The 72,089-nt window shown below is 35.8% G+C and overlaps 3 protein-coding genes across 5 annotated transcripts; 2 read left to right on the top strand and 1 right to left on the bottom strand.

The window, feature by feature from the left end:
• Positions 1-29,362: 29,362 nt before the first annotated feature.
• Positions 29,363-33,918, top strand: LOC145167275 (RING/U-box superfamily protein). 2 transcript variants are annotated; one of them, XM_079086425.1, is made up of 9 exons: positions 29,363-29,692; positions 29,946-29,992; positions 30,080-31,264; positions 31,504-31,592; positions 31,676-31,778; positions 31,903-32,007; positions 32,295-32,415; positions 32,649-32,819; positions 33,534-33,918. In XM_079086425.1, exons 1-9 carry the CDS (start codon positions 29,512-29,514, stop codon positions 33,677-33,679), a joined length of 2,148 nt encoding a protein of 715 aa, XP_078942551.1. In that variant the 5' UTR covers positions 29,363-29,511; the 3' UTR covers positions 33,680-33,918. The 2 variants fall into 2 exon arrangements, with proteins under 2 accessions (XP_078942551.1, XP_078942550.1); XM_079086424.1 differs by having other exon boundaries at positions 29,943-29,992.
• Positions 33,919-41,518: 7,600 nt separating this feature from the next.
• ATMAK3 (Acyl-CoA N-acyltransferases (NAT) superfamily protein) lies at positions 41,519-43,327 on the top strand. Its single transcript, XM_079086423.1, has 4 exons — positions 41,519-41,850; positions 41,942-42,062; positions 42,247-42,302; positions 42,982-43,327. Exons 1-4 carry the CDS (start codon positions 41,668-41,670, stop codon positions 43,210-43,212), a joined length of 591 nt encoding a protein of 196 aa, XP_078942549.1. The 5' UTR covers positions 41,519-41,667; the 3' UTR covers positions 43,213-43,327.
• Positions 43,328-53,665: 10,338 nt separating this feature from the next.
• Positions 53,666-57,094, bottom strand: LOC145167273 (aspartokinase 2, chloroplastic-like). Of its 2 annotated transcripts, none has more exons than XM_079086421.1 (13): positions 56,935-57,094; positions 56,183-56,748; positions 56,019-56,098; positions 55,889-55,929; positions 55,573-55,727; positions 55,292-55,441; positions 55,096-55,191; positions 54,898-55,014; positions 54,698-54,817; positions 54,525-54,617; positions 54,284-54,406; positions 54,042-54,158; positions 53,666-53,966 (listed from the first exon to the last, which is right to left on the bottom strand). In XM_079086421.1, exons 2-13 carry the CDS (start codon positions 56,582-56,584, stop codon positions 53,805-53,807), a joined length of 1,656 nt encoding a protein of 551 aa, XP_078942547.1. In that variant the 5' UTR covers positions 56,585-56,748; positions 56,935-57,094; the 3' UTR covers positions 53,666-53,804. The 2 variants fall into 2 exon arrangements, with proteins under 2 accessions (XP_078942547.1, XP_078942548.1); XM_079086422.1 differs by having other exon boundaries at positions 54,290-54,406.
• Positions 57,095-72,089: the final 14,995 nt, after the last annotated feature.

The following is a 72,089-nucleotide window of genomic DNA, read 5'->3' as shown; positions in this document are numbered from 1 at the left end:
CGAAAACCCTTCCTTGGGCTCTAATGGACCGAAAATTTCTTAATGAACCAAGAACTCTTTTACGCCAAGCCCAAGATTTTCTTTCTTTCCCTCTCCTATTGGAACAATCGGCCCATTTAAAAAAAATGAATAAATAAATGAGAAAAGAAAGAGAAGACAAATACAAGGGTTGACTTGGTGGTGCCACCTCCCTAATACCCACCATACAACAATGCAACTATCAAATCAAGGTTCCTATAAGACAAACACCTCCTTCCCCTCCTTCCCTCTCTTATTCACGGCCAATACACACACTCACACACTCCACAAGTCTCATTATTCTTCACCAAACACTCAAGAAAACAACCTCCTTATTCTCTTCTAATTTTCGAGTTCATCATCTTCAAAGACGAATCCTAGGCTTTTTGGTAAGATCTACACTAAACTCAAGTGTTTTGTTTCATATTTATGCTTATAACATTCAATTTACACACTTTGTTGTGTGTCAAACTTCTTAGAACACCCATATTTTCAAGATCTCTCCAAGTTGTTCAAGCTAGACTCAAAGTTTCTTCTTCATCTCCTCCTACACTTAGAAAATCCCCAAGGTGAGTTCATACCCCCTTGTTTTCGGTTTTATAATGTTTTTGGGGGAGAATACAAGTGCTTTTGTGTTAGATTTATGTATATATGCATGTTTATGTGTTTAACTTTTAGATCTTTACTTGAAAATGAAGTTTATCACTTGGATCCTCATATAAACCTTGAGAAAAGTATGTGTCCTCACATATAATACTTGTAAACTTGTAGATCTGGGATTTATCCACTTAAAATAGCAAAAATAAGTGTTGTGAACAAACTTAGATAACTTAAACTCAAAAATCAGCCCTTGACAGAAAAATTTTAGTCCAATCTCGAACTGTTTTGACCTCCTTAATGGTAATATTTTTCAAAACTGTTTTACATGAAAAAATTTCAGGTTATTAACTTTAAAATGACTACTCTCGCGTTTTCATACGATTTTTCTACTATTTTTGGCGAATTTTATAAAACTGCCTATCAGATTTGAAATAATTTCGGACCAACCTGGGATGGTGAGCAATTTCACACTAGTTAGAGGCCAATAAAAATTATAAGAAAAATTGTGAACAAAGTAGACAAAATTTCCAAACTTCCAGAATTTATGGATCCAAATTTCGACTTACGATGATTTTTCTACAAATTTTCCAACAACTAGGTCAGAAAAGCCAAAAACCAGAAAAATGTGTATTTCACAAAAATCAAGTCAAAAATGATATTTTTGACAAAAATGAGTTTAAAATGTTATTTTTACCACAAACTAGTCAAAAACACAAGTTTTGAACAAAATGGGGGCTAAAGTGTTATTTTTACTATAATTGGGCCTTAATTGAAAACTTTGTGGCTTATTGGGCCAAGAACGTCATTTTTACAAAAAGTGGGCTTTTTATATCAATTTTGTAAATAATCGAGCTAAAATAAACAGAACAATAACAAACGGGTTAAAAACGATTTTCTTATCCTTACTGGGCCTGGGAATAGTATACATGTTTAGTGGGCCTTAGTGTCCTTTCACATGTATATTGGGCTCAGGGTAGACATTCACATTCCTTTTGTGCCTGGAAATAATAGATACGTATAGTGGGCCTTAGTGGTCCACTTACATGTTTATTGGGCCTGGGAATGAGTTTTATATGTGTTCTTCTTTCTTTTCCGTGTAAACTTTCGATTAAGGATCTAGTGAGACCTGTCGGTTGGCACCTTTGAGTGTACAATCGTAGCCTGTAGTTATAACCAGAGTTTCCTGAAGGGAAAACGGGAGTTTGTGTATAGATCTATACGGGGGTGACACCGCACACCTGAGCTGTTCGCTACAGTTAGACTAGGCCAGTCTAGGTTGACAAAAACCTTATTCTATTCCGGCAGCGTCCCAAAGACGCAAAGACAGGCGAAATTGTCATTATTATGTATGGTTATAGCGACTCACTTAGAGGAATTAACGTTATAAGATTTACGGGAAACTATTCTATTTTCTTTTTGGGATAAAACAGGAAACCATTCTATTTTCTTTTTGGGATAAAACAGGAAACCATTCTATTTTTTTTTGGAATAAAACGGGAAACCTTCTTTTTGATAAAACGACAATCTATAAGCATCGGTACCCACTTACACGAAGCGACGATCTATTCGACCAACTTCAAGGAGCAAATTACTTCTCTAAGACAGATCTGCGATCCGACTACCACCAACTCAAGGTCCGGGAAGAGGATATCCCCAAGACCGCTTTCCGAACTCGCTATGGACATTATGAATTTGTTGTAATGCCCTTCGGTCTAACGAATGCCCCTTCCGCATTTATGGACCTGATGAATCGAGTTTGCCGACCATTCCTCGACAACTTTGTCATCATATTCATCGACGATATTCTGGTCTATTCTCGAAGCGAAGAGGAACATAGTCGACATCTCCGACAAATCCTGGAAACCCTACGAGCTGAAAAGTTGTACGCAAAACTCTCTAAGTGTGAGTTTTGGCTCCGTAGCGTAAACTTTTTAGGGCATGTTGTCAGCCAAGAAGGGATACATGTGGACCCTTCTAAGATCAAATCCATTGAAGGATGTGCAGTCCCAACGACACCCACAGAAATTCGTCAATTTCTGGGTCTCGCAGGCTATTATAGAAGATTCATTCAGAACTTCTCCAGAACAGACAAGCCACTTACCATGCTTACACAAAAAGGCGTACCATTTGAATGGACAGAAAAGCAGGAGGTTGCCTTCTGAACTCTGAAACGAGCTCTCTGTAGTGCGTCATTACTATCATTACCAGAGGGAACTGAGGACTTCGTAGTTTACTGCGATGCTTCGAATCAGGGTTTAGACTGTGTACTCATGCATCGTGGGAAGGTGATAGCTTATGCATCCCGACAACTAAAGACACATGAGGTGAATTATACCACCCATGATCTCGAATTGGGAGCTGTGGTCTTTGCCTTGAAGATTTGGAGGCACTACCTTTATGGTACAAAGTGCACCATTTTCACTGACCACAAGAGCCTCCAACACATTTTAAATCAAAAGGAGTTAAACATGAGGCAGCGAAGATGGGTTGAGCTGCTAAACGATTATGAGTGCGAAATCAAGTACCACCCAGGCAAGGCTAACGTGGTAGCTGATGCCTTGAGTCGGAAAGAATACTCAAATCGTCGTGTGAAAACTCTTTCAATAACCATTCAATCCCACCTGTTCTCGCAAATCAAAGAAGCCCAGTCTGATGCCATGAAGACAGAAAACAGAACCAACGAAACGTTACGTGGAATGGAAAAGAACTTCGAAGTCAAGGAGGAAGGAGCATATTATTTCATGAACCGAATTTGGGTCCCTAAACTTGGGGGATTCAGAGAGGTAGTCATGAATGAGGCTCATAAGACACGATACTCCATCCATCCGGGTTCAAATAAGATGCACCTCGATATTAAGCAAAATTATTGGTGGCCTAACATGAAGGCAGAGATTGCCACTTACGTTAGCAAGTGCCTCACTTGTGCTAAAGTGAAGGTAGAGTATCTAAAGCCCTCGGGACTATTACAACAGCCGGTAATACCCGAGTGGAAATGGGAAAGGATTACCATGGACTTTGTGACCAAATTACCCAAGACAACTGATGGAATGGATGCCATATGGGTAATAGTTGATAGGTTGACAAAATCCGCCCATTTCCTGCCAATAAATGAGACATACAAGATGGAGCGACTGACAAGAATCTACATCAAGGAAATTGTGAGACTACATGGAGTGCCAATATCTATCATCTCAGATCGGGATAGTAGGTTCACTTCACGCTTTTGGCAAACACTTCAAAAGGCTATGGGAACACAACTCGACATGAGCACTGCTTACCACCCACAAACGGATGGTCAAAGTGAGCGAACCATTCAAATGCTTGAGGATATGCTTCGAGCATGTGTGATAGACTTCGGAAGGTCGTGGGATACCCACTTACCTTTAATTGAGTTTTCATACAACAACAGTTATCACACAAGCATCAAAGTTGCTCCTTTCGAAGCATTATATGGTCATAAATGTAGATCACCGTTGTGTTGGGCTGAGGTAGGCGACACTCAGCTAGCAAGAGGACAGACGCCAAACAATGCATTAACAGGACCGGAAATCATACGCGAAATAACAGAGAAGATAGTTCAAATCAGAGCTCGACTTCAAGCATCACGAGACCGACAGAAGAGCTATGCTGATAAACGGCGAAAGCCCTTGGAATTTCAAGTCGGGGATCGAGTGTTACTAAAGGTCTCTCCCTGGAAATGGGTGATTCATTTCAGGAAACGGGAAAAACTAAAACCATGGTATATTGGACCATTCGAGATTCTTGCCCGAATCGGTCCAGTGGCCTACAGGCTGTAGCTACCTGGTGAGCTCAGCAGTGTACACCCCATGTTCCATGTTTCCAATTTGAAGAAGTGCTTATCCGACGAAACTCTTGTCATCCCATTGGAAGAAATCGAAATCAACGAGAATCTCCTGTTCATCGAGAAACCAGTTGAAATCATGGACAGGGAAGTGAAGCGTACTAAGCAAAGTCGCATTCCGATTGTGAAAGTTAGGTGGAACGCAAAGCGTGGACCATAATTCACATAGGAACGCGAAGACCAGATGAAGCAAAAGTACCCTCACCTATTCTCGCATTCTCAAATCTAGCTTCAAAAAGAATTTCGGAACGAAATTCCCTCTAACGGGGGGATGATGTCACAACTAGGAATTCTAATGCTTTTGTAAACATTAACAATGATAACATTTGTGACTAAAATTTGAAAGTATGCATGATGTTTATTCAATAACACCAAAGTTCCATCAATCACTCTATGCAAACACTTCAAATGGTCAACAAAAGATTGGAAACCCTGAAAATCCCGGTTTAAGTCCAATATGGACTAGGATTTCCTTATTGGGCCTAATGGACCAATAAGCTTCCAATTTGACTATTTTGGGGTTAGAACTCTTAAATGGGCTCTAATTGGACCCACTCTCATGAGACTTAACCTTTTTGGGCCTTATAAGTCTAAAAGGGACTAGTTTACCTTTAATGGGCCTTGTTGGGCCATAACAAATCCAATTAGCCTTAATGGACCTCAAATCCATTCTTTTATGCAAGAATTTGGCCGTGAACTACTCTAAAGGCCCAATAGGCCGAAAACCATCAAATTGGGCCTCATATTATGGGACTCAAGCACTAAAGGCCGAAGCCATTTCTTTCCCTTCTCTCTCTCGGCCCAAGTAAAAAAAAAGGAAAGATGTATATGGGGAGGGTTGACTTTGGGAGTTTCCACCTCCTTATTGCACACCATGTATCCATGCATGGACCAACATGCATCCATAATGGTCAACTCACCCTCTTTCTCTTCTCCTTCTTCTACTCTCGGCCGAGAGCATCAACACACACACACACACTTAATTCACTTCCAAATCCTCTCAAGAACACCTTCATTCCTCCTTCCAAATTTTCCAGATCTAGGGCATTTCAAGAAGGTTTTCATCTAAAAATCACTCCAAGATACATACTTGTGGTAAGATCTTATCAACATACTTTCTTTCTACAACTTAATCACTCTTCTTACCACCTTAAATTCTTGATCATACTTCCTAGAACTCTTCAAATTCGAAGGTCTCTTCAAGAAGATTGTTAGGGCCTAGAATCTCATCAATCTTTTCCATTTCTTCTTCAAAACCGTGAGCAACTAAGCAAGGTGAGTTCATACCCCCATGTTTTCGGTTTTTACTTGTTTTTGGGGGAGAATATAAGTACTATGTGTTGATCTATGTGTGTATGCTTGTTATATGTGATTTCTTTGGTTTATGTTGTGAAAATATGATGTTACTTGCTAAATCTTGAAATCTATGGCTAAAGTGTGAAGAATACATAAACAAAGTACATAATAAACAATTTACTTCAAAGATCTAAGGATCTTTAGGCTTAAGAAGTGAAAACAAAGTCAAAGTCCTTTTAAGTGTCATTTTTGCAAAAATAATCAAAGTTTGGGTAAAATATGTAATTTTCGGTGTTATAAAGACAAAATGGTATTATTTACATAGAAATCTAACTTTTATGAAAATAACACTTTTCTAGGGGTCAAAAACATAAATTTTAGCTTATTGGGCTTTAATTTGGGCCTCACGAGTTTTTGGGCCTAAAGTTGCGAAAAAAATGAAATGTTGAGGGGCTGAATTGGAAAACTTAACAAACTATGAGTCTAAAACATGAATAAACTATTTTTAAGGCTGAAAATGACTTTGACGCAAAAATTGGACTAAAAATGCAAAGTTTTTGATTTTGGGTTCAAAATTGTAAAACTTACGGAATTTGAGCCAAAAGTGTAAACTTTTTACAATTAAGGGCTGGAAATGACAAATACAATATTTTTGGGCTGAAATTATTATTTAAATAAAGTTTGGGTCTAAAATGTCAAGAAAAACGGTTTAAGGACCAAAAATGTCAATTTTCATAAAAGGGGACTAAAAGTGCCATTTTTATAGATTAAGGGGCTGAAATGGTCAAACTAAATGTTTTTGGGCCAAGTAGACAAATATAAAATTATTGGGCCAAAAATATTAAGTTTATAACGCATGGTTTTAGAAATATATATATATATATATATATATATATAAACACGTATAACCAAGCTTCGTTATAAATCAAACGTCAAAACATTTTAATACTTCGAATAAACATCTCACTTACTACAAACAGCTACATTACGAACTTAAGATCAATAAATTATAAATGATTCAATGGTTGGGCTCAAATATCTTCTATTCGTGCTATTGGGCCTTTATGGCCCAATATCCTGATTATTGGGCCCAATATAATCACACATGTTTATTGGGCTTCCGGTGACCCAATTACATACCCAGTAGGCCTTTATTAGCTTTAACATACTATTGGACCTTAATGGTCCACTTGTATTGCTAATAAGACCTTAAACCTTTATAATATGCTTTAATGGGCTATAACGTGTCCGTAGCATACTCGACAGCCTGTAATAACATACAAAGTTAGTGGGCCTTCGTAGTCCTCTTCTCTTCGTCTGTTAGGCTTACCTTTATTCAAGTAAACATAAATCGGGTCGTGGAACAATGTTATACAATTTCTTTTGGATTTAGTGAGTAATAACGGGCGACACCAATAAGTGTCGGTCGTAGTCTGTAGTTATAATCAAAGTCTCCTGAAGGGAGAGCGAGAGTTTGTGTATAGATCTATACGGGGGTGACTCCCCCACACCTAAGCTGTTCGCTACAGTTAGACTCGGCCAGTCTAGGGTGACAAAATCTTTATTCAATACCGGCTTTCACTTGAATGCCAAGACAGAATAAATAGTCATTATTATGCATGGTTATAACGAATCACATAGAGATCCAATACCATTTAAGTAATCATTGGAAATCATATTCATTCGTTGTGACGATACAATAATACAAAACAATTATACTATTTATATCGGAAAACATCGGGTTTTCCGGGGAAACAACATCATTCACTTTTACTTTCGATAACTATAATACAATAATTCATTATGGGAAACATACTACATTTACATGCTTTGAAATCATTCACGCATATACTTATGGATCATCACACCCTTTTTCGTAAACAATTTTTGTTTCAGAAAATATCAGATTTTCTGGGTTTTACTAGCAATACAAAACATTTTCATATCAAACCTGCTTATGAACTCACCAACATTATATATGTTGACCGTTTTCAAAATAACTTGTGTTCTCAGGTAACCGTTATATTGAAGAATTATCAAGCATGTGTCTGAATGTCTTTTGTGTGATGTCATTTGATAAACAATTTATTTTTGGGATTATGTAATGTAAACAATGTACTGGATGTGAACAATGATGGTTGTAATGTATTAATGCATGGTGATGTTTATGTTATGTTTCATGTATATTCATTGTGATGATATTTCAATTTAAGTCACACGAGCCCTCGGACGTTTCCGCCGTTTGGTTCGGGGTGTGACAGGTTGGTATCAGAGCTCTGTTTATAGTGAACTGGCATATCTAACCACACATTGATATGCAACTATAAACCCAAAGAGGGACTAAATAACTCTGAACAAAACGAATAAAACATAATAATAAACACTCTTACTTGTGCGACTTAGAAAAATAAACATAATAACAATTCAAATAAGACATTGGGAAAAATCCTGACATCTCGGTTAGGCCAGGACTGTTCACGGTTGTATTAGGAATGAATGTAGCCTGATCAACTACATTTCCTTCAGAATACAACTATCGCATGCCCTGGAGCGATCACGATGGTCAATAAACCTAAGGCATACCCTTTTGTTAACCAAGAGGAGAACATCAAACCAATTTCAATAAAAATATCTTAGGATTAAAAATGGTTTAATTATATACCCTCTTGCAGACAGTATGGCTGGTTTCCATCATCCTGGAGATCCGTATTTCCCTAATCAGGGGAATAACGGATGGCTTGAGGGGAGCCTGAGGAGGAACCTGATGAGGAGCCTGAGGAGGAACCCAAGGAGGAACAAGAGTTTGGGATCGAAGACGGGCCTGCAGAGCCTGTGGCCGACTCTGGAGGGGAAGAATCTAGCGACAGTAGTGACGAAGACTCGGACGCAGAGTCCGTAGTCATCAACCCACCATTTCCAGTCAGGGTGCCAGCACATCGGATGGGCCCTAATGGCCCTACACCCCCATGGGGAGTTCACATTTGGAGATGGAGTAGGCAGCAAGGTCAGCGACCCCCGTACGGCATGACGAGGGAATTCTATGATCTGAGAGATGAAGGGTCGGCTGACCGAGCACTTCCTGTTATGGTGAGGAGGTTGCGAAACACCAGCGACCTAGCCCAGGACACCGCCGAGCAACTGAACCACATGCGAGCCGTAGTGGCAAGAGCGGAACGAGAAACTCAGGAAGTAATCCATAACTTTCATGTACGTCAAGCAATTTGGGAGGATCGACTACGAGCCACAGAACAACAATTGGCGCGTCTTCAGGGCGCATCCACATCATCATCCCCACCACCCGACACCTCTCGGAGCACTACGGATAAGAAGACCCCCTACTAGTGCTATGTTCTCTTATGCTTACCATGTTATGTACTACCGACTCCATGTTTAAGTGATTACACTACTCATAGAGTCGTTATGCTGCCGAACTTTGTACCTTTATGTATGCTCTTTAGAGCAAATTTTCATGTATCAAAGTGTGGATATTATTAGTGGAAAATATTATGTGTTTATTTGTGATGTTGTGATCTGCTATGTGTTTTATACTCTTATTGTTTGGTGTAAATATATGGAATCACTTAAATGCAAAATCGACTCACGAAATTCCCAACTTAAATACAATACGTACTCAACATCTTTATGTTCCATAACAGCAAGATACCGCAAAGACCAAACCGTGGAAACAATCAACCACCGACACCACCAGAAATCAACTCAGTTGCATTTCAAGCAGCTGTATCTGCTGCAGTCACAGCATGTCATATCTGGCAAAATTAGGTTAAGATGTGAATTCCTAAACAATATAATCTCCTTGTATAAGCCCAAAAACTCGATCCAGTAAGCCAAACCCAATCATTTTGGGCCTTAACCCATAAATTCTCAACCCAATACCCTTATCGGACCAAGACTTCCTTATTGGGCCCTATTGGGCCGATAACTCCTTCAATTGGTCTTTTTGGCCCGAAAACCCTTCCTTGGGCTCTAATGGGCCGGAAATTTCTTAATGAACCAAGAACTCTTTTAGGCCAAGCCCAAGATTTTCTTCCTTTCCCTCTCCTAGTGGAACAATCGGCCCATTTAAAAAAATGAATAAATAAATGAGAAAAGAAAGAGAAGACAAATACAAGGGTTGACTTGGTGGTGCCACCTCCCTAATACCCACCATACAACAATGCAACTATCAAATCAAGGTTCCTATAAGACAAACACCTCCTTCCCCTCCTTCCCTCTCTTATTCACGGCCAATACACACACTCACACACTCCACAAGTCTCATTCTTCTTCACCAAACACTCAAGAAAACAACCTCCTTATTCTCTTCTAATTTTCGAGTTCATCATCTTCAAAGACGAATCCTAGGCTTTTTGGTAAGATCTACACTAAACTCAAGTGTTTTGTTTCATATTTATGCTTATAACATTCAATTTACACACTTTGTTGTGTGTCAAACTTCTTAGAACACCCATATTTTCAAGATCTCTCCAAGTTGTTCAAGCTAGACTCAAAGTTTCTTCTTCATCTCCTCCTACACTTAGAAAATCCCCAAGGTGAGTTCATACCCCCTTGTTTTCGGTTTTATAATGTTTTTGGGGGAGAATACAAGTGCTTTTGTGTTAGATTTATGTATATATGCATGTTTATGTGTTTAACTTTTAGATCTTTACTTGAAAATGAAGTTTATCACTTGGATCCTCATATAAACCTTGAGAAAAGTATGTGTCCTCACATATAATACTTGTAAACTTGTAGATCTAGGATTTATCCACTTAAAATAGAGAAAACAAGTGTTGTGAACAAACTTAGATAACTTAAACTCAAAAATCAGCCCTTGACAGAAAAATTTTAGTCCAATATCGAACTGTTTTGACCTCCTTAAAATGTTATTTTTACCACAAACTAGTCAAAAACAAAAGTTTTGAACAAAATGGGGGCCAAAGTGTTATTTTTACTATAATTGGGCCTTAATTGAAAACTTTGTGGCTTATTGGGCCAAGAACGTCATTTTTACAAAAAGTGGGCTTTCTATATCAGTTTTGTAAATAATCGAGCTAAAATAAACAGAACAATAACAAACGGGTTAAAAACGATTTTCTTATCCTTACTGGGCCTGGAAATAGTATACATGTTTAGTGGGCCTTAGTGTCCTTTCACATGTATATTGGGCTCAGGGTAGACATTCACATTCCTTTTGTGCCTGGAAATAATAGATACGTATAGTGGGCCTTAGTGGTCCACTTACATGTTTATTGGGCCTGGGAATGAGTTTTATATGTGTTCTTCTTTCTGGAAATGGTGGTCCACTTACATGTTTATTGGGCCTGGAAATGAGTCTAAAACATGAATAAACTATTTTTAAGGGTTGAAAATGACTTTGATGCAAAAATTGGACTAAAAATGCAAAGTTTTTGATTTTGGGGTCAAAATTGTAAAACTCACGGAATTTGAGCCAAAAGTGTAAACTTTTTATAATTATGGGATGGAAATGACAAATACAATATTTTTGGGCTGAAATTATTATTTAAATAAAGTTTGGGTCTAAAATGACAAGAAAAACAGTTTAAGGACCAAAAATGTCAATTTTCATAAAAAGGGACTAAAAGTGCCATTTTTATAGATTAAGGGGCTGAAATGGTCAAACTAAATGTTTTTGGGCCAAGTAGACAAATATTAAATTACTAGGCTAAAAATATTAAGTTTATAACGCATGGTTATATATATATATATATATATATATATATATATATATATATATATATATATATATATATATATATATATACATATACGTATAACCAAGCTTCGTTATAAATCAAACGTCAAAACATTTTAATACTTCGAATAAACATCTCACTTACTACAAACAGCTACATTACGAACTTAAGATCAATAAATTATAAATGATTCAATGGTTGGGCTCAAATATCTTCTATTCGTGCTATTGGGCCTTTATGGCCCAATATCCTGATTATTGGGCCCAATATAATCACACATGTTTATTGGGCTTCCGGTGACCCAATTACATACCCAGTAGGCCTTCATTAGCTTTAACATACTATTGGACCTTAATGGTCCACTTGTATTGCTAATAAGACCTTAAACGTTTATAATATGCTTAATGGGCTATAACGTGTCCGTAGCATACTCGACAGCCTGTAATAACATACAAAGTTAGTGGGCCTTCGTAGTCCTCTTCTCTTCGTCTGTTAGGCTTACCTTTATTCAAGTAAACATAAATCGGGTCGTGGAACAATGTTATACAATTTCTTTTGGATTTAGTGAGTAATAACGGGCGACACCAATAAGTGTCGGTCGTAGTCTGTAGTTATAATCAAAGTCTCCTGAAGGGAGAGCGAGAGTTTGTGTATAGATCTATACGGGGGTGACTCCCCCACACCTAAGTTTTGCGCTACGGTTAGACTCGGCCAGTCTAGGGTGACAAAATCTTAATTCAATATCGGCTTTCACTTGAATGCCAAGACAGACGAAATAATCATTATTATGCATGGTTATAACGACTCACATAGAGATCCTATACCATTTAAGTAATCATTGGAAATCATATTCATTCGTTGTGACGATACAATAATACAAAACGATTATACTATTTATATCGGAAAACATCGAGTTTTCCGGGGAAACGACATCATTCACTTTTACTTTCGATAACTATAATACAAGAATTCATTATGGGAAACATACTACATTTACATGCTTTGAAATCATTCACGCATATACTTATGGATCATCACACCCTTTTTCGTAAACAATTTTTGTTTCAGAAAATATCGGATTTTCTGGGTTTTACAAGCAATACAAAACATTTTCAAATCAAACCTGCTTATGAACTCACCAACATTATATATGTTGACCGTTTTCAAAATAACTTGTGTTCTCAGGTAACCGTTAGAATGAAGAATTATCAAACATGTGTCTGAATGTATTTTGTGTGATGTCATTTGATAAAACAATTTATTTTTGGGATTATGTATTGTAAACAATGTACTGGATGTGAACAATGACGGTTGTAATGTATTAATGCATGGTGATGTTTATGTTATGTTTCATGTATATTCATTGTGATGATATTTCAATTTAAGTCACACGAGCCATCAGACGTTTCCGCCCGCCTGGTTCGGGGGTGTGACAGCAATGAAGAAGATGGCCACATTATCGACCCAACTCACACAAAGCAGGGGCAGGGGCATGGACAGTTGAAGACGTTGGTAGAAATAATTGTAGGTCTCTTAGTTCTTGTTTTTGTAATGGTGAAAATAGTTGTTTTGAAGATGTAAATCATTTTGGATTGGCTTTTGGTAGAGTGTTTGGAACGATTTTAGTTGCAAATGGAAGTACAATGCTGAAATTAGCTAGTAATTGTTGTTTTGGATGACGATTTTAGATACAAATTATCTATGAAACGCACCTGGTAAACTACAATGATGAAATGGTACATAACAAACATAACAAATATCTAGTTCATAATATAGATGTAAATGGAAGTACAATGCTGAAATTGGCTAGTAACTGTTGTTTTGGATGAAGATTTTAGATACAAATTATATGTGAAATGCAAATGGTAAACTACAATGATGAAATGGTACATAACAAACATAACAAACATATGGTTCATAATATAGACGAAATTGGCTAGATGGTAAAGTACAATGTTGAAATTGGCTAATTGTAGTTACAAATGGTACATAATATAGATGCAAATGGTATGGATCAAAAAAACATAATATAAAATAACAAACATAACAAACATGTTGATCCATAACAAACATATTATAACCGTAATGGGGGGATTCATAATATAAAGTAACAAACATAACAAACATGTACCATTACAAAAGATCAACTAACATGTACCATCCATCCATTTGTACCAAATTGCCTAAAATATATCCCAAAAAGGCAACCTAAAAGGTACATGAGAACAACTGGATGAAAGGTGAACTTAGTGGGTGTATAAACTAAGATGTACAAAATGTACCAAAAAGGGCTTCCTATGCAAATGCCCAAGTATACCATCCCCACCTAAATCTCCCATATACATAACTAACTACTCCAGATTCACTGGATTTGAACATGTGGAACCACCCCCATCTTTATCAAAAACTGCCTTTTTAAGCTTTAGTTTAGTGATCCTCTCTGATGGCTTTCTTTTCCTTTTCTTAGGCAATATCAAATGGCATTCATCATCAGCCTCATTCTCATCATCAGCAACCTCATTATTTAGAACATCATCAGCAACCACATTCTCATCATTAATACCTTCACATTCACCTTCAATCGCATCACCATCATCTTGATTTTCAACACCTTCACCTTTATCATTTAGAACATCATTTAGAAAGTCAGCTTCACCTTCATCAACATCAGGCTCATCCTCATTTTAAGTCCTGATGCAAGAAATAAAAAGGTTAATAAATCACTATCTTATATAAAGGGGAAAAAAACATATATTTAAAATTACAAGGTTAATAAATTACCATCTCAACCGGTGGAGTGTCATCAAGTTCAATTTCCAACCACCCCCATGCTTTAAATTTCAGCCATGGAATATCCTGCTTCAAGTAAATCTGCTATTTCTTCAACACTTATCTTGATTTTATCTGGGAGAACATCTGATGCATGTCCTTTAGTGAATTCAGGTTCTACACCACCTTTATTCACCAATGGAACATCAGATGCATCTGATGTATTTCCATAACAAAGAATTTGATTAATTGCATCTCTAACTTCATCAAGACTCTGTTTTAGATCTTGGGCAACCTTTACTGGAACATCAACTGCTTCTTCTTCTTCTAGCACCATAATGTCATCTTCCTCTTCTATCACCTCATTCACCAACGGAACATCATTTACAGCAGGAACTTGAGCAACATTATTTGGAATATCATTAACATCTGGAACTTGGTTATTGACCAAATGAACTTGATTAACAACTGGCTTTGGCACCTTCACTGACACCTCCGTTTCTGCCTCTTCTATCACCTCATTCACCAAAGGAATATCATTAACAGCAGGAGCTTGAGCAACCTCATTTGGAATATCATTAACAATTGGAACTTGGTTGTTGACTTTATCCTAAAATTTGGTTGTTGACTTCCTACGATTTGGCCTTCTTACAACCAATTTCTTCCTTCTAACATCTGGGACAATTACTTCACTTGACTGACTACCCACAGATGCAATGTCACCAACTCTGAAACTTGGGCCTCTTAAACCTAATTTCCTTATTTTCTTGCTAGTGTTAGAACTTAAAGCATGTAGACTGTCCTGTTGACTAGGTAGAGTGGGTATAGTTGATGTCACAGGTGGTTGACTGGCATGTTGATTGGATCCAGAAACATGTGGGTTGGATCCAGCTACATCACATTTCCTAGGCCTCCCAATCTTCTTTGGTGGCATAGGAATTGGTATATTTTTTTCATTCTTGCAACCTTTTTTATTATGCCCATACTCAAGACAATTAGCACATCATACTGTCCTTGGGGGTTTCACCCTTGAAGTGGAACTAAACTTACTCTCTTTCTCACTTGTATGCCTCCTTCTCTTGGTTCTAGGCCTACCAGGCATTTTCCTACCAACAGGTGGCAAATGCTTGTTGTATCCAGTTGGAGGCCACATATTACTTCCATTCACAGGACTGATGTTTGTAGAGTAGCATTCCTTAAATTTATTCACTGAAAAATAGTCACTAATCTATTCATCTAGAGTTTGATGGATATAATTAGTGGCGGCTATGGCATGGACACAAGGGATTCTAGACAAATCCCATAATCTGTAAGAACAAACCCTACCATCCAAATCTACCTTGTAACTAGCACATGCTCTTCTCACTTCAAATACATTTCCTACGCTATGCACTACTAACCAAAGCCTACATGAAGACAAAAGAGTATGTATTAGTCATTATATATCAATTTTAATGACAGTTAGAAAAAGAAACAATTTTTTTGTGGCTTACCTAAAGTTCTTTCCAAAAAGATTCAACTTCTTAATCCCATATGGACATATATTACCTTTCCATTTACCGCATTCATCATTCATAAAGGAAAACCTATCCATGATGTATATCCTTATCTATTCAAGCTTTGTAATCAAAGGTTTTTTCCTAGATTCTACAATTATGGAGTTGAAACACTCTGAAATACCATTCTCAACTGCCTCACAAGCAAACCCTACACTCATGTAAGCTCTGCACCATGTTTTGGGTTCTTTTGACATTAGATACTCATATGCACTAGGGCTTATAGTCTTTATTTTTTTCCATGTTTCTCAAGAAGTCACCTTCAACACAACTCATTGCACAAGCCCAAAACAACTTCTTCAACTCCAATCCAGAGAAAGCTATATTAAAATTTGCATAAATGTGTCTAGCACATTGCCTGTGCTCCACATGTGGCAAAATAAACTTAATAGATTCAATCAAACCCTGTGAACAAACATATTATCTTAGCATTTATAACCATATTGAAATAATCAAATTGAAATACACTATGATTATAAGGGAACTTACTTTCTATTGATCAGAAATAACAACCAAATCTGCACCAGTACCAAGGTCAAGATCATCCTTCAGAAGCTCCAGAAACCAGGTCCAATTATCCTTGTTTTCCACATCAACAACAACCCAAGATATTGGGAACACCTGGTTATTAGCATCTCTACCTATGGCTGTGAGTAATTCACCTTTTACCTGACCCTTTAGGAAGCACCCTTCCAACCATATTACCTTCCTACACCGTATTTTCCAGCAAACACTTAAAGATTTGAAACACATGTAAGACCTTTTAAAATAATTATTCTCATCTGGATTGTTAGTAACACCAACTTTGCATGTAGACCCAGGGTTTGATCTCAACAACTCTTGGGCATAATCCCAAATTCTTGCATAGTGTTCATTTAATTTACCACCAATCAGTTCTTTTGCCCACTGTTTTGCCCTTCTAACCTATCCTATAGATACCACACATCTATACCTTTGTTTGATGTCACTGATCATCTCCCTAAGTTTAAATTTGGACTTATTTGCTATCTCAGTAACATGGTGTCTTCCAATCCATTCCGGGGTAACAATAGACCCAAATTTAAACACTCTAGAACAAAGATGCTCATAATTCATTGCCTTAACCTGGAAGGTTCTATCATTGTACATCCAAGCTGCATAAAGTCTAAAAGGGCATTTATTATCTTCATGTCTCTTACCACATCTTGCAACAATTCTTCTATTGTTACTCTTTTGAAAGTATATTTGGTACCCTCCATTTACTGCATAGTTTGTCACACAAAATTTCAGTTGTGCAGGTGATTCGAACACGTCCCCTAACTTAGGTTCCATCTTATCTCACCTAACATTTGGATCATGTATTATGTAGTTGTTCATCACTTCTTCCTCTGCCTCCTCATCGTTTTGCAAATCATTACCATGGTCCACTCGATCTTTCACCTCATCAGTCATACTTGCATTTTTGATGTTCGCATCACAAAGTAGAATGTTAAGAAAATGATCCTTACATTTATCAAGCCTTGATACAAACTCCTGTCGTGGTTCATGATCCATGTAAATCCCATGCAGCTCAAAATCCATCTCATTTAACCCAGAAAATGCCTCGTAAATTCCAGCAAATGGGTCGTCGTAATCATCGTCTGAAGAACCCATTTCTAACCCCTGCACAATCGCAACCATTATCATGAAAAGTAAGCAATTAACGGAGATGATTTCTCGTAAAAACCATGATCAGACCATAAATTCTTACCTCTTGAAAAAACCCTAGCTTCAGACAACGAGAATGCTTCACCCAATGGAGTTTAACGTTTGAGTTCCTATTACCTACGTCTGAAGAAGTAGTAGCATGGGAGGGTGGCAGGGTGTGTGTCTCAATGTTGAAAGAGTGTTAACGGAGGAGAAACGGAGGAGAGGGGATTAACAAGGTTATCAGTTGCAAATGGGGATGTAACCGGTTGGTAAAGGGGAACCGGTGAAAAACATTAAAATGAAACATGAGGGGCAAATGTTAGGCATTTGTGGGAAACAAAATCAATTTTGGGCATAACCGGTTTTTTATGTAAATTTGGGGGCTTTTATGACAAAAACCCTATATAAATTGAGGGTTTGATCACTTTATGAATTGCAAGAAATAAATTCCAAATTTACTACTTACATGGTATTAGAGCGTTTAATTAGATGTTAGTATATTTTGAGCTTATATCCTGTAAGTACGTGAAGTAAAGAGTTGTACCATGTGAGTACAAACTTCGTGAGGTAGTACCATGTGAGTACATGCATCAAAAGGTTGTACCCTGTGAGTATAAGTGCGTTCAGATCTGTTATCAAGACGAGCACCGACTTTGAGAACTAATTTCTTCTTACCGCCATCACCATAATCTTCAGAAGAGTCCAGTTAAGAAACCTAAAAAAATCGACAACATTTCGACCACCAGATGCTCTCCACGCGCCGCCACTAAATTTTAACATTCGTCCGCGTGGAGCCTCTTTTCGTCACCAGATATTTAGGGCCATCATCATTTTTGGATTTCGACTTCAACACCAGTTTTTATTTCACTATTCAAGTTATTTTAGGTTCGTATTTTACTGTTTATATTGTATTCACTGTTCATATGGTATTTACTGTTCACATGGTATTGTCCATGTTATTTTTTGTTGGTATTTCATTGATTCAAGTTGTTTGGAGATCGTATTTCACCTTTCAACATATTTTTGGGTGTATTTTACTATTCATACGTATTTTTTTAGAATTTTACTATTCACCTGACGAGTGATGTTTACACGTTACCAATTTTGGGGTTTTCTGATCACAACACCTTGTGAGTGTGTTGTGTTATCAATTTAATTTTATATTGAGTTGCAATTCGGGCACCTTGTGAGTGTGTTGTGTTATCAATTTAATTTTATATTGAGTTGCAATTCGGGCACCTTGTGAGTGCATTGTTTTCCGAGATCCCCAAAGAGATAAAAAAAATGACTAAGGGTGATCAAGAAATTTGTGTTTGTGATTCAGATAATAAAACCAGGATTCCTACTTCTAGTTTTGGGTTTGTTACTATATCTACAGAAGAGTATATATATATATATATATATATATATATATATATATATAATGGTACTTCATGAATCTTTCATTACTCACTGGCATTTATATATATATATATATATATATATATATATATATATATATATATATATATATATATATATATATAGAGAGAGAGAGAGAGAGAGAGAGATAGGTTCAGGTATTCTAACTAATTATTGTGTGGATGTATAGTTGATTGTGGACCAATCAAAATTTAAAAAATAAATAAATAATCAAACACATAAATGAGGGTAATTTATTAATTTGCTAAATAATTTATACAAATATACTCCTATAATTATGGTAATTACTTTGACCTACATTTATCCCTTTTTAAAACAATCAACAATCACTGTATTCTATCCCATTCAAAATTACCGATGATCCTCACTAACCCTAGTTCCAAAACAGATAAAATATACCACGACAAGTTGAAGTGCGAGACAGAGCGAACGCCCGCCATCTCCATTCCCCTCATATATCCCTCTTATCATATTCAGTGGCTCTTCATCTCCTTCAACTTATATCGTCGTCGGAGCTGCTTTTGTTGTCAATGTCTTCCCCTTCACCTCTTCATCCCCGTCATCCAGCAACATAAAACCTAGAACTCACTCAATGGCGGAGGGAGAGGTATTACAGACGGAGAGTTCCATCGACCAACGCCCAAAGAAGATCGCCACCATCGATCAACCCAACTTCCTTCTCCTTCTTCTTCACCGTCGGCCACTTTTGCCTCCTTCCTATCACCATAGATTGGGTTTTTTCTGGTGATTCTGGATTGTTTAGAGTTGCTAGGAATCTGTAAACTGATTTCCTTTATTGAATATTTGTCGATTTTGGGTTTTAGTTGACTGAAGATTGGAGGGAGACATTGTTTTTTGCATTGAGCAAAGCAGGTGGAAAAGCTTTCAGCAACATGGCTGTGGGTTACAACAATGTTGATGTCAATGCAACAACCAAGTACGGTATTGCTGTTGGAAGCACTCCTGTGAGTATATATATATATATATATATATATATATATATATATATATATATATATATATATATATATATATATATATATATTCATATTCGAAAAAATTATATGAAAGGGATTTCGTGTGTAGTTATGATGATTGATATTGAATTATATATACATATAATGCTTATATACTTATATAAAAAAATATCTACAATTGCTTGAGTTCTTATAAAAGTGCAATTCGTTTAATTACTTGGATATTAGTATAATTTCATGAAAAATATATATATATATATATATATATATATATATATATATATATATATAGAGAGAGAGAGAGAGAGAGAGAGAGAGAGTGAGTTTCAATATAGAACCATAATTAACCAAGGAACCAATCGTGAGCGTCGGAAATCATAACGATCAACGGCCAAGGAAATAGATGTACACTTTTACATTGGACGCACACACACCGGATTATACCAAAAAATCCACCATTTACAAAAAAAACTCACCACTTTTTTTCGTTTAAAATTTTTTGTAGGCCATGTTTTTTATCGAAAAAAAAACCGAATATACCGTTGTTCACGATTTTTCGTCCTCTTTCCATAGAGATCCATTATGATATATATAAAAACGAACTTTTTTTTTCGAAAAAAAAACTCACTTCATTTTCTTTGATGAAAAAAATTAATGTCTATTTTTTATAGAAAAAAAATTAATAAATATATCAAAATTCATATTTTTTGTACTTTTTAAACATAGATTCATAGTCATGTTAAAAAAAAACGATATTTCAGTTCAGATTCACATTGTGAACCTATTCAGATTCATATTGTGAACCTCCTCAGATTCACAGTGTGCATAATAATAAATCAGATTCACAGTGTGAATCTGAACTGATCGGAGCCTTTTCACATTGTGAATGTTAAAAATTGAAATATTTACAGTTTAGATTCACAGTGTGAATCTACACTGATCGAGTTTTTTTTTTTTTTTTTTTTTTTTTTTTTTTTTTGTGAACCTTCTTAGATTCACAGTGTGCATAATAATAATTAAGATTTACAATGTGAATCTGAAGTGTTCGAGATTTTTCATATTGTGAATGTTAAATATTGAAATATTTACAGTTTAGATTCACAGTGTGAATCTACACTGTTTCAGGTTTTTTTTTAATAGGTGTTGATGTTTATTAATAGAGTGCAAAAAATTAATATTTTTGGTATAATTAGTTTTTTTTTTTGATAAAAATAAACTTAAATATTGAAAAAACTAAAAAAATTAAGTGAGTTTTTTTCGAAAAAAAAAAGTTCGTTTTTTATATATCATCATAGATCTCTATGGAAAGAGGACGAAAATTCGTGAACAACGGTATATTCGTTTTTTTTTTCGATAAAAAACTTGGCCTAAAAAAGTTTTTAAATGAAAAAAAGGAAGTTAGTTTTGTTATAATCCGGTACATGTGCGTCCATTAGAAAATTTTACAACCCTTCATTTTGCCGTTGATCGCTTTAAATTCCAACGCTTTTGATTGGTTTATTGATTAATAATGGACTAATGGTTCTCTATTGAACTTTTTTTTTTTCAATCTCTCTCTCTCTCTCTCTATATATATATATATATATATATATATATATATATATATATATATATATATATATATATTAAATACATGAAGTGTACTATTATATGTATATAGTTACATATATAATATTTTAATAAAAATGTCATTGTTTTCTATTGTCTATATTCACAATAAACGAAATTTAACGTCTAACGTCTTGTAATATTTTATATGTGTCCATTGTTCTAGTTAATTCCTAGAGTGTAACCGAAAATGATTTCCTATACATGGAAGTTTTGCGATATATTCATTTAGTTCGTTTAATTCGAGTTCTGTTTTAATCGTCTCTACTTGTTTGATTTCGTTTCATGTTAAAATATTATAAACTAGAAATCAAATACCGGTCTAACTTAAGTATAAATGGATTTAATCGCAAATAGATAAAACAATGACTTAAATTGTTTATAATAACACCGGTAAATACACAATAGCTTCTATTATGACAATATTCGTGGTGATTGACCGACAAATCTTGGACTGATTTTTGTCAATTGTTACACCGTTCCTATCTTACACACGCATATACTGAATGAGACTATCCAATATCAAATTTAATTGAACTAGGTATCTATAATAAATTTTATCTTTATTAACGGGAATAACTATTAAACTCCCAATACCAACTCTGTCTAGATAACATTATCCTATCTTAGTGTATATATATTTAGCACATAGTATTTTAGGCATTATTACATATTTATTATTTTCTCTAATAATATTTCTATTATTGATAATAGATATATATCATTTAACATATATAGAATCATATTCCATTCACATATAATATATCGTCAAATACATTTCTAACACATAAACCAGACAATGAGCATATAGCTCAAATATGGACTTTCTAATAGATATTTAATACCTAAATAAATACTTGTATTAAAATCATGTTTATGAAAGAGACTATGCACCCACTTGTAAATGTGGATGCCTCGAAATTTGGACAGAACTTTGTCTTGGTACTTTAGCTTTTCCTTCGATGTGAGCTAGTATGATGAGTACTATGTCTTAGTCTAATACTCTTGGTGACTAATGATAGTCTAGATTCCTCACTAATCCCAATGTATACATCAAGATCTATCAAGTAAGGAACAACCAGGTAAGATCATATCGGAGGTAGGGTCCGTTTGGTATATAAAGTATATTGTTTGTAAATATCACTTTAAACACCTCACTAAATACAACCTAGATATCATCCCCATAAGTAGATCAATCGGTATAATGACTTGGAATTACTGATAAATCTTATTTATAGGTTCATAATAACGACTTATGATTATAAATATAAGTTACACTGAAAGCAAAAGAGTGTAGCTTAACTTACAGATGTTTTACTGAAAACCGGAAAATTACGCGGGAAGAATTATGAAACTGAAAGCTCTAGTTCACTGGGCTTTATGGTGCTCCAGATCCTCGATACTAGCTCCTAAAAATCCTAAACTTGGGCCTCAAGAGTGGGGAAAAATTTGAGAGAAAGAGACAGTGTTATGAAGAAGTTGTGAGAAATGAAAGGGATTTTCGAAACTATTTATAGGGGTTTCAGGAGGGTCTACACCCTGCATAATAAAGTGCTATGCCCTGCGTATCAAGGATGCATCCGGTGCTTACACGTGTTGAAAAAGTGGTGGTCCACGCCTCACCTTCTATAAGTGTGCGTGTCGCGCCTTGTTACGCGTGGCGCACTCGGGAAAACTTCAAAAATTCGCAACTTCTTCATATGAACTCTGTTTTGATGTTTTTATATCCATGTGTAGCTATCGACGATATCTACAACTTTCATTTAGACTCTATCGGCTAATTCTCACTTTATTTATAATTTGTTATTTTAGAAGGCTTATACTGCTAATCTCCATTAAAATTCATATCTTTTTCATATGACATCCGTTCTTGACTATCTTTACATCAACATGCTTCTATTAAAGATATCTTCGACTCTCACTTAGATTATTTCGGCTAATAATCAACCGATCTAAAACTCGATTTCTGTGCTAACATAATTGCGCTGAAACTTCGAAAAATTATAACTTCATCATATGAAGTCAGATTTGGACATTCTCTATATTCACACTATTAGTTTAATGACTACTATGAATTCATTTAGATCTCTTACGCTAAAAAGTAATTTATGAAAAATTCACTTTTTACGATACGTAGAGTCGTGTCGGTTTAATCGTGAAACTTCGAAGAAGCATAACTTCTTCATACGAAGTCAGATTTCAATGTTCTTTATATGTACGAAAATTTTGTCACATATACTATAACTTTGGTTAAGATTATTTATATTAAATAATCTTCTATCAAAAAGTCATCTTTAACGCTTATTATATATTAATTTGAATAGCCCGAATCTGCATGTGTTACAATATCTGTAATACGTTAATAAAATTATGTATATTTTTTTTAATATAGTATGTTCTCAGAATGTGTAGTTGACAGAAACAATCGTTCAAGAAGCAAAAGGGAATTGAATTCATATATAAAAGCAAGATTGATATTTAATTCACTAAGAATCTATAGCTGAAAGAAACAGTCATAATAAAAAACTAAATCATGGAAAACTCCTCGTATCAAACCATAACATACACACACTTACAAATTAACACATTTACACAAACAAAAAAGTACAATGTCATTATAATACATTTAGAAACATGTTGTGATTGAAGATGAACTAACCTAATTTTTCTTTGGTCTCTCTATTGTAGAATCAATAGTGATGGATGATGCGAAAGCAAAATAACGTATTTCGAATTAAAATAAAGAGTTGTGACGTGTATTTGATATGTAGTTTAAATGGAGGATCAACTAAAGAAGGTAATTACCATAATGTATCCCTGAATTCTTGAGATACATCAGAAACCTGAGAGATTTAATATGATTTTGAATTGATAGATACCATATACTTCGAAATTGTTATTAGGATAGTATTTTCTATTTTCAAAATTTAAACTAAAATTGGCTTGTTTAAAAAGAAAGCAGAAAATGGTAGATAAGCATCACGTGTCAAATAAGCATGCTAGAAAATAGACATGTGATATTTTTAGGTTTCATTTATTTGGATAGGTAGATAGGTAGATTTAAATTACAAAATGTTTTGAATTTGTTATTTTTTATTGAGTAAATTGTAAAACTGGTTTATGTGGTTTATCAAAAAGTATAGTTTGAGTCCATTTCCTTGTCGTATGATCAATCTAAAAATAAAACTTTTGTGCAAATTTGGCCCCTCGAAAATTTGAATGCACTTGAAAAGACTATTTTGCTCTTCCGGTTTCATCCCCTCTCTCTCTCTCTCTCTCTGTCTATCTCTCTCCCCCCCTCTCTCCCTATCTCTCTCTCTTTCCCCCTCTTTCTCTCTATCTCTCTCTCTCTCTCCCTCTCTCTCCAGCTTGAGCAACATCGTCGTCGGCTACTATTGTCTACCTCCGTCCAGATCCACCATTGCCTACCTTCATACAGACCCGTTAAGATCCACCGTCGTCCATTTCCTCCGTTAAACAGATCTACAAAAATTGGCGAACACACTCTTTCTCCTAGAGTCGACTGTAACACTGGGTTATCCCTTTGATCTAGGACCTCGAATAGGGAGGTTCAGATCGGCGCGTGTGTTTCTTCTCCACAGAATTAGGTGCCAGATAATGTTAGGGTTCTGACATTTAGCTAGTTATAGTGGCACCATGTTCTTCGAGTTACGACGTCAGAGTTCCAGATCCAAATAAGATGACTATTCGTTGACGTTCCAACAGTGGCGGTGGTTCCAAATTTGTCAATAATGGTGGCAATTTGTTAATGGTCCATATCCAACGACACTCCTCCTTAATGGTGCTGGTGAAGGTTGTTGGAGTAGGTGACGACTTTGGTGGTTTCCAGGGGCGCATCATTATACGGGCCAGCAGGGGTTGTGCCCCCCCCCCCCCCCCAATTTTTATTATTAGAATAGTCAATAGCCTTTTTTTAAGGCTTAAATATTTACTGTTTGGGCTATGCCCCCCCTGTTCTCTCCAATAGTCGTATCATATGAATAAAATTCAAACGATCGTTAATACGTCAACAATCATCACCCTTGTTAGTTATCCCTCTAAGGTTCTAACCCTCGCTCCATCAGACCATTCCTCGCCAATTGCCAATTCGCTGATCAGTGAGCACCGCTCCGCCGTCCACTCCCCGCTGGAATCAATCAACCATCAGGTATGTTCTCACTTCTTATTTCACCTTGTTTCTCTATGATCTCTTCTCATGTTTAGTGTTATGTGTGTGTTCTCCATTGGACAAAAATGTCAAACAGGTCCCCTGATTTTTATCTCCTAATCTCCATAAATCATAATGATTGATGATTGATTTATTTCAGAATGTTAGATAAATTGTTACATACAGTTTGTAGAATTTAGGAGCACTTTTAGATAAATTGTTGCAAATTTATGCTCATGATAGATGAATATTGCCGAATTTAGGTTAGAGCATTGTTATGTTAGATAAATTGTTGCAGACTTGCATACTTTAGCTTGTTGTTTCATGAATCATGAGTTGGTGATTTCAATTATGATTTTTATAGATACAATCGTACAAATCATGAGAAATACGAGCTTATATGACCTTATGACCTTTCCAAATTTGTGTTAAAAAGTATCTTGCTTAACACATTTGATTGTACTCATGTTTTTCTTCAAGGAATTGTAACGTCGTGATTTTTACACATTTTTTATTATTTAAAACCATTTAACAGAAAATCAACAAAAGACTTTAACTATTTATTTAAAAAAACATTTCCAAACAAACCGCACGGTACCAACTTTCAAAAGTAAACATCAAATTGTTATATTGTTGTGGAAGTAAATACTTGAGTAAAATAACACGTGTCCAAGTGGCATATTTATTAAAAACTAACTATCCAATAAGAGACCCAATCTCACCAAACCATTCTCCTAAGCTACCTGCATCGATCATAAATGCATATAACAAAGGAAAAAGTTTCAACAATTGCTTTGTGATTCAACAAGCTGTACACAAGGGAAAATACACAATCCCTTTATGGGTCATCCATGCATATCATGATAATAAAACAACCAAATAGAATGCAAAATCCAGCTTTATATCATGAGGCATTTCAACCGTATTTTACACTAAGTCATTTTCATCTCAACATAACCAATCATAGTTACCAACTTTATTCAATCGATTATTCCATATTGTTTAACTCAATTGTTTATTATATGTAATTTCAATTCAACTAGCTATCTACTTTGGCGTTTCTTAATGAGAACCTACACAACAACTTAACCGTGCTCACTACCTGTGTGCTTAACCAGTTTAGTGTTCTAAGTGGCTCATGACTTCCATCCGAGTTCACCAACCCCAAGACTTCCACTTTCACTACTCCGACTTGCAAAGTACAAGTACTTCACGGTGTCTGATGGGTGTCGAAACCATCAAACAATAAGTCCTATCTGCACTTATATGATTTAAAAATAATAGTAATAATGACAAACATGGTCGATTCTCAGAGACTTGGTTTTATCAATAAATATACCAAAATAGTCATGGTTTTATTCAAATGCATAAAACGAAAATATGATGGGGGAATTTGAAAACAAGTAAACTAAAAAGGGAATACAATAAAAGAACTACTAAAAATAAAATTAAAAACAATCCTGTTAGAGTTCTATTCACCTAATGATGCAAGTTAATGATAAATTGATGTCAAATTAAATTCTAATATAAGTTGGTACTTGAAAACATTAACAAGCTAAAACACGTCCCATTCACCAAACTGTTTAACCAAAACAAACTCTTATAATTAATCTGGAAGATTGCATTAAGTTTTGTGTGAATGCTCCCAACAACATCCAATACTCCTCACAAGCTTGGGAGCGTAAGAATGTACAATTATAGTTTACACCAAAGTTACTTTTATAACAAAACTAATTTGATGTTGTCACTTAATATCAATTTCACAAAACAATTACATAATTCATAAAATTAAATGACAAGAATGACCTAATTCTAATTCAAATAGCCACCACAAACTATAATCACAGTCAAACTATTTGTTAAAACAAAACTAAAATTGCTAGATAGATAATGACTTACCCCTCGAATTTTAAAAAAGAAAATCATGTCCAAAGAAAGCAAGTATTAAAAAAAATGCAACAAAATAGCTATCGATAAACTAAAAACAATTAAATAAATAACAACCAAAACTCGTTTTAATGATGGCTTTTATACCAGTAATAAGAAAATCAGATAAATAATAGATAGTTGAACGTTTAACATATAGGTCTAACTAATTTTTGTTTGAGCATATTTCAAAAAAATAAAATTTAAGGATCTAAATTATAATTTATTAACCAAAATAGGTTATCATCTATCTAAAACAAAAAAAATCTTAACTTATTATTATTAGTAAGTGGATTTATGAATTCAAATTCCCACTAACTAATAGACAATCTTTGTCATTTATTATCACATTTATTTTATTTAATACTTTACATATATAAATATTAGTATTATGTGGCATTTTACTTTATAAAAATTGAAAAAAAAACATAAATTGACATGTCGATATTATTTATTTAGAAAATACAATAAAATGACACGTGTCAAAACTTATAAGAAAGTGAATGACAAAATGATATTGATTTATTATAGTAGATAAAATAGAAAATGAAATCCACCATGATTAAAGATTAAGGAATTAGGAACCCACCACTATGATCTATAAATGAGATTAATCTAAAGTAGGGATGAACATGGTACCAAACCAGTATTGACCCAAGAATACCGAATACCAAAATGGATGAAAAAACAATACCGATTACCAAGCCAAACTAACGTTACCGTTACCGACTGAATTGAATCCCTGATTTCATAATTTTGTAGTACAAGTGTTTTTCCATATTAACACAAACAATACTGGTTTGGTACCGATACATATAAGAAATTTCGATAGTCTTGCTTACACCCATAATCTAAAGATCAAAAAGAAAAGGTACACTTAACACTACCACAATTAGATAAAACGATGTTGTTATTGCAGCCTTAGAGCAACAAAACAAAGACATCCTTTTTTTTATCAAAAGGTTAGCAACTATAAGTGAAAATAATCAACTTGTCTTTTTATAATTACTGTTTTCCCTACAAAATACCAGTGGAATGGATAATACATTAACACCAATCTCCAAAATATTTAAAAGACAAATTAACTAAAATCACACATATATTTATACATGCACACCAATCTCCAAAATAATTAAAAGACAATTTAACTGCAATCACACGTATATTTATACATGTGCATGTGCATGTGATTAGTTTCATAGGAAGCATGCAAATTACTAAAGTGGCCTTCGGCCAAATTTTGAAGCAAAGTAAATATTTTATTGAAAGGGAAATTGACTTATAAGGGTAATTATATATTTTTTTTCTTTATATATGAATAACTTCGTTTTTTTACACATCTAGGTAATGAATTTTTTGGAAGTGTTCACATATGACTATTATGACCGGTTGTACAACCGATCATAATAGTCATATGTAAACACTTCAAACAAATTCGTTACCTAGATATGCACACGAAGATTATCTTGATAAGTCAATTTCCCTTGTTGAAACAAGGATTACCCATTAACTTTACATTAACTTTTCAAAATATGATAAAACAAATATTAATTGGTTTGCATCTATATTTTTGTTTGAGTGAGTGTAGCCCTCGTATACAAACATATCACAATCTTAAAAAACACATAGAAGTATATATTTTCTAATTATTAAGTCATTTTTACAGCAACTACATAATAAAATATCCTTTTCAAATGCAATGTTGTTATTTGTTATTGGGATGAAATATTTTGAGAAGGGCATATAAAAGAAATAAAGGTAAGGAGAGGGGGCGATATTTGAAATTATCGCAGTCGGTAGGATCGAGATTCCACCATTATTCGGATCACGGAAGTAAGGAGAAGAAACTCATAAATTGGGCACTCTAATGCAATTTTGTTATGCGATTGACCCTAACGAAATTACAACCTTCCTTCGCTAAAATTTCATGTCCATCTTGCCCTCTCAAAATCTTGGTTCATCGTCATCTTCATCTAATCTTCACGCTCAAAACCCTAATCCCAATCATGGATTCAATCTCCCACAACCCGACTCTCCTTCCCAACCAACTCACACCCTTCAATCACTCCGAATCTCCGGTCCTGTCGATATGCCTGATAAACTCACAGGTTCACCATCCTATTTCCACCTCTCTAATCTTGTATATTCATTCTTGTACGACTTCGGAACCCTAGAATTTCTATCTCCAAAACTTTAATTTTGGGGCCACCATTACGCTAATGTCATTGTTGTGTGAAAGTTATTATCTTCTTGAATTAACATCTGTTATAATGTGTTTGGGGTTCTGGGTCTATTAGTTTTTACTGCAAAATTGGTTCCTTGTAACAGATTATCGTAATTCTTTTTTGACTTTTTCAGCAGAACCGACTGCTCCAACACCGAAAACTTCTGGTGGATCTTCCAAAAAGGTAAACTTTCTGGGCGCCATTGATGACCAGGACTATAGCTATATGCTTTTTTTTTTACTTATAATAGTAACTCGTTCATCACTACAGGTGAAAGAAGACCACAAAGTAAATGGCAAAAAGATCCTGGACCACCAAAAATCTGGCCAATCTAGTGTTGGGTCTTCTCAACACAAAGGCTCCCCTGGAAGCCAGCAGAGATCTCGTTATAATCATCAAGGGGGCACTCAGACATCATCAGGGAGAAAAACACAGGCAGTTAATGGTAATCATTTGCTGAATTTTCACTATGATCCCATTACTCGTCCACAAGCAAGGGCTAATCCTCCAAGAAAATTACCAAAGAGAAAGCCTTACAACAAAGACTTATTTCTCCAAGCAAATTATAAGTTTGTCTTGTTGGATTCTGGCAATCATGCTCCTGAGTCAATGGATCCAGATAAGATGTTGCAGTGGGAAGATATCATATGTGTAAAGTACTTCACTCCTCATCCCACAAACTGTCCAATATGTTTGGAAGAACTTTTGTGTCCTCAGATGACATCATGTGGCCATATCTTCTGTTTCCCGTGTATATTAAGATACTTTTTGATGGGAGAAGATGATCATAAACGTGAGTCTTGGAAGAAGTGTCCCTTATGTTTCATGATGATATCTTCAAAAGACTTGTACACCATCTACATTGAGAATGTCAAGCAGCATTGTGTTGGTGATACCATTGAATTTATGCTTTTAACCCGCGATAAAGATTCTTTAACACTAAATGCAAAACAGAAAGGAGGGGTCAATTCATATGACTCCTTTTCAAAGTTCACTTTTACAGTAGATGTTGAACTTTCAGTTAGGAAAGCAATGTCAGAGCTTGATAGTTGGCTTGCTAGAGCAGAATCAGGGCTTGTTGATGACCTGGAAAAGCTTCCATATGTTTGTGCTGCAATGGAACAATTGGAAGAAAGAAAGAAATATTGGAAGGAACATAGGGATCTTGATGGGGTCAACTCTTGTAATAATGAATCTTTTCACTCGGGTTCTCCACCAAGTTTGAATTTTGGTGTGGGTGTTAATGGTTCAGTTATGTCTGAAGAACTTTCTGTTAGTAGGTTGAAGTTGGTTAATGTTAATGAACCTATATTGAATCAAACTGCTGATGTGGATGAACCATATGATGGTCAAGATGAAGCTTTATCTTCTTCCTATGAGGATAGCAAGGGTATACAATTGCCTTCTTATGGTTTTGCAGATAAGAAGATCAAGGGATCATATGATTTCTATCAGGTAACTTTTATGAGCATCTTATTTGTAGTGCATTCCCTGTCCCTGACAAGCTTCCCTTTAGGTTTAGATTGTATACATGTAAAGCCATGTAGCTACATAAGTACAAAACAATCCCTCTCATATTTGCATCCTAAGATTGATAAGAGTAAACCTTTATTATCATAAAGTTATGTAATTTATAACCTTATGTCTGCCTGAAGTGTAGTAACATTAATTTCTTACTCTCTGTTTCTTTGCAGGCGGCTGATGGTCAACACCTTATACTCCATCCTTTAAACATGAAGTGTCTTCTTCATCATTATGGAACATATGATAATCTTCCTCAAAGGTTGGAGTTTTCATAGATATTTATGCATCAAATTCTGCATCTGTTTCTTTTTCTTTTTGAAACTTAAATTCACAAAATTGCAGGATTAGTGGTAAGATATTGCAATTGGAGAGTGTTACACAGTCAGAAGCCATGAGGAGGCGGTATCGCTACTTGAGCCATTTTTCTTTAACAACCACGTTTCAGGTACGCTTCAAAGCTTGCTTAAATAAAGAAAATTATATATATATATATATATATATATATATATGCAACAAATGTCATTCTTCTGTGATGATTTTGTCTTACTGTTGGTGCTCATATTTTTCAGCTGTGTGAAATTGATCTCACTGGGATTTTGCCTCCGAGTTCTCTTTCTCCATTTGAGGATGAACTGAAAAATAGGGAAAAGCAGAGGAAGCGCGTTGCCAGAAAGGTGTCTATGTGCTCTTTTATCCTTTTATAACTTTGTGTCATTTATTTATTGCTTTAATACACACAATATACTATATATAATTTTGTTTGTTATGCGGATGATGAGGGCATTTATGTCTTTTGAATCACTCCCGGTGAATCCAATGAATTCCAAAATGCAGTACAATCTAAAGGGGCTTGATCTTGAAGAACCAATACTTTAAAAGTTAAAAAGGATGTAAAAAGGGTGATAACTTGTTTTACACTTTGATAAGTGATAACAGTTTGTGATGTTTTACTTACTTGAAGGAGGAAGAGGAGAAAATGAAGGCGGAAGCTGCAGCAACAGCTACACATTATGTGGCCATTCCTTTTGATGCACACTCTTGCTTTGATCATTCTCCTGCGTTCTCTTTGGATGACTTTGAAGGTACTATCTATCTATCTATCTATAAATGTTGACTTATTTCTTGAAAAGAGTCAAAGAGTCAGCACTCACTCACATCACATGTTAGAGTTAGACAACATGCTGTTTGTTGACTTGTGGCACAATCAACAAACTTAAAGTAGTGCCAATATCTTTAAAATTGTGTTATTGAAAGTATAGTATATTAGTATGAATTTAGTCATGATCTAAATGTTTGTTTGGTTTGAACTTTGAAGCTCTGGGAAGCTCTTCTGTAAGTGTAACACCAACACCATCATCAAGTAGTCCTCCAGCTGCAGTGGATAGGGATAGGCCCCTGTTTTCAAATGTTGCTAGGCTTGGTTTTGCAGCAGCACATGATTCTCCTAATCTTCTAAGAACAGCAGAGGAAACTGCTTCTTCAACTGGTAAGCCTTGAAACTGTTTGTTGCACATGCACATCTCTCTTTCTTTCTTTCTTTAAGTTCTATTGGATTGTGATGAAGAACGTGAAATAGATATAACAAAAGAGAAAGAACAATCTAGGGAAGAAGGTGATAATATAAACTAGATAGATGGAGATAATAAAAAGAAAGATGAATTGTAATGGCAGATATGAATGAAAAGGATGAAGATCACTAAACGATTTACTCAATCAGTCAAATGATTGCCCAGGGATACCCCTCTCTCTTTTAGCACAATGCTCAGGAGCCAATACAAATCCAAACAAATATCTTCACCCCCTAAAAGATTTATATTACCCTCACACCATAACCGACTCTACCCTTCCCCCCCCAATTCTAGACTTAACATGTAACAATTCTGGTTGATCTTTTATAATTGGTATATTAGCAATCTCATCAGATAGTGTTTGGTATGATGGATGGAATTGGAATTAAAAAGAAGTGTTTATTTTGGCCAATGGAATGGAATGGACCATTCTTGAACGAATGTGATTCCTTCCAATTTGTTAATCTAATCATGGAATGGAATAATAAAATAAAATAAACCCCATTTTTTATTTATGTAATAAACACATCTTTTGTAAAAGCAATTACGATTTTTAGTTAAATTATGCTAATGACTCATTCCATTCCTTTAGATGTGTTTCTGAAAGTAGAATGCTATAATTTATCATACAGGCTTGCCAATAGGAGGTGCATCATCTTTTGCAAATGTTATATCAAGGGCAAAACCAGTTGAAAGCAACAAGGGAAATGAGATGGGGAAGAAAGGAAAGAAGGCAAGTAGAGTCCTGTTATCAACTTCGGGTGCTCGTCGTTATTAAATATAATATTGATCGCATGTTGGAATTTTAGGGAATTCAATATCCTACTCTAAAAAAATTAAAAGAAAAAGGCAATTAATTGAGATTTTGTTACGCGGTTTGGTGTCATGGGTATTGTTGCAAAAATGAAACAATCTACGTTTGTTTTGTTGTAGTAAACTATGCTATATGCTATTCTATCAATCTTGTAAGTTGTAAGACATTCATGAATTGCTATAGTAAAGTAGTAATTGTTTTTATTTGTAAGTAGAAATGTAGAATGCTTGATGCCATTGCTTTAGTTGATTTGTCCATAAATGAAATAGGGTTTAACAACCCCCCAACAATTACCAGCAAACCACTGGCTAATACATTGGCAAAGCTTTCATGCTATCCATAAATCTTTTAAAAATGGGTTTCAAATATATAAAAAAATAATGAGTTATTGTTGCTGTAGCCCAAAAAACTTTAGTATATTGGTTTAAACGGTCTCTCGTAACTATTTTTTTTCATTTGAAGAGCACGAACTACTGTTTTAAAAGGTCATTTTGGAAAATTTGAAGGGTCATCCGATGACACCCATCCTAATCAAATGTTTGCCAATGCAATGTAATTGTTGTGTAGATAAAACAATTCTAGCTCATTTGCGAAGTTGGTGCGAGTAAATGACCTAATAAACGTTTCAACTTTTTCCTCAACCGTCCCTTTTGTCGTCTTTCTTATGCTACTTTTTTCTCCCGATTCTTTGTGCAACTGTTCTTGGCAAAAATCCTTTTCTTCGTTAAAATCGGGCAAGTGGATCGTTGCTATGGCCGTTTACATGAAGATTGATCTACATTTTGCCAAAAATTTTACGAGGTCCTCCGTTATTACTTACACAGATGGAGCGGAGCAAGACTTTGATGATGTCGATTTTGCTGGAATGGACACGAACGAATTTGTGGAGTTCCTTCAAAGATTCGCGAATGAGTTATGCATGGATGTTTATTTTTGCATGCCCGATATTGAGTTCGCTGATGGATTGAGGATAATGGCTACTGACATGGACTACATGGAATTCATCGAAGTATGGTATGCTTCTGGTTGTGTAATTCTTGTATACATCGATCATCTTAGTGTTAACGTACATCAATGGATTCTTGACGAGCAAGTTGAAGTATGCAGTGCTTTAGACGAATTGTTCGGTGTAAATGAAGTTTATGAAGAAGTGCAAGGTGGTATGGATGTTGGCATTGAAATGGATGATTTGCAAGGTGATATGGAGGATTTGCAGTTGAGAGAGATGATTTGCAAGGAGATATGGAAGATTTGCAAGGTGCTAGGGATGATTTGCAAGGTGAGCAAGATGATAGCATTGACATGGAAGTTGACACTGAAGCTGATGAGTGCATTCCTATGAACAAGACAAAAAATGATGAGTTTCTGAGTGAGTTGTGCCCAAAGGAGCAAGTCACTCCACATAGTCCACCTCGTGAGGAGCCATATGATCATTTACATGAGGATAAGGTAATATCTAATGACCAAGCAATTTACAATGAGCACGTTTAGTGGAAAAAGCAGAAGCATGTATTAGGTATGCGATTTGTGAGTCCTAAACAATTGAAACATATGATGTGTAACTATGCTGTTGCAAATGGTTATCAGTTATGCTACAAAAAAATGATAGTAGGAGACTTTTAGTAAAATGTTGTTCTGGGCAGTGCAAGTTTAGAATGTGGGCTTCTTGGATGAGTGAGGAAAAGTCTTTCCAGATTAAGAGTATCGTAAATAAGCATAATTGTGCAAGAAACTTCAAATTAAGTTCAATTGTTAACTATTCCTAGATAGGTAAGCCATTACACCACACAATTCTTACATAAACAAAAAGTTAGTGGCAGGGTGCTTAGGGACGAGGTTAAATAGAAATTTGGTATAGATGTAAGTATGAGACGGTATAGAAGAGCAAAGAAGTATGCGATTGAACTGACTGAAGGAACCCTAATGGAGCACTATGCAAAGCTCTGGTCATATGGTGAGGAGATAAGAAGATCAAATCCAAGATCAACAGTCAAAATGAGCAAGTAGTGTCTTGGATCTGGATTATAATCAAGTTTTGACGTCATGCATGGGATTTTAGTCATTAAACCCTATTTTTGCCCTAGAATGGACAATGAATGTTTTGGACATGCAAGTCCATAAAGCCATGATTTTTATGGTCACTATGGAGTGTGAATCATTTTTGGAAACTTTGGAGGTGCAACTTTAAGGATTTGGTGCTTAATAAAAATCTTGATGCATTAAGTCACCATTAGTGATTATATTTGGGAGTTTGGCTTATGGAAGGATTTGAGGGGTAAAGTTGGAAACTTTATCCATCAAGACCATGGGAAGGTCTGGATCTGAGCATTGGAGCTGTTATATTTGGGAAAAGAAGGACTTAATGGTTTAAGATGTCCAGACGTACAACCACGATGTGGTTGAGGTCACCACGATATGGTTGAGGTCACCACGACGTGGTGACTTGGTCATGACCCGCTTGTTTTGTCGGGTTGCGGCCACGGCGTGGCCAAGGAGACCACGACATGGCGAATAGATGGGTTGACTTTTGACTTTTGATTTTGACCTAAGGGTAATTTGGGTATTTTGAGTTGTTGTTTGAGTTTTGGTCTTTATGTATTGTAAAGGTGATCGGTAGAGTTGGTATTTGGAGCAGCATGACGTTACAACTATTTCGTCTGACTGTGAGGTGAGTTTCCTCACTGTACCCGTGGGTCGAAGGCACCAATGTCGGCCCACTAGGATCTGTTATATGCTAGTTGTCTTTGTGACTATTGCATGGTATGTTAGGCTAGGCCTATTGTATGACGGGCTAGGCCCATTGTATCCTGGGTTGGGCCCATGGATCAAAAAGGGCTATGCCTAGTGTATGTGATGTAGGATGCTAGCTGTCTCTGTGACTCTTGCATTTGTATGTTGGGTTAGGCCCAATGTGAGGGCTAGGCCCAAGGATATGTATGGTATGTGGTATTTTGGGAACTCACTAAGCTTTGTGCTTACGATTTTATGGTTATGGTTTCAGGTACCTCCTGTTCGGGAGGGAAGGTCCCAGCTTGATCGCAGCGCATCCACCCATGTTTCCGCAACTTGTTGATTTTGGGATTGTACTTTGATAACTGTTTTTATTTAGCTATACTTTTGAATGACTGAAAAGGATAAATGGTGCCTATGGTTGAATTAAGAAAATGAAATTTTTACCTTATAATTTTTGGGATGTTACTTACAGCAACTTAATGCAATGGTGAACAATGAGTAGATCATTTAAGACAATAACTTTGAGGGTAATACAATAAGAAAATTAATAGGAATAAATTACACAACCATTCATGCTAAACATCCATGCCAAAGAATTTTGCATAACCATTCTAAGCTTTAAATGTCACTTACATTAAAACTTCTAACCCACATGATTTTGATTACAACTTGTACATAATTAAACCCAAAAAAAACCAACTACAGATTAAGTACAACTTCAACTTAAGCACCTCAGACTGAAGTTCTTTCCTCGACCTCATCAACCCAGTTATGATCACACCTTCATTGTTGCACTTTACTTCATCAACCCAAGCTATAAAACCTGAACGGGTATCCTGATTGCAATTATGTGCCTAAATTAGTAAATGTTAAAAAAACTAGCGTTAAAATAAGAAGATGAACAAACTACAATTTACCTTGTTTGGACATGCGTAGAACGGTCTTCCGGGGTTATTGCTAGTCCGCGATGTTCGTATTATTTTAGTACTTCCATATCCACATTCCATTTTCTTCGTTATCTTGCTTGACAGTGGGGAGTATATGAAGGAGAAAACAAAGTGAGAGAATGAAACAAGTAGGTAGAGAAGAAGCTTTTGACAGATTTCAAGTACATGGAAATGGCTAAAAACCCCCATTATGCAAGGCACGTGGGGTTCACTAACACAATACTCTTTCCTTCTTCCCACTTAACATGCATTGGAAATAGATTTTTTTGGATGTCAGAAAATAAGAAAATAAGAACAACGAAAATGTTACATACAAAACGCCTGATTTGATCAGGCCTTTCATTCATCATTGGAGTGGGGTTACAAAATGCATGTTATGAAGACGGGTCTTTTACAATCTTCGGCATATATCGCCAAAAAAACACAAAAGCTACATACTTATATCTTCATAACCACCCTTTACCCAAACTTGACAATGAAATGGAGCCCAACCACCAACAACACGAGCATCCCCGCCATCATGCCACCCATTGCAATACCAATAACTTGAAACTTCTTGTCATGGTCATCTAGCTTGTGCTAGAAACTGATGCGGTCGATCCTGCAAATGATGTAGTCTTGTTCAAGCTGGTCCTTCAACCGCTGCAGTTCTCTTTAGTTATCTGCAATCTTCTGACCACATTCACAGAAGATGGAATGGAGCACATCGTAATTGACATCTTCGTGAAAATTTAAGGAGTCGGTTGAAGGTGGTGGAGCCGACATTAACACTATTTTAGGGTTCTTGTCGGAGGGTGTTTTGGCCGAAAATGGTAAAGAAGTTTCAAGTTTATTTTGCAACAAACCCCACATGGGTTTGTCCATGTTTAATATGCCCACCTAAACCACCGATTTCCTCTAATCTAAGGGTTGTTGGGGGTGTCGTTGGAATTTAATGGCGGTAATAAATCCATGCATGCGTGGCATCGAGTTGACTCAGTAGTGAGTATGTGCCGACTCACCGGGTTATTTGTATTCACTAACTTGCTTACTTGGCAGGTGACTAGGCAATGATACCTACTAAAATGGGTAAAAGGACATTTTAAAACGGTAAAACAGTAGTTCGTGCCCTTCAAATGCAAAAAATAGTCACGAAGGATTATTTAAACCAATATACTAAAGTTTGTTGGACTAATTACCCAAAAATAATTATATCAGATGGATTATGATACGAAAGTAATACATTTAATTGTTTTGTCATGTATTTTAACAAAACATATTATATATTGATTTTTTTTACAAAACTAAAATAAGATTTATAGATATTCCTAGGGTTGTAAACGAACCGAACGAACAAGGGCTTGTTCATGTTTGCTCGTTTAAGTTAGCCGAACAAATGAACAAACACGAACGAATAAACGAACAAGTTTTCTTGTTCATGTTTGTTCTTTTAAAAAATTATATTGTTGATGTTCGTTCGTTTATGTTCGTGAACATGCTAAACGAACATAAACGAACGTAGATAAATAAACATATATGAACATATAATATACTAATGTAATCAAACACAATTGAACATATATGAACATAAGAAGGACTTAAACAAGCGAATAACATAAATGAACGTTCACGAACATAATTAGACAAACAAGACCATTGTTCATGTTCGTCCGTTTAACTAAAAAAACGAAAATTTTTGTTCATGTGCATTCATTTATTAAATAAACGAACATAAACGAAATTCCCGCCGAACGGTTCACGACCATTGTTCAAAAACACCTCTCATATCAATATATCAATTAGCTATTTACACATTTTTTTGAAATCGTTTCTTTATAGGAATTTTATAAAATTATAACTAGCTAAATAAATAAATATTTCGCATATAATCTATTTGATCTAATTTTTATTGTGTTTTAAATCATTTAAATTACTTGAAAAGTATTTAAATCATTGAATAAAAAAATCTATATAATTAAAGTAACTAAAAAATTATATAAACTCAAACTTGAAATATTAATTTAAAACGAAAGACCAAAATTGTACACATGAAACATTAATACAAAATTGGTTAGAGGTGACAAAAATTGACACAACACGAAACCCGACACGAAATAAATGGGTTTGGGTAAGATATTTCAACCCGTTTAAATAAACGGGTTGACACGACACGACACGAAAATTAAACGGGTAAGGTTAGGGTTGAGAATTTTAACTCGAATATGGCTCGAAAATGACTCGTTTATTTATATGCAAGTTTTTTGAATTATTTAAATAAACTAGAAAGATACAAAACCAAAACCATAAGTAAAAGAAAACCTTCGAATTGAGTTGTTTTGTAATGTTGAAATGACTTAGCCGTCTAGATCAAGACTTCATTTCAGTTTTTCCATTTTCTCCCAAACTACCCAGTCTCTTTCACCACTCTCACATCCTCATGACCTTGTCATCCGCCTCCCCAACTCCCACTCTTTTAATTTTGTCATCTGAACTTGGCTATGACTTCATATATTCTGCCTCCAAACTATTAGTTTTTCCTTTCCGCCTACCCAACTCTTACTCTTTCAACATGCTCAATCTTTTAACCTCACATGACACGACATATTTCAAGGTATAGCCCTAACCCGAAACCCGACACGAACTCGACACGAAAATAAACGGGTTGACACGACACGACACGTTAATTAAATGGGTCGGGTTAGGGTCAATCACTTTCAACCCGTTTAGTGTTTCGACACCGACACGACACGATTACCACCTCTAAAATTTGTTATATTATTGATATTTGATAACATCATTTTTTTATGTAAGAATGGTGTTAGGTTTGAGATAACTTTAAACCAAAAAAACCACAAATGTTGAGATATTTATTTATTTATTAATATTGATGTTATATTGTATTTATATTTGCTTTGTCACTTATGTTTATCCCCGTATAAAAAATTAAAGAATCAGATATAGATTAAACCAATCATTTCTAATTATCGTATTTACATTGTTCAACCGAAAAGAATTAGGTAGGTTACAATGGTTATTTGTATTTACATGATTGAAAACAATTAAAGCCTTGTTTGATATGCGTCTGACTGAGTCAAGTCAGACATTTTTGGCTGACACGGTCAGCTAAAGGTGTTTGATAAACTAAATTTGGGAGTCTTACTCGGAATGCTCAATCTGATCGAGTAAAATGGAAGAAATAGGCTAATTGAGAAAGGGAGAAGGGTTCCAATTGTACCCTTGCCCTATCGAAGGAAGAAATCAACGCCTCCATCACTCGAGTTCCTCTCCCTCCATCAAACAGCTACTCTCCTAGTAATCCGAGCATCACTCACCGACGAATCGTTGTGTTTCCTCCCAAACAGTGGCAATGACAGTCCAAGAACTTAGAATCCAACGAAGAAGGAATCGACCCTGTTGGGTTTCTCTCAAATAACCTTGATGGCTTAGATAAAGGTTGGGCTCCCAATAAAGGAAGTCTCAACATCAAATAGGGGGGGGGGGGGGGTCAATAGAGGATTGGTCAAGAAGAGGTAATGTAACGTTATTTGCGAATGCAAGACGTTTCTGTATCTTCACCGAAATGGTGAACCATCTCCGGGAAGCCTGTACAAAAAATGAAATACCTTAATTGATAACAAAAAAATAACAAGGATTTCAATGTTGAAGTGAACAAAGAATAATCCAAGCTATGGATGAACTTTTTAACTGAAAAACTAAACTAGAACTGAAATTGGTTGGAACCGGTTAATAGTATTCGATTTATAGTTCTTAGTTTACAGCTTATTCGGTTTTGGTCCGGTTCGGACCGATTCCGGGTCTTTACCTTGTTAGCGAGGCATGCGGCTGAGTTGACACTTTTGGCACGTGACAAGACACATAGGTTTCTTAAAAGAGAATGAAAAGGGTGCAGACGTCAGCCTCCTCATCAAGTGAAATTGGGAACAAGAAAATGCGATCCTCATCAAGTGCAGAAAGAACCATGCTAGGGTAAAATCTTATCAAAATAGAAAAATTAAAGGGCTTTTAGACAAATAACCCATTAAATCCCTTCCTCCAGTCTGCCCTTCTCAACCCCATTGTCAATCGTCGGCGACTCTTCTTCTTCCCCTTCCCCACCGTAGTCTCCTTTCTGACGGGGTTTTCCTTGATCGTCTCTCTGTCGTCTCCGATATGATTTTATACACCACTGCTTTCTGACACCGTTGCTTGTTCCTCTGGCATCTGTTATAATTTTCCACGCACACGATTTCCTCATCTTCTGTAACATACAACTCGTCCCGGCCACCGCTTAAAATGGAGGAAACGACGACGCCGGATGGTTCCATCGTAGATGAATCGGAGATAGAGTATGTGAGCTATGCCGGCGAGCATCACTTGCCCCTTATCATGCGCCTCGTTGATGAAGAACTCAGCGAACCCTATTCCATCTTCACGTATCGTTACTTCGTTTATCTCTGGCCCAATCTCTCCTTCCTCGTACTCTCCATCTACCCTTTTTCCATCTTTTCATTTGGTTTTCTTATTCGTCATCAAATCAAGTATTTGATATATTTCTTCAAATCTGCAGGCGTTCCATAAGGGGAAATGCATCGGAACAGTGGTTTCTAAAATGGGAGAACACCGTAATACTTTCAGAGGCTACATTGCTATGCTCGTTGTCCTCAAACCTTATCGTCACAGAGGAATTGGTAATTTTTTTCACTCTCTCACTTGTAGATCTTCTTGAAGAAGTTTATAACCCCATATTAATTTCAACATTAAATATCCAAATCCAGATGAAGGTAGTCGAATTTTGTGCTCCCTTTTGTATATCTAGTTTCAGAAAAGATCATGTGATTCATGCTAGTAAACTGATGATTAGTTGTATTGCAGCTACAGAACTTGTTACAAGATCCATAAAAGTGATGATGGAATCAGGTTGTGAAGAGGTATTCTGTTCTTAATGGATTCAAATAAGTTTCAGTGTGTTCAATTTTACCTGTTCTTTATGATTTGTAACATGCCTTGAATCTTGATACATAGGATAATGATTAGATGCAAAGATACAATGTTATGCAGCATGATTACATATCATGATGCCATCCTTTTGAGACTTATCATCTATATGCAAAGAAATAAGGGCTGAATGCAAGAAATAGCAACTACTTTCATTGATTTGTGTATTATATCATTCTTTCTAAACGTTATGCATATCATACAAAGGGTATGCAAACATTGTGATCCTATATTAAGCTGCTGTTTTCTTATTGACTTAATAGACTTAAAGGTGACAAGACTTAATCATGTAAGTTATATACGAGTGTGTCTTTTTCAAGACTCTTTTTTACTGTTATGCACTTTAAGTTGTAGTAATAATAGCAATCGAATTTTAATTTCTTTCTGACTATAGCAAAGTCATTGGCTGTGAAATTATGGTAAAGTTTCTTGCAATTAACCCTTTTACGTAATACTTACAAATTTGTCATTCATCTATCTTTTCAAAATACAAATATTCTATAAACATGATTTCTCTATTGACACACACAACACTTTCCATATATATATATATATATATATATATATATATATATATATATATGTTATGATGATATATTTTGTTATTTGAAGGTAACATTGGAAGCTGAAGTGACAAATAAGGGGGCGCTTGCATTATATGGGCGTCTGGGGTTTATAAGAGCAAAAAGGCTATTTAGATACTATTTGAATGGTGTTGATGCTTTTAGATTGAAGTTACTATTTCCACATCCAGAATTACCACCTTCCCACCCCTACCCCCACTCCAACACTGTAATGTCATCGGTTCTTGAGAGTTATGCAGCACATGAACTTGGTCCATGAGTCAAATCTAGAACAATTCATTTTCTTTAATCAATGTATAACTGTAATCAAAAGATTCGGTTTTTGTTCCCAATTGAAATGCTTAGTTTTATTAGTAAAAATATTGTTATTCGAACTGGTTGTACTGTGTTTGACATGTGATATGTTGCTTTTTGTCCCATCAAAAAATGTGGAGCAAGAAAAGAGCGGAACTTGCTCTTGCTAATTAAATTCTTGTATTTTAGTTTTGTTAGTAAGAATACTATATATACCCAACTAGCTTATATTATATATAAAATTCAAAACAAATTATTGTATTTTATTTATGAAATTGAGATAATTTAGGGGATGTTTGGTAAGCCTCTTAACGATTTCCTTAAGAGTATGAATCTGCATTGGTTAGATCAGTGTGATTGGTTCAAAGGTTTCTAAATCGGTTAGACTTAGAGAGTTCAGTCTGGTTTTCTTCTCACTTGGTTAGACAAATTTGTTGCTATTTTTGGGATTGACCTCAAAGTTCGCTGCTATTGTTGGTGCTGTGTGTGTGTGTGTATTGATATACATGGTGATGTTTAGTTGCTTTGATTCAATGCCTCCTTGGAAGACTTAAGGTGTCTAGTGCACATGGTGGTGTTGAGTTGTTAGGCTCTCATATTTTGTAAACATGCATTTACGCCTAGCCTAATATGAAATGCTAATAGACTTGGTACTGTTTATTCCAAAAAAAGAACGCAAGGTGTTTATTTACTTTGAAAACTTTGTGGAATAAAATAAAATGATGTTATTTACTAAAAAAAATTGTCAAACCGAATGCAAAGTTTGAAATTCAGGGCTGAGATATTTTTTTGTCAAACATGTTGTGTTCCAGCCTCCAAAGCTACAGCGCCTCTTTTGTTGACAATAGAGAAGCTAGCATGACATTTTCTTCCTACCCTATTATGAACATAATAAATGATGGCTGAAGAAATGGTGACTGCCATGACTATAAATAGAAGCTTCATTATCAGTTGTGAAGCATCCCAAACACAGATAGTTAGAGCGAAACATTTAGAGTGTAAGTGTTAGAAAAGAGAGTTGGTTTATTGTAATAGTCGAGTGTGAGAGTTGCTCCTCCTACCGTAATTATGTTCTTGTGTTGAATAGAAGAGTTTTTTCAATCGCAACAACCGGTATCAAAGCCTCGTTTGGTGAGAGAATTTTTTTACGAATTTCTCTGTTTTTGGGTCAACTTCTTTTGTCTCCAAATCCGTTTTTGGGCATACCATTGGAAAGGCCTCATTTCAAGGATTCCGAATATATATTTTTCGGAATTTTTCGACCACCAACGTAGGTCAAAGTCGGTCAAATACCCGCGAGAAAAGTCGCCGGAAAACAGGCTCGCCGGAGAAGAAGCAGTGACATCAGTGTGACATCAACAGCTGACCAAAGTTCCAAAAAGTTGAAGTTTGCTCCTTGATCTTATAGAGTATTGCAGTTTGGTCCCTTTTCTTCCTGGATATTTCAATTTGGTCCCAGTACTTCTGAAAAGTTTCGGAAAGGTTTTTGTGTGGCGAAAATGTTTCATATTGGTCCTTGTATTTTTAGAAGTTACATTTTAGTCCCTGTAATTTTGAGAAGTTACAAATTAGCCCATACGTTTTCGAGAAAGTATATTTTAACCCCATAAAAGTCTACCCCACCATCTTTGACGCTTCTGAATCCAAACGAGAGCTCGATTTTATTTAATTGCTCCTCAAAAATTTCGTAAAAAGAATATGCAACTATTTTTGTTGGAATCTACAAGTATGATTACGGTGGTTCGACTCACACCCACAAATTTCAACATGTGGATGCCAAGGATGGAAGATTTGCTGAATCTGAAGGATTTAGCAGAGCGTTTAGAAAAGAAAGGCGTCAAACCCGGCACAAAAACATAAGTTTGGACGAGAAAAATAAAAAAACAGTGGCACAAATTCGACAGTGGATCGACCACAACGTTTTTCATCATGTATCTCAAGAGGCAAACACATACAAACTATGGGATAAGCTCGAGAATATGTATCAAGAAAAGACGGCATGCAACAAGACCTTGCTGATGATGGCCTTGTAAACCACAAGTTACGAAGTGGTACGTCCATAACTAAGCATATGAGTCAGGATCTCGTAAACCAACTCGGTGCTACTGGCTGGGGTCTCAAAGATGAGGAACATGCCATATTGCTCCTGAGTTCTCTATCAAATCATTAGGAGACACTTTTTGTGACTCTCAACAATTCTGTCCCTGGTAGCAAAGTGACAATGGAGTTGGTCACAGACACCCTAATGAACGGGGAAGCCAGAAGGAAAGAAGCTGGTATAGACCAGACTTTTACCATCGTGTTAGAAAACAAAGAAAGAGGTGAAGGAAAAACTGGAGGTAGAGGTTGAGGTAGAGGTAGAGGCAGACATGGTTAAAGTAGGGGAAGATCCCACAATCAAGGGATATCACAGGAAATCACGAGAGCAAGGTAAGTCTACAAATACATGGTTCGAAGGTTATTGCAATCATTGTAATTATTATGGCCACAAAAAGAGTGGTTGCGGAAAGTTCCTACGGGAGTAGCCCGAGATGATCCAAAGTTCAAGTAGGGAGGATGGTGAAACCATGTTCACCATAACACAAGAACATAATTACAATAGAAGGAACAACTCTCACACTTAACTAGACTATTATAAAAAAAACTAACCCTCTTTTCTATCACTTACACTCCAAGTGTTTCTCTCTATCTCTCTATGTTTGGGATGCTTCACAATTGATGATGAAGCCTCTATTATAGTCATGGCAGCCACCATTTCTCCAGCCATAATTTATTATGTTCATTATAGCGTATGAAGAAAATGCCATGCTAGCTTCTCTATTGTCAACAAAGGGCTACTATAGCTATGGAGGTTGGAAAACAACAAATCTCCCCCTCCAGGGTTCGTCCAACAATCCTCATCCAAACTATGTCAACATATAGTTTGTGTTTCTCTTGTGTCACCACCTTGGACAACATGTCTACAGGATTTTCATTTGTGTTGATCTTTGATAACTTCAACTCTCGTCCCTTGATTGCTTCTCTAAGAAAATGATAACGTATATTAATGTGTTTTATGTGGGAATGGTACATCGAGTTCTTGCTCAGGTAGCACTCTGGCTATTATAATGAAGGATGCACTCTTCTTGTGGAAATCCTACTTGTTGAAGAAACCATTTTAACCATATAAGCTCCTTTCCAGCTTCAACGACAACAATGTACTCAGCTTCTGTTGTTGATAGTGATACATACTTCTATAATTTGGATTGCCATGAGATAGCTCCCCATGCTAAAGTGAAAATGTAACTTGATGTAGATTTCCTATAATCAAGATCTCCTGCCATATTGGCATTTGTATTACCTTCCACGATTGGCTTTTCTCCCCCGTAGCATAAACATAGTTTCGAACTATCCTTCAGGTATCGAAGTATCCACTTGACTGCTTCCCACTGTGCTTTCCCGGATTAACTAGATATCTATTCACAACACCGACATCATGAGTAATATCTGGTCTTGTACACACCATCACATACATAAGACTTTTTACGAATGAGGAATAAATGACTGTCTTCATATTTTCTCTTTCTCTTTCAGAATGCGGAAAATTTTTCTTATTCAACTTGAAGTGATTTATCAAAAGGTTTCCAACAACAAGAAGGAATCTACTTTGATGATATTTTTTTGCCAGTTGTGAAGATGATATCCATTCGAGTTGTACTCGGATTGGTTGACTGTCCAGATCTTGAACTTGAGTAGATGGATGTGAAAACAACCTTTCTCCGTGGTGATATGGATAAATAATTATGCATGGAGCAGTTTGATGGCTTTAAAGTCCTAAAGAAAGAGTATCTTGTATGTAAATTGAAGAAGAGCATTTCTGGTCTTAAGCATGCCCCAAGGCAATGGTACAAGAAGTTTGACTCATTCATGGTAAGTCACGAGTACAAAAGAACCGTTGCAGACCACTACGTCTACCTGAAGAAGTTTCCAGATGGGAAATTTATCATCCTTTTGCTCTACGTAGATAATACGTTGATAGTGGAACAATATACAACGATGATAGACAACTTGAAAAAGGATCTGTCTAAGTTCTTTGATATAAAAGACTTAGGCCCAACACAACAGATATTAGGTATGAAAATTATCAGTGATAGAAAATCAAGAAAATTGTTCTTATCACAGGAGGATTATGTTGAATGTGTGATCAAAAGGTTCAACATGGAAAATGCCAAGCCCTTTGGTACACCATTGGCAAATCAAGTTGAGTAAGAAAAATTGTCCCTCTTTTGAGAAAGAAAGAGAAGAGATGAAGACAATGTCTTATTCCTCATCCGTAGGAAGTCTTATGTATGTGATGGTGTGTATAAGACCAGATATTGCTCATGTTGTAGGTGTTGTGAGTAGATATCAAGTTAATCCTAGAAAGCACTTTGAGAAACAGTCTAGTGGATACTTGGATACCTGAAGGGTAGTTCGAAACTATGTTTATGCTACGAGGGAGAAAAGCCAATCGTGGAAGGTTATACATATGCCAATATGGAATGAGATCTTGATAATAGGAAATCTACATCAAGTTACATTTTTCACTTTAACAAGGGGAGCTATCTCGTGGAAATCCAAGTTACAGAAGTGTGTATCACTATCAACAACAGGAGCTGAGTACACTATTGTCATTGAAGTTGGAAAGGAGATTATATGGCTAAAACGGTTTCTTCAAGAAGTAGGCTTTTCATAAGAAGAGTACATCATTCATTATGATAGTCAGAGTGTTATGGACCTGAGCAAGAACTCGATGTACCATTACCACATAAAGCACACTGATATCCATTATCATTGGCTTAGAGAATCAATCAAGGGATGAGAGTTAGAGTTATCAAATATCAACAAAAATGACAATACCGTAGACATGTTGACCAAGGTGGTGACACAATAGAAACACAAACTATATGATGACATAGTTTGGATGAGGATTGTTGGACAGAGCCTAGAGGGGGAGATTTGTTGTGTTCCAGCCTCCAGAGCTATAGTATCCCCTTTTGTTGACAATAGAGAAACTAGCATGACATTTTCTTCCTACCCTATGATGAACATAATAAATGATGTATGGAGAAATGGTGGTTGTCATGACTATAATATAGGCTTCATCATCAATTGTGAAGCATTCCAAACACATAGAGTTAGAGAGAAACACTTAGAGTGTAAGTGTTAGAAAAGAGGGTTGGTTTTTTTGTAATACTTAAGTGTGGGAGGTACTCCTCCTATTGTAATTTTGTTGTTGTGTTGAATAGAAGAGTTTTCCAATCCCAATAAAACATGAACATTTTATTTAGTAGAAAATAGTTCAGAAGGTTAAAATTGTCATTTTTATCATTCAACTGCCAACATATCCATTCAAATATCTAACCAAACAATATGTTTTCATTTAGAGCTTTTGAATCATTCAAGACTCTAAATGATTCAATGGTTGCCAAACAACCCCATATATTCTGTAAAATTTGATCTCGTTTATCTGAAAGATACTATATTCTGAAAGTATACTTCCAAACTATTAATTTAGTTATGAACTATAACATATTGTATTTTTGTTTCGTTCTAATTTGTAGTTTGTTTTACTTTTAACTTTTAAGTTGTGTTAGTAAATTTCAAAAGTATGTGATAGATTTTATCTGCAATCAATCTTGTAATTTATATAGTCGTATGCTCATATATATATCCTTATTTTAGATTTACTCTTTAAATGTTTAAAATAAAAAAATAACCATACAACTTTCGCATCGAAAGATTTATATTTTCAGAGTGAATCTCTAACCTATATCACAACCGTTTACACAAAATTGATCAAAGTAGTGTCTAAAGCATCTTCACCTCATTATACTACTTTTAACACAATTCCTCGATCTTGATATAAGGTGTATTCACCTTTTACCTTTCACTTTTTTGTGGCATGTTGGCTTTCCCTTCACTCTCCTTTCACTCTTCAAAACTTAGGAAATTGTCACCTTTTGCTTCCTTTTATTTTTAGTTTTTAACAATAAAATTAATTTAATTTTAAGAACTATAATTTAAAAAATAAATATAATTAATTAAAATTGATTAATAAACACAAAAATTAATAAAAATAGAAATAGTTCATTACTTAAAAATAAAAATTACATAATAAAACCTACAAAACATAATTAAAAATTATATAATAAAAACAACCAAGATTTAAAACAAAAACAAACAAACATGAAACAATCTAGGAGAAATAATTTTTTCGTGATCTTCTCCCTTATCCTCAAAACAAGCTCGAGGGCATGTCCTGAAATATGATCAGTATTTTGCATCAAGAATTTCATATCTTCCATTTCGTTTTTGGCAAATTTTTCTTTGTCAAATTCCAAACGTTCAGCGTAATTCAAATTGTATTGATCAATTGTCTTCGTCATTTTCTGCCTTTCTTCTGCTTCGCTGCTGAAATCCGATGCATTTGAAGAAGACCCCTTCCCCTTCCTTTTTGTTTTGTCCCTACTCATCGGTCGGACAATTTCCTTTAGCTTGAGCTCGTCGTCATCATTCAAATCTAACCCGACATAAGCATCCGAAGAAGTTGTGTATCCACTTGAGCCTGTTTTTTTTTCTTGTTTCTCCTCCATGTAGGACAGTGGCTTCAAATTCTTTCCATCTCGGACTAGAATATAACACTTTCCAAGAGTCATTATACTTGAACGCCTTTCTCGTTTCGTCACGATATAAATGCAAAGCCTCTTGAAGAACTTCTTCATCACTTTGATCACTTCTTCTTTGGGTTGTAGGTTGTTGTACAACCCGTTCATCTACGAAACACATTTCGCAATATCTCGCCACTTTGATTTTTTTTGAACGACTAACATACACCCGCTAAATCCTACTCCTAAACTACTCCTTTTGTCCACCACGAGACTTGAATCCTCAAACCCCTTGGGGGAGGAACACATTTTTAACACCTTGATACCGCTAGGCTAAAGGCCATTTGGTTCTCGCCACTTTGAATTTAGTTGATGTTTAGTACGGTAGTCATCACCAACACCCAATTCCTACCGAAATATTTCAAGAATGTGTATCCGGAAATGGTTAATCGATTTTGCATTTCCTAGCTATGAATCCTCCGAAATGTCAACCCAATATTGTATCAACAATAACTCTTATGTTGGAGTCCACCCTTTAGGGTTGGTCTTTGTTTTATCTTCCATCGGTTCTTTTCCTTTACGGCATGAAAGGGGTGAGAGGGGTTGAGTTTCACGTACAATTTCGTCATCCGAGTCATCGAGGCTTTGGGTTTGAAGGTGGTAGGGTGGGGTTTGGTTTGGGGTTTGAGAGTGATAGTGTGGGGTTTGGCTTAGGGTTGATTTGGTGAAAGTTGATTGGGAAAAGTAACAAAGTTGGTGAACATGTTGGGGTTAACATTTAACACTTGCATGTGGTAGTATTGTTGAACATTTTGGTATTCAAATTGTAGAGGGATTGAATAGGTTCATCATGTTGGAGATGATAATCCGAGACCAAAAGATTGAAAGTGAAAATGTTTCTAGTTGGTATGGTTGTACTAGAAACACAAAGTTTTCTTCTACCAGATTTTGGGGTTGAGATGCGGGAATCCATTTTTTTGTTAGAATGGATGAAATAGAGAGAAAAAGATAAAAAATGGTATGATTTTGATTGTGGAATAGAAGGGGTATTTATAGAATTGTAGACATAAAGTTGCCTCAAACTATTAGCATATTTAAAACAATCGGGTACCTGGTTTCGGTTCCGGATCCTACATTCCAAGAACCGACGGTTTCAGTATCCGGATCCGGTTCCAGACAATTAGAATGGGTACCCATCTATACTCATCCCTAATTTATATCATACATGTTCGTAAAAGTCTAATTATTAAGCAGCTTAAATAAGAGAGACAAACACCTAATAATATCTAGGCAATTCATGCTTCACCCACCACAACACACTTCCTCGATCTTGCCATGAGATCGGTCTGAGATTCATCTTTCTCTTCTTTTTCTGCTAGTGTTGGAAATCCTATATTTTTTACACATCCACACGATTTAGTGTTTGGGTTTTGATAACAGTTTAAAAAGAAGTGTTTCAAATCATTGCTATTTAACTTGGACATATTCTAAAAAGTTAGAGGTATTTTTAATTGTTTGTTGACACAAATTCTAGGAAAACCTCTAAAAAACTTCAATGAAGTACCTTAAACATATGAAACTTTCTTTTATTTTATGATAATCTCTAGTCCCCTTACAAAACTTTCTTTATTGAGTTAGTCATACACTTGGCATACGAAAGTTTCTTTGTTGTGTTAGTCGTACACTAGGCATGTTTATGTCCATTCACATAACATCATCAAATGATACAAGTCTTAGATAAGAATCTACATATTTTAATAAACAAAATCTAAGAATGACACATGACCATTTTTTTGCATGTTTTTGTGACAAGTGACATTTTTCTATGATTTTTACTATTTTTATTTCTATGGTAACATATCAACTTCAATTGAAAATTGAAAATTTTAAAATACAAAATCCTATCCTAATAACATTTTTGAAATATATAATAAAATATTATATTTATTTTACATAACAATTTAATTTATAATTATTTATAGGGAAATCTTCAGAAAAGTCCCAATATTTTCGGAAAAGTTACACTTTAGTCCCAAGATTTTTTTTTTGAACGAAAAAGTCCTGAAAACCGGCAAAAATTTGCAGTTTGACCCTTTTTGACCGGTTGAAACCGATACCAAATTAATTTGGGACTATTTCGTAAATTAACCCAAAATATTGGGACTTTTCTGTAAACAAAAAATATTATGATTTTTCTGTAAACAAAAATATTAGGACTTTTCTACAAACAAAACCCTTATTTTTATTATTATTATTATTATTATTATTATTATTATTATTATTATTAAAAATATAAATAAGAATACTATTTTTTGAACTTGTTATTATTAATATTGTTACTAATACACATAAATGCATTTAAATAAAAAAATAATATTAATGACATTGTTTAAGTGTGGAGGTGGAGGAGATGGTGATGCTTTTAGCATTGAAATCGTGAATGTCTGCTTGTATATTTTTACTTGGATATGGTCATTTCACATTTGTTATTATTGTTTTCAATTCAGAATATTAATACTTAACAATTTAAAAGAAGTTGCATATTTGTAAAATTGTTTATAAATAGTTTAAGGTAGAAGGGTTTCTCACTTTGTATATAAAATTGTTTAAGGTAGAAGAATTACTTTCCAAATCCAACAAATCCACTACAAACATCTACATAGGTAACCCATATCAAAATTCAAAAGTATTAATTACAATATCTTGTTTAATAAAAAGTAATAGGAATAATTCAAAAGTATTAATCCAAAAAACATATCCTATTACTTTTTATCAAGCAAGATATTGTAATTAATATTTTTGAATTTTGATATGGGCTACCTATGTAGATGTTTGTAGTGGATCTGTTGGATTTGAAAAGTAATCATTCTACCTTAAACATTTTTATATACAAAGTGAGAAATCCTTCTACCTTAAACTATTTATAAACAATTTTACAAATATGCAACTTCTTTTAAATTGTTAACTATTATTATTCTGAATTGAAAACAATAATAACAAAAGTGAAATGACCATATACAAAGTAAAAATATACAAGTAAACATTCATGATTTCAATGCTAAAAGCATCACCATCTCCTCCACCTTCACCCTTAAATAATGTCATTAATATTATTTTTTCATTTAAATGCATTTATATGTATTAGTAACAATATTAATAATAACAAGTTCAAAAAATAGAATTCTTATTTATATTTTTCATAATAATAATAATAAGGGTTTTGTTTGTAGAAAAGTCATAATATTTTTGTTTATAGAAAAATCCTAATATTTTTTGTTTACAGAAAAGTCCCAATATTTTGGGTTAGTTTACGAAATAGTCCCAAATTAATTTGGTACCGGTTTCAACCGGTCAAAAAGGTCAAACTGCAAATTTTTGCCGGTTTTCAGGACTTTTTCGTTCAAAAAAAAAATCTTAAGACTAAAATGTAACTTTTCCGAAAATATTGGGACTTTTCTGAAGATTTCCCTTACTTATAAACTTACAATAGACAATACATATTTTTATCTAATATAATAATTTTAAACATATCGTGACTTCTACATGTTATAACCTAGTTTACAACAAAGTTACAACCTTACAATTCTTTACTTTGACAATATGGAGGCTCCCTTGAACAATGCATAAACAAACAATTCTCGTTATCAAATGATATACTTACTTGAGCATGGAAAGAATTATGAGTCTTGAGCAAAAGGACGATGATTCTCGCTACTTATTCACAAGTTTCTTGTGAAAAATAAATATAAAATATAGGCTTTAACTGAAATACAGAAGGAGCCCATAAAATCATTTGGCATGCAACTTGTTTTCAATAATCGAAGACTTGAATAACAAGTTAACAACCCTAACAACATAAATGTTTTTCTAGCAAAAACGTAATAAATATGCTACTACACGTTTAAATTAAATGGGTACAAAATCAATCATCTCAATCGATGTCGGACATATCATTCTCAAAGAAGGCGGAATGCAAAGCTTTCACACATTTTTCTGCTTCACTGTCATTCACTATGAGTGATATATTCACCTTTGATGCTCCTTGAGATATCATTTGAACATTTACTCCATTCATACGAAGAACACGAAATGCCTACACCCACATAACTTATTTTGTCATAAAACATTATTTATCCAAACACGGTTTAAATGAAGCATATGCTTATACCTTTTCCAATACGAGTGAGGATCTTTGAACATTTCCAATAAGTGAAATAATGGATCTGTGTTGAAGGAGATTGACTTTAGCAATTTTTTCAAGTTCTTCCACAACATGATCAAGTTCCTGCAACACCACCTTACGATATCACTACTTGGACATATTAACATACTTTGATTTTTTTCAGTCTTTCCAAAGCTTTTTTTATCAAGACATCATCCTGTTTATAAAAAATGAGAATGATATCATACGCTTGCCTGCTGAATCAACTCCCTGCTCCAAAGCTTTGAAGGATCTAATGTCAAGGAAATGCTAACTTCACTGGTAGCCACAACATCCACTGATATACCCAAATCTTCAAAAATTGAAAACACCTGAATCATGTACCATATACAAATTTATCACTGACATTGACACTGACACTGATAATAGGACAAAATTGCTAATTTTTATGACAAAAAACAATAATATGATTTTATAAAGTGATATTACCTTAGCAAGGAATCCAAATTGACCAAGCATGCGAGTGCTAACAATGTCTAACATTGTCACATTACGTTTCAAAACAATGCTGGTAAGTACAGCCTGAAAAACCAGGGACAAATTAGTCTTTTCAGAGTTGAGTAGCTTTTAAAATGTTCAAAAAGTAGGTTGTTATTACTGACCTTACTCATATCTCGTGATTTAGTGATTAAGGTACCGGGTGCATTAGGGTTGTAAGAATTTTTAACCCTAACAGGTATATCACCCTCTCTTGCAGGCCTCATAGACTGTGGATGTAGGACCTATCAAAACAAAAACTAATGATTTTGTATTTTCATCATTATATGTTTGGTTTGTGCAAAAAAATAAAATAAATAAATACCTGAGCACCAAAATATGCAAGTTCAGCTGCCTCATCAAAAGTCAAATATGGGACAGGTTCTGCACCCGAATATATATTAGGGTCACATGTCAAGACACCATCCACATCTTTCCATACCTGTAAGTAATCAAAATTTATGACAAGGGTATTCATGTCTTTTTTCACATTTTGATGTGAAGTTTCGAGTTCTTGACTAACCTGAATTTCTCGCAAACCAAGTGCTTTACCAATGGTTGTGGCAGTCAAATCACTACCACCTCTACCCAATGTGGTCACAGCACAAGTTCTCCAACCCTACAAACAATTTAAACAAACAAAACAATCATTTTCTGCAAAAAGGGTTATTCTTCCAACAACCCCTGACTTAAAAAGCATCATGCATAAAGTAAAAAACCTTTCCAAGGAAACCAGTGACAATAGGGATTGCAGGATCCCTAATCCAATCACCATTCAGTCTTTTGGCTACAGCTGGATAAGTTGCTTCCAAAATATCCGCATTAGTAAAGTCATCTGTTGTAATGAAACCAATATCGAATGCATCATACTGCCAGAAAACAACAAAAACAATGTCAAGTCATTAGCATGGAAAAGACATGATTAAAAATCCCTTAGTTTCTCTTTCTCCCTATAGGCACAAAATACTTGGAAATTAAAAGTGATCAACAAATCACATACTTGGCGAGCTTTGACACCGATTTTATTCAAGTATGCAGAGAATATCCTTGTGGACATGCACTCCCCAAATGAGACTAGGTAGTCCCTTGCACGTGGTGTGAACTCTTTCAGTACAGAAATCCCATTGAGAAGTCGCTCCAATTTTTCTAAGTGGTCTGCAAGAAACAAAAATTAATGATCACCTGTTGATTTTTATACACAAAAAACTATGCCATTATTAACTATTTAAGGTATGTTATGCTTCAGAAAGAGGCCAAAAACTCCACAACATGACACAAGTTTAAACATAATTCAGTACATTGCATCATAAACTTACCCTCAATGAGTGTTTTTTCTAATCCAAGCTCTTCCACTGTCCTGAGAATATAAAGTGATACCCATTCAGTATATTAACTAATCTCTACAAACTTTAATAGCTACTTGAAGTCAATGATCAAGATTTTTACCTATAATGGAGTTCTTTCAAAAAGGCCAATTCATCAATTTCAGACACAATGGAAACACAACTTGCAGCCTTCTCTCCAGCCTACATCATACAACCCAAATTTAACTCAAAAACCTTATTGAAAAAACTCATGACTGTGTCTGATATATAGAAAGAAACACAAACCGCTATAAGCTTGTTGGTGGTCTTGCCCATGGCAGAAAGAACAATGACAGGACTCTCTTCTGGGAAGCTGAGGATCAGGTCAGCTACTTCCTTCATCCTTTCTGCTGAGGCCACAGACGATCCACCAAACTTCATCACACATGATAGCCGGTTGCTTAATCCTTCTGAAGCTTGACTTTCGGGTTCACTTCTGGTGAGGACATCTACCTTTTGTACATTACAAACAACCCTCACACCTCTTCCCCTGCCTTGAGTTGGACACTGAACCACTCTACATGCTCCACCGAATGAAGCAAAATTGAGCTTTTGCTGCTGTGAACACATGGATCGGGAGAACGACGAAGCACTCTTGGAGAAATAACACGGGGTCTTAGCTCCGCATAGGTATGTAGGTGTCGCCATTGTAACAACTAGAAAATAAACGAGATTGTTCGACAAATTGGGGTGATATCAGGGGAGTTGAGAGGCAGAGAGAGCTAATTAAACATAGTAGCTCTCCCTGCTAATGATGTAACGTTGAAGGATCTAATCGACAACGAGCTTTTTTCTATTGGATTAAGAACGACCTGCAAGTGCCATGATTTGTCGGTTGAATTAATACGAATTGCTGACATATTAGATAAATCGACCAGCGATTATCAGTACCAATATTCAAAATTAATCCAAACAAAAACACATTGGAGGTGCAGAGAACATGAAAATGGTCTCACGATTAAGAAAGGTGGAAATGAGGAAGAGAAAGAGGGATGTACCTTGTGAGTCTAGGGCTGAATGGTATCAAAGAACCACGGCGGCGGAGGCGGCGGCGGCTGAAGATTGAGGTGTGTTTGGTGGAGTAGCAATAATTTAAAGGGAATTCCTTGTCTGTGTTCTTTAAACTGGTTTCCACATCTTTCTCTCTTCGAGTGGCTTGGCTTGTAAGTGTCCCAATAAGACAAGGAACTGGTGGGTCAAAACTCAATACGGTAGTTTTCGACTGGGTTAACCAATCAAAGGTTTTCTATTTGTTTTTCAAATTTGGAAATTAATTAATTAATATATTAAACTTTTATTTACTATAAAGGAAATTAACTAAACTAATTCTTTTTTTAAAGAAAAAATATATATATATTTTTTTGCAAAATAATCATTTTGTCTCGAACATTATATTCCGGGTCTATCGTCCACATTGTTAACTCAACCCGTTAGTATGGTCCCCTCTATTCATAACCACATTTTAGAGACTATATCTAAAATTGTATTTCGGACTTACAAAAGTCATTATTCCGGAGTTTTGGTTTAATGAACACATTTCGGAGTTACAATATTCTACATAATGTCATCTGAAAGTGGTGAAGGGCTCGAAGTTTTGTGGGTAGGTGAAACATCCCAAAAATACAGTACAAAAATTTCATTTTTTTTATTATTAAACAAATGGTGTGTGTACTGCAATCATCCCGAGCTCCTCTTTTGAAAACCGAAGTACCTGAAACCAAAACTGAAAACTGTAAGCACGAAGTGAGTCTCTCCAAACTACCACATATCATACACATAACATGCAACTAGGAGATACGGGCCCCGCCCACTCTCATGGAGATTCGGGCCCCGCCCACACTCCACTGTCTAGGAGATTCGGGACCCGCCCACACTCCGCTGTCTAGGAGATTCGGTGTAACGCCCACAGATCCGGGCTAGTCAATTTAGAGACGATGAGCATCAAAAAAGAGTTTTTGTTGGAAGATTATTTAGAAGGATTAATCTTAAACAAGTTGTATTATATGTTACAAGGGTTCCGTACATATAAAGAACGCTGAAATCCGAGTTATAACGAAAAAGTTATGGCCCGTCGAAGTTTTACGGCAAAACCGGCACGGCACCGGGAGACGTAAATAGTGAATTTACGGTAGAAGACTTCTTAGCCTTAGTGATCTAAACAAAATTTGTAGTATACGTTAAAACGAGAACATACAAAAAAAGAACGCCCAAATCTGACTTCGTATGAGGAAGTTATAAATTTTCTAAGATTTGGCATAGCAGTGCACGACCCGAAACTCGAATTTTAGTTTGAACGGTTTTTGGCCTACGCGACCTAAATGAGAGTTGAAGATCTCATTAATAGGAACTCAACGGTAAAAAGACAGACGAAAACGGAGTCCGTATGTAGAAGTTATGAATTTTACGCGGACATTTAACAATATAATCTCCTCCTACTGTTAAATTTAAGATCGGTCGAGAATTAGCCGACGGAGTCTAAATGAAAGTTTTAGATCTTGTTTTTACCTACACGTGGATATAAAGAATGTTGAGAGTAGAGCTCGTATGTTAAAGATATGGACGAAACTTGATCCCTACTCTTCGAACGCGATAAATTTGATACAGTTTTGTAAATCTGAGATAGAATGAGAATTAGCTGACGGCGTCTAAATGAAAGTTGTAGTACTCGTAAATACCAACGCGTGGATATAAAGAACGTCAAAAATGGAGTTCGTATGAACGAGTTACAAATTATAATAGCATATTTACGTATTAAAATAAAGTATAAATCATATATACGTACACATATATATACAAATGTATATATCATTAGAAAGGTATCGACGATGCGGTTATTATAAGACTAGTGTTGAGTACTTTCGACATTAGTTTAGTACAAATATCGTTAAATCTATTTAAAATAGTATTATGAAGGGGTGTTTAGTCGTTTATATAACTATAAGGTCATTAAGTAATTATGGAGGGTAGTTTTTGTAAATTCAATTACTATAAATAAGAGGCTTGGGCTCTCATATTTCTTGCACCATTCTCTTGATTCAAGAGTATTTCTCTTCTTATCCCCCGAGCATTTCGGTCCCTCGTGATTCGACTTCTCTTTCTGTAGTTTTAGTATAGTAAGGTGAGCGCTGAAGCGCTGTACGAATCTTTCTTAGAAAGATTCAGCGACGAAGTTCTGCCCCTGCAGAGCCCGACTCCTAGCTAAAACCCCCTTGTAAGTAAGTTATGCTTACCTATTTTAATATAGCTTATATTTAAAATTAGTATTGTTATTATGAACTTATAATAAATATTTGAGCTATTATTGTGAGTTATATAAGTGTCGTTATAATATCTTTTTAACTACTCGCGGTACGGGGAATCTGGTTTAAAGGGCCGCATAGGGTTGTTGGATTTCAGAAGTGTTATATGCCAAAATGGTCCTGCCCTCCGGTGTTTTATGTCTGGCCCCTGTCTGTACATAGTGGTTGGAAAGTATTGTTTAAACGCTTATATAATAATAATAATAACACTAATAATTAGTCACGGTAAATATTAGACTAAAAACTAGTGGTAATAATACTAGGTTTCGTCGAAGGAAATTATTTTAAAGTAAACGAAGCGTTGTCCGAGTATCGAGTCACCACCTTATCAAGTGAGTGCATAGTTACTTTCATCTTACACATAGATATGAAGTATTTTATATAAACTACGTGCTATGTGTGCATATTATCTGAGTACTTGCTGTCTATGCTGGATGAACGGTTTTATACATGTTTTAAATGATTTAAACTGTATATATATATATATCTACGATAATATGTTGGGTAAAACATGGGTAGATGTAATAGATGGAATATGAGTTGGATGATGAGTTGAGAGGTGTTATAGACCACGAGGTGAGTGTGAGAGGTGGACAATGTGAGAAGCCTTTCCCAAATGATGGCCCCATCATCTAGCAGAGTATGGATGACAACCACGGACTATTCTAGACAGTCCAGTGGAACACTAGCAGGCTCGCAACCTGTAGGTGTTGTGAACGATGTGTTCACCCGGTGTACTCTAAACCCTGGCGATCATGCAGACTTGGTGCCTAAACCTTGGCGATCATGGCAGACTTGGTGCCAAAACCCTGGCGACTATGCGGACTTAGTGCCTGTTGTATAAACCCTGGCGACTATGCAGACTTAGTGCCAAAACCCTAGCGACTATGCGGACTTAGTGCATGTTGTATAAACCCTGACAACAATGCAGACTTAGTGCCTAAACCCTGGCGACTATGCAGACTTAGTGCCTGTTGTATAAATCCTGGTGACTATGCAGACTTAGTGCCTGTTGTATAAATCCTGGCGACTATGCAGACTTAGTGCCTAAACCCCGGTGACGATGGACTTCGTGCCGATTCCTTAGGATGATCCTTAGGAATGAATAAACGAGGAATAGTTGATTCTTAGGGTAGATCCTTAAGAGTAAAGAAGATAATGGGGATGGGTAATTGGGTTGATTGTTTGATGTTTAAACATAATAATTATATTATTGTGGGTTGAAAACCCTATGTACTCACCAGGTTTCCCAACCTGACCCACTCCAGCTTATTTCTATCACAGGTGTCGATACGAAGTTACATTACACTGAGAGATTTAAAAGAGATGTAGATCACTAGTGTAAATGAATGTAAGTTCTGTTTATGCTTATGTTTCTGTATTGACGATGACATCCCAAATGTTTTAAAAATGAATTAAAATACATTTCTTCGGAAATGCTTTAATAACTTATTTATCATGTTTTACTGGGAACAAATTCTGCAACATTTTTATTAAAAAAAGTACTCTGGTTTTTATAAAGCATAAACAAAATCGGTGTTTTCTGGCCGTGAAAATGGGGATGTTACATTCGGGGCCCGCCCACACTCCGCTGTCTAGGAGATTCGGGCCCCGCCCACATTCCGCTGTCTAGGAAATTCGGGCCCCGCCCACACTCCACTACTAACATGCATGCAAGTATCACACAGACAACAAGTATATCTACTCCTATCAAGCAGTCACATATCTATACTCAAATAATACTACGAGATTCGGGCCCCACCCACACTCGGCTACTATGAGATTCGGGCCCCGCCCACACTCGAATAATAATGAGATACGGGCCCCGCCCACACTCACATACATAAACAAACACATACAAGTATCACACAAACAACAAGTATAGCAATCCAACAAACTGACTGATATCTATACCCTGATAATAATGAGATACGGGCCCTGCCCACACTCAGCTACTAACATATCACATATACGGGCCGGCCTTGGTGCCTTAGAATCGTTCCTACTGAAGGAAAACTCACCTCGCACTGCTGAAGTCCCGCAAATAAATCTCTAGCTGCTAGCTGACAGATCCCTAAACTGTCAACACCAAAATAAAACCCAATTAACCATTTGGGCTTCCAATGCATAACTCTAGAATCCCCCACTTAGGGTAAAAGGACCATTTTACCCCTAACCTAGTTTGGTCCAAGATTAAGTCCCAAACTCATACTCTGAAGGCCTAAAAGTCAAATAATCAACTAAGGCCCAATTATGGCCCAATTTTCCAAATTGGGCCCAAACCCCTCACATGGTCTCACCTTAAGGCCCAACCATTTATTTTGGTCCAAACACTTGGCAATCCAATAGTCCAATATCTCATAATCATCAAGGTCCAGTTATGGCCCATCTATGGCCCAATTTTCCTAATTGGGCCCAAGCCTGTCCAATGGGCCTTATCCTAAAGCCAATCCAAATATTCTAGTCCATATACTTGTTCTTGGATGGCTCATCAATAGTCCAAACATTTAGGCCCAACTCAAACCCTAACACAATTAGGGTTTTCACATGAAATGACGATTAGGGTTAAGTGTTCTCACTTAACCCATTAAGTCCATTATTCCACTAAGCCATCACACAATGAAATCGGCATAAGTCATAACTTCAGTCCACTGGTCCAAATGCGGGTCCCGATAGGTCCAAACCAACATTTTCTAAAATTAGGGTTTTCTAAACCCTAATTAGGGTTTCTAACCCAATCACCATCCAACTAAGTCCAAGATTAAGCTTTTAGGCCCATTAGGGTTCCACTTAGCCGGGCACCACCCACTGCCACCTCGGGCAGTGGTGGTCGGTGGCGGCTCACGGCGGCAGCCACCACCTCGTGGTGGTGGTGGGGTTTTCCATAGTTTTTCTCCGACCCAAAACACCCAATAAACATCTCAACAAGGAGGAAACACTCTCACACGCATCTATTGACACACTCACAACCACCTATGCGGCGGCACGTGGCAGCAAATGGTGGCAGGAGGCGGCGGCCACCACCTTGAGGTGGTGGTGGTGGGTTTTCCGTCCAAAGTCGCACAAATAATCCTCACGAATACAACAACCACATGAACACTCGAATACACACCCATATAGTCACCGCCTAGGCGGCAGGCGTCGCCGGAAAAGACGCAAACGGCGGCCCTATGGCCACCGACGACAGTAACGACGTCTCTCACGTTGTGTCACAGAAAATAACGAGAGAGAGTGAGAGAGAAAGAGAGGAAAGGTGGGTTGTGGTTTACCTTACCGATGGCTTCCCAGTCGCTCTTAACCCACGCATGACGAACCAGCTTCAACTTCGATCTCGGTGGCCCTTCCAACCGCTCATGACGTCTCCGGGAGGCAGCAGTGTTGTGGTGGCGTTCCAATGGCGAGGTAGCCGCTTGGCGGCCTCATCTGATCGGAAAAACGAACGAGAAGGAGGTCGCGGCTGTGAGGCTCTCATGAGGTGGTGGCGGCTGCAATAGAATAGTAGGGTTATGGTTTCATGTCTCCAACATAACGGGAGGGAATAGCCGTCGGGTTCAAGTCCCGTATCCCTTCAAACTTTAATTTATTTATCCATTATTAGTCCCTTCCCGACAATATTGTTTTCAATTTAACTCCAAAACTTACACTTTAGCCCCTACCTCCATAAAGTCTTTCATAATAAGTCCATAATTTACCAAATCCACCCTAACTTCTGAAATCCTTTTCAAAATAGACCCTTAATTTACTAAACATCCCTCAGTCTTCCAAAATCTTTACAAATTAATACAGGAGTTACATTTTAACCCCCAAACTTCCAATTATGACTTTTTAACTCCCGAACACCAATGCCTTGCTAAATTATTCTGCATTTAGGGCTACTACTCATTTAAATTTTTATCTATTTATTTATTTAATAAACAGGATGTTACAACTCTCCCCCACTTAAATTAAATTTTGTTCTCGAAATCATTCCTTACCATCCCTTACACGCCAGACAACTTGAACGCCATGACCACAATCCCGAGCCTAACCCCGACCTTCCCATGGCAATCAAAGCCAACCCTCGTAGGGTTCTAAAACCCGAAAATGAACGAATTCCTTGCAACACAATCACACTTACCCAATCTGAAATATGAAATTTCGAAATGGTCTAACTCCCTGACAGACGCCTACATTGAATCCTTATTGTTGAATCTAGTCCACTTATCTCTCAAGTGACTACTCAACTTCTGATAACTCGAGGTTCCCACTAGAAAACAGAATCACAGACCTAATTATCCCTGCAGATCACTTATACTTAGCCAAGGCTAAGACAATCCCACTGTGAGTGACTTAGCATAACCCAAGCTATTTGTGACTCTAACCATACATGAAATCCTAAAATACCATTACTGCTTGAGACACTGAAATTGTCTAAAGCCCTGAATTTCCTGAAACACTGAACTTTCTGAAACAGTATGTTGCGCTCTGGCTGCCTTCCAAAATCTACCGAGACCTCCCTGGTCTCAATTCGTTCACCAGTCATCTGAAATACCAGGTTCCGACCCGGTTGCGGAGCCAAAGGACTCCCACGTAGTCGCTCTACACGAATTCCAAACGAAATCCTTGTCTGTCAATAGTTGCTACTAGTTATCTTGCCACTGTGGCTCTAACGCCCTTCTGATCCAACTGATCGGGTCCATATGTCAAATCCTGACGTCACCAATTCCAAGGCTAAAAGTGATTACTACCTGACTAAAAGGTAGCCTTGTACCACAACGACCTTATAATGTCCATTGCTTCCCTGATCCCATAACTGTAGTGGCGTTCCAACGGTCGTATCGCTGGCTCAACCAGGTCTAATTCATCTGGGGAAATTCGTAAATCAATATGTGGATTTGCCACGCCCTCACTGTTGCACCCGAACTGATGGGTACTACGGTTCCCTTCGCGATCCAACACACTCCCATGCTATCTACTAACCTAGTGAATGCTATGGCTACACCCACAAGCTTACAACACTTCTAGCACTATCTGCTAACCATGTAAATGCTACGGCTACACCCGCAAACTTACAACACTCCTAGCACTATCTGCTAACCTTGTGAATGCTACGGCTACACCCGCAGACTTACAACACTTCCCATGCTATTTGGTTGCTAGTGAATGCTACAGCTACACCTGCAGACTTACAACACTTCTAGCACTATATGTTAACCTTGTGAATGCTATGGCTACACCCGTAGACTTATAACACTCTAACACTATCTGTCAACCTTGTGAATGCTACGGCTACTCCCGCAGACTTACAACACTTTCCACGCTGTCTCGCTACTGGTGAATGCTACAGCTATCCCACAGTCTTACAACACTTTCCATACTATCTCAATCGCTGATTATTAATCTGAACAAATCCAACGTCGAGCATACACACTACCTAACTGTTGGATTAATGTCTAAGTCCATAACTATAATTGGTAAGACTTAACCCGACCTGACATGGTCCATTTGGGTTGCATGGCATCGGGACAATTGGATAGACAAGATGAGGAAAAAGGATACTAGTGATTTATATTAATATATTATAAGTTCTAATATATTAATATATAATCATATTATTTAATTAGTATTGATCAAGAATTAATTTATAATTAATTAAGTGATCAAAAGGAACTAATTGAATATGGACTCTAAGATATATGTGTGTGATGGGCCAAGTTCATTTTGGTTGGGCTAAGCTTTCATGGATAGTCCATGGAGTGTTTAACCCATGGATCATATGAAATGAAAGGTCATGGGTATTAGGGTTTAACCCTAATCTCCACACTATATAAAGATGTCCTTGGTTGGTGAAATGGGCACTAGTGTGTGTACACAAAAGGGCAATGCCGATTTCACTAGAGAGAACCAAAGTATCCTTATTCTCAAGGTTATTCCAAGTGTTCATGGTGTTGTGTGAACCATTTGAGGTGTCACACTTGGGGCACTAGACACCCAAGCTTCATGAAGACAAGTTACATAAAAAAAAGGTATGTATTCTATCTATTTTATTACCCAAGTATATGATATTTGTATGCTAGTATAGGGTAATGTCTTGGAAACTTCATATTTTCATGTATAATAGAGAAAACCTAGATCCAAGGTATTTAGGGTTGTATGTGCACCATAGGATGTTGTAGTATACTAAAACCCAACAGTGGTATCAGAGCCATGAGTTGTTTTCTGTTATATTCATGCAAATGTTTGATTTTCAAAGTTGAAAAAAAAGAAAAAAAAACATGAAGTTTGTCAAATTTTAAGATAATTACTTGTTTTGTGAAAAACTAATTATTTGTAAAATTTGAATCATTTGCTATATGAGTTGAATTAGGTCAAATTTAGTAAAAGATAAAATGATATGATTATTTTATTAGTTTTAAAAGTTTGATCTAAATGTTTTAAGGAGTTACAAATTTTGTTATAAAATTTTGGAGCTCAAAAAGTTTTTTTAAAGTTGTGATCTTCTGTGTTTTGAAACCTCCATAAGTTATGGATATGAAAAGGTTTTAAAAAAAATTGATTCAAAGTTTTTATGGAGTTACAAAATTTGGTGTTAATGTTTTAAAGAATTCCATAACTTATTCTTAAGTTATGGAACATGAAAAGTTTCATCATAAAACAAGCATTTAACTCCATAAGTTATGGATTACCAAAAGTTCTATGTTTCCTTGATTTATGAGTTAGTTTAGATTAATGGGAAAAAAATTATGTTTTAGTTGTTTTCAATCCTAATTAATCTAAAAGTTGTTCATAAAATGTGTTTTTTTGTAACTTGTCCTCAAGTTATATGAAAAGTCACATTTATGAATCTTAAAAACTCATAAATATGCCTTAGGTTATAAAAAAATGAAGAGTCTTTTCTTATAAATAGTTTTTATGGCTCCATAACTTGTCCTCAAGTTATGGATGTCCAAGAGTCTCTTCATTAAAGGTTTTAAAGCTTTACTTAAAACTCATAAGTTATGAAAATCCAAGAGTTTTGAATAGTTTCAAAACTTGCCCTCAAGTTTTGGAATTTGAAAAATTATCTCTAATGAATACTTTAATTCCAAGTTAAGCCCTTAGAATTTTAAAAGTTAAAATTCAACCCTTATACTTTATAATATTATAAGTTAATAATATATATATATATATATATATATATATATATATATATATATATATATATATATATATATATATAAGAGCAAGTCAGTCTTACCATTAGTAGGCCTCATTCACGAAGCCGGTCTATAAGGGGGGTATAAGGTTGTTGTCTATAAAATGGTAGCTTAATGGGTGTCCACTCTCACCCACCGCTTCCTTGACTGGTGGAGGGTCGTTAGCCGAACAGGTAGGACAAGGACTATAATTCTCCCTTCATTAAAAGTATTAATGATAAATACTAAGTAACTAAACACTTATAAATTCTCAATCTTAGTTACTTAGGAAAATGTGAATAAGGTGCTAATCCATGAAATTACACTTTGCACTTTGCTTAAACCGTTAGTGGAGCGCGTGTGGTTAACCGGCACACTAACCTGGATTTAACAAGGTAGGCAAAGGGTAACTTAATATTTATCATAGTATCGGTGGAGCTCGTGTGGTTAACCGGCACATCGATTGAGGGGTAAATATTAAGGGTACCAAATATATTTGCATGGTTACTTCACACCTTGTTTTGTGATCCTCGGCATCCCAGTCACAAAACCTGAAGGGCACACTCGAGATTGAAACATGCCATTGAAAAGTTCAATGAATCTCAAAAGATCTAGGAGTTTCAAATCCAATTAAAACTTAATTATATTTCGTTTTTCATGGTGGAAATTGGTAAATCGTCATTTACCTACCTTCAACTATTTTATAACTCGGATTACGACATCCCTCTTCCAGTTATAAATAGGTTGTTGGATCCTAGCCTTAATATTTCATGTTGGGTGTTATATTAAGGACTTTAAATCAACTATCTTGAATATCTCCCAAAAGATGTCTAGCTCAGACATCTATGATCTTCCCAAATCTCTTGGAACTTTACTTCCTCCACCTCCTCCAATTATTCTCCCTAACCCACAAGTTCAAAGGTCACTCAATCCCTATTGGCAAGCAAGGTCTATGTGTGATCGCATCTTGGAGATGAAGTCACATATTGACAAGCCGGGAGAGTTGGGTGTCAAAGTCTTAAGAAGGTTGGATGTTCAATCACTTTCTAAGTCACTTAGTGAGTTCCTTTGGGACTACTATGAAACAGACTATGACATGACCCTTAATGATCTTATCTATTTGCTTGGTCAGCAATGATTTGAGGACTAGTAAAGCAAATTGATTAGGAGATCAACTTCCCAATGGACATTGACAATGGTAACATTGGATATCTAGAAAAGCCTTCTCATCCCAAAGAAAGGGTTTGACCATAGTCAACTAGGTTGACCAAATGGTAAATACAAAGGCTAAGTCTGCGATAGTCCCATGTACCATTCCCAGTGAGTCCATATGTTTCTCTTGCCAAAGGAAGGGGCATTGATTGCGAAGCTGCCTATTTACCTGAAAGATCATAAGGTTGATCAAGTCAAGAAGTTTGACTCTGCTTCAGGTAAAGTTCACTATCTAACTCTGTTAAGTTTCTATTCTGAGATTCTTATTACATGATGTGACTTGGTCACATGTTGATGTTTTAAGAATCAAAGAAAAGTGAAGAAACTTAAAGGAAGTATATGCTGATTCTGATCGCGAAGATGGTTTTCGATCGCATGGTTCGGTGATCAGAATTTTGAGCTGTTGCTTAGGAGTTATGATATATTGCTTAGGAATAGATAACAACAACTTTTTCATATGCATTTGCATTGTAAGGATAAGTTTTTCCGGAAGTTTTAAAATAATAAAAAAAACAGTTTTGATTTATTTATTTTAAGTATCCTTACAATGGCATTTGTGAAAAATTGTTGTTTACATGTTTCCATTGATAGCAATATTGGAAAATTGATTTGATTCTTTCATTTGTGGTAGTGTCTAAATTTACCAAATAAGGAAAGTTTCTCATCACCCAAGTTTCAATTGGACCGAAACTTGGAATCATGCAAGTTGTATAGTATGATGAATGAGAACTTTCAGCTTTCGAAAATTAAGACTAATTCCTTGTTCACATGTATATGTGAGTCAAGTAAATGACTAAAGGGATCGAGTACACATTCTTGTGCACTGTCAAGTCCACCACAAAGATCGATACGACTATTCGTCATGATTTACTAAAGTTTAGTAAATATGGTTATACTTACAGGCTTAAGTGTAATTCTGAAGCATTGGAAAAGTCTCGATGTATGGCAGAACGAATGAGAAGAATCAAATTAGGCAGAAAGATAAAAGTTTCTCAAATCTGAAAAGATGGGAGAGTACTTTAGTATCATGTTTTGTGATCATCTTAATGATTTAAGAACCACATCACAATTGGTCTTCTAAGGACATCTTAGTGCATTCTTATGACTAAGAAGAGGAGTCATGAATTGTTGAAATGGTTAAATGAAGAAGATGAGTCATACTTCGTTTCAAAACAAGTCTTAGAGTCATACTCCAAGACTATAAGTTGAGTGACATATCTTAAAGAAAGGTTTATAACACTTGTCAAATGTAAGAGTAAAAGTGTCCTACTCTTGTACATTTGAAGTTGGTAAGTTGTGATGTTTTGGATTAAACAAAGATCAACTAAGGCCAATTGTGTGAAGTGTTTGTCTTGATATAGAATCCGCACTATCCCTTGAATATTTGACAAGAGAGTCTTATATGTCAAGAGGATAGTGGGAGTCTTAAAGATCCTAAAAAGAATTTCAAGAACTAATCAAGAATAAAACCTGAGGTTCTTCACTAGCACACGACTTGAGGTTTATAACCTATCGTGTTGACATATTCTGTGCCCATTCCAGTTAAAGTTGGCTTTGCATAGGAGTTCTGAAAGTTCTCAATTGGTTGCATAACAACTTGGAAGCAATGGCAGGCCCTGTACTGCCAGGTGGCAATAAGTTAAGATTGCATAAGTTCAGTCCATATGAGTTTGGATTTGTCATTATCCTTGTCTTGTGACTATGGTTTTGACGATTCACATGGATAAGAACACATACACCATAAAATCTAAGGGTCATAAGGTTTCTCTCCGATTCATGAAAATGATGGTGAGGAAACACTTCCATCAAGTAGATTTGAAGCAGATGGCAAAAGGTCTAAACAATTGAGACTATGATTACAGCATCCCTTTTCATAGTTCTGAAATTGTTTAGACACACATGCATGCTATCTAAGGAAAGGTGTATGATTTTGATAAAGTCTTATCAAGGCGATCTCGTCTCAGAAATCTGAACTTTGGTAAGAAAGTCTGTAAAGTATTGACTTCTAGAAGTCCAGCTGATTTATGACTACGTGTCAAAGCTAGTGGGAGCATAAGTGTTATGCTAATAATCATCATGTTAGTGGGAGCATGATAATTATTGTTAGTTTTGCAAGTTAGCAATGTTAATTACAGAAAACAAAAGTTTCAATTCGTGAGGCTGCAGGGGTTGAAAGAGTTGTTTTGCTATAATTAAGGGAGAGGATATACTTCATTTCAGTTCTAAAGGCTTAGATTGAGACCTTAATCATCTTTAGTCAAGAATATATATATGAATTTCATGTTGGATTGGTTCAACTTAAGGAAATTCTATATATTGCGTTCTCAAAATTCGATTATGATTACGGCATCCCTCTTCATAGTCAAAATTTGAAAACATGGCAAATAAAAATATTGTAGCAAAAGACTGGTCTAGAATCATGTCTTTATGTGAGACATCATGAATCGTGTCCCATTTGCTTTGGGTACAGGATCGATTGCATGTGCTATAATATTTGTCCTTTCTAAATTTTTCCAAATGCCCAGAGGCATTAAGAAGGGAAGAGGTCTAGAATTGGATATGACTAAAATGATTAAGCAATTGTCGAGGACAATCTAAGGTTTACCAAAGATTGGTTGCTCAGGGACAGTTGGAAGTATAGTGCTAATTTTGGAAGGACCATATTGACATATTCTGAAAAGAGGCATCTCTTGTTCAGAAGTGATAGTCAAAATGAGAATATGGAGTTGTCTCCATAGGTGGAAATTATCTGTGTAAGATTAGAAAACCTAATGCAAGAAGCATGTTCAAAACAATGTACTATGAATATGAGACTTAGTTTCCATGGATTTGAACTCCATTGGAATACCTTATAATGATTGTTGACAAGTCTTTGTGACTTTTTACATATTCATTACAGGAGGGTCAGTGCATATAAGTTTAAAATCTAAACAGATTTCGATAAATGATAGGAATTTGAAATTCTCACATTTTTCAATAAGGATTTGGAAGTGTGAAATTAGAATCATTGAAATTATGTTCAATTGGTTTATTTCACAAATTTGATGAAACCGAAACAATGAATAATGAGTACTTGCTTGGAGCATGGGACAACTAGTGTTTTAATTCAAGTATAAAGTTGATGAAACCGAAACAATGAATAATGAGTAATCAGTATGGTGATAAATAAAAGTGTCTTATTTATATTCATAGGTTTTGATACCATATTAGATTCAATTATTCTTGTGTTTCACTTTGCATGTTTTGACTTCCAGAATAAACCAGGTCATTCTTCCTGAATGACTAAGTTATTCAAACTATCCACAGTCGGTCATATGTTGGAAGTAGATATGAATCAAGACTGTCATGGGTTGGCTTGTAGAGGTCTAAGATGTTGGACAAAGTGGTGCTACAACACTCATGAGTGCTCATAAGTTCTGAGTATTGGATTCAACCCACACTCATTTGAATCACTTCATGGATTTTATCACGAGTGATCATGAGACGATAATATCTTATATTCTTCAAACCTAGAGATATGAGTTGTTACTATGAGTTGGTTATACATTGATTGCATGAAAACACATTGGTAACTCGATGTTATAAAACGTGCCTTTGTGTATGATTCAACAAGTAGTAGAACAATCCATATGAGTCGAAGTTTATCCATTCCTTTTACCTTCGGGATAAAAGCGATATCTGTGGGCCCCTTGATGATTTAGTGATGAGACATGTGAATGCTTGGCCAAGCCAGAACTGATTTGATTTGTTCAATCAGTCAGTCATCATAAATCGGAAATTGGGAAACAACAAATGGACAGAGAGAATGATTGATAATCCATGTCTCAGTTCATATGATATCTAGAATGGAGGAATATATGATCCCTTATCTAATGGACAAGTCATTGACAAAGGTCAGAGTTCATCAGCAAGGTCAGAGTTCGACAGAAGCTTTTGAAAGCTACGATTGCTAGTCAGGGTTTGAAGTCGTACTCAATAATAGTTTTAGACTTATCCAAGTGGGAGACTGTTGGATTAATGTCTAAGTCCAAAACTATAATTGGTAAGACTTGACCCGACCCGGCATGGTCCATTTGGGTTGCATGGCATCGGGACAATTGGATAGACAAGATGAGGAAAAAAGATACTAGTGATTTATATTAATATATTATAAGTTCTAATATATTAATATATAATCATATTATTTAATTAGTATTGATCAAGAATTAATTTATAATTAATTAAGTGATCAAAAGGAACTAATTAAATATGGACTCTAAGATATATGTGTGTGATGGGCCATGTTCATTTTGGTTGGGCTAAGCTTTCATGGATAGTCCATGGAGTGTTTAACCCATGGATCATATGAAATGAAAGGTCATGGGTATTAGGGTTTAACCCTACTCTCCACACTACATAAAGATGTCCTTGGTTGGTGAAATGGGCACTAGTGTGTGTACACAAAAGGGCAAGGCCGATTTCACTAGAGAGAACCAAAGTATCCTTATT

The sequence above is a fragment of the Lactuca virosa genome, chromosome 3 (genome assembly GCF_052849685.1).
Source record: "Lactuca virosa cultivar CGN04683 chromosome 3, Lactuca_virosa_CGN04683_v6, whole genome shotgun sequence".
NCBI lineage: Eukaryota > Viridiplantae > Streptophyta > Magnoliopsida > Asterales > Asteraceae > Lactuca > Lactuca virosa.
The sequence above is the reverse complement of the archived record's forward strand: the minus strand, read 5'-3'. Positions and strand labels throughout refer to the sequence as shown.

What these genes read in the sequence shown, in the direction of transcription:
- LOC145167273 (XM_079086421.1), bottom strand. Translation starts at nt 56,584, where the DNA reads ATGGCGACACCTACATACCTATGCGGAGCTAAGACCCCGTGTTATTTC. An exon ending in TCGGTGTCAAAGCTCGCCAA is followed by an intron (nt 55,442 to 55,572) that starts GTATGTGATTTG and finishes GTTTTCTGGCAG; the next exon opens with TATGATGCATTCGATATTGG. An exon ending in AATTTGGATTCCTTGCTAAG is followed by an intron (nt 54,407 to 54,524) that starts GTAATATCACTT and finishes TACATGATTCAG; the next exon opens with GTGTTTTCAATTTTTGAAGA.
- ATMAK3 (XM_079086423.1), top strand. Translation starts at nt 41,668, where the DNA reads ATGGAGGAAACGACGACGCCGGATGGTTCCATCGTAGATGAATCGGAG. An exon ending in GGCCCAATCTCTCCTTCCTC is followed by an intron (nt 41,851 to 41,941) that starts GTACTCTCCATC and finishes TCAAATCTGCAG; the next exon opens with GCGTTCCATAAGGGGAAATG. An exon ending in TTATCGTCACAGAGGAATTG is followed by an intron (nt 42,063 to 42,246) that starts GTAATTTTTTTC and finishes GTTGTATTGCAG; the next exon opens with CTACAGAACTTGTTACAAGA.
- LOC145167275 (XM_079086424.1), top strand. Translation starts at nt 29,512, where the DNA reads ATGTCCATCTTGCCCTCTCAAAATCTTGGTTCATCGTCATCTTCATCT. An exon ending in CTGGTGGATCTTCCAAAAAG is followed by an intron (nt 29,993 to 30,079) that starts GTAAACTTTCTG and finishes TCATCACTACAG; the next exon opens with GTGAAAGAAGACCACAAAGT. An exon ending in CTTTAACAACCACGTTTCAG is followed by an intron (nt 31,779 to 31,902) that starts GTACGCTTCAAA and finishes CATATTTTTCAG; the next exon opens with CTGTGTGAAATTGATCTCAC.